The following is a 60,948-nucleotide window of genomic DNA, read 5'->3' on the forward strand; positions in this document are numbered from 1 at the left end:
GAGGACGTTGAGGCGGTGCCAGGCCGCCTGCTCCATGTCCGGGCCCGAGTGGCGGGGACGGTAGTGAACTTTGTCAACGTGTACGGCCCCGCCGTGGACCCGGACACGGCGGATTTTTTCCGCCGGGTGGCCGACTACCTGGGCACCTTGAGCCCTCGCGAGAGCCTCGTCTTGGGCGGGGACTTCAACGTCACCCTCGAGGAACAGGACCGCTCGCGCAGGCAACGGGGCCGGGCCACTGCGGACGTCCTCACGGGGATCCTAGAGGAGCACTCCCTGGTGGACGCCTGGCGAGTCTGTCACCCCGACGGCCCCCCAGCCCCCACGTACATGCGGGTGGGGGGAAGTGGGTGAGCCACTCCCGGTTGGACCGGATTTACATCTCGCCCCGCGTGGATGCCCGAGCCGTGTCCTCCAGAGTGAGGCTGGCCCCCTTCAGCGATCACCATCTGGTGTGCGCCCGGGTTGCGTTTGGCCCCGGGCGGCGGGGGTAGGCCTACTGGCACTTTAACAACAGCCTACTGGAGGACCCGAGCTTCGGAGCAGCCTTCCGGGAGTTTTGGTTGGCCTGGTGCGGGCAGCGGCAGTCTTTCCCCTCGGCTCGGGGATGGTGGGACGGGGGGAAGGCGCGCATCCGGCTCTTCTGCCGCAGCTACGCCCGGGGGCACACCCGGGAGCGGGAGGCGGCCATAGAGCGGCTCGAGCGGGAAGTGTTGGAGCTGGAGAGGCGCCTGGTCGCCGACCCGCAGGACCCGTCCCTCTGCGGAGAGTGCAGGGAGAGGCGGGAGGAGCTGAGAGCCCTGGAGGACCACCGCGCACGCGGCGCGTTCGTCCGCGCGCGAGTCCACCTCCTGCGGGAGATGGACCGCGGCTCCCGTTTCTTCTACGGCCTGGAGAAGCAGAGGGGGGCCAAAAAGCACATCACTTGCCTGTTGGCGGATGATGGCACCCCCCTCTCGGCCCCGGGAGAGCTGCGAGTTCGCGCGAGGGCCTTCTACGGAAGGCTCTTTTCCCGGGAGCCGACCGAGGCGACGGCCCGCAGCGCGCTCTGGGAGGAACTGCCGCAGGTGGGCGCGGGTGACCGTGACCGGCTGGAGGCTCCTCTCACCTTGGCCGAGCTCACGCTCGCCCTCCGTCTCATGCCCGGCAACAACGCGCCGGGGGTGGATGGGCTCACCACGGAGTTCTACCGGGCCTTCTGGGACGTGCTCGGCCCGGACCTTGCCGCGGTCTGGGCCGAGGCCGAGGCTCGCGGGGAGCTCCCCGTCGTGCAGGAGGGCGGTGTTGACTCTCCTGCCGAAGAAGGGGGACCTCCGCGACCTGAGGAACTGGCGTCCCGTGTCCCTCCTCTGCACGGACTATAAGGTGGCGGCGAAGGCCGTCTCGCTGCGCCTGCGGTCCGTGCTGGCGGACGTGATCCATCCCGACCAGACGTACACGGTGCAAGGTCGCTCCATCTTCGACAACCTGTACCTGGTGCGGGACCTCCTGGAGCTGGCGCGCCGGGAGGGCCTGTCGTTCGGCCTGCTCTCCCTCGATCAGGAGAAGGCGTTCGACAGGATGGACCACGGGTATCTGACGGGCACGCTGCGGGCTTTCGGCTTCGGACCGCGCTTTGTGCGGGCTCTCCAGGTGCTGTACGCCTCCGCGGAGTGCCTGGTTAAGCTCAACTGGTCCCTGACGGAACCCATCCCGTTCAGGCGGGGGGTGCGTCAAGGCTGCCCGATGTCGGGCCAGCTGTACGCGCTAGGCCTGGAGCCCTTCCTGTGCCTCCTGCGGAGGCGGGTGGCCGGGTTGGCGCTGCGGGAACCGGCGCTGCGGCTGGTCCTTTCGGCGTACGCCGACGACGTGCTCCTCGCGGTCCAGGGCCCGGAAGATCTGGAGCGGGTGGCGGCCTGCCAGGCGGTTTATTCGGCGGCCTCCTCCGCCCGGGTCAACTGGGCCAAGAGCTCCGGGCTGACGGTGGGTGCCGGGTGGCAGGTGGGCTCGCTCCCACCCGCGCTCCGGGGCATCGAGTGGAGCGCGGGCCCGCTGCTCTACCTGGGGGTCTACCTGAGCCCCAAGGACCCCTCCCCCCCACAGAATTGGGCAGATCTAGAACTGAGGGTGGCGAGGCGGATCGGGGCGTGGACGGGGCTGCTGCGGTGCCTGTCCCTCCGGGGCCGGGCGCTGGTGTTGAACCAGCTGATCCTGTCCATGCTCTGGTACCGCTTCAATACCCTCCCCGTGCCCCCCGAGGTTCTTGCCAGGCTCCAGAGACGGGCGCTGGGGTTCTTCTGGCCAAGACGGCACTGGGTCTCTGCACGGGTGCTGACCCTCCCCTTGCGGGAGGGGGGGCAGGGCCGGGTGTGCCTCCGCAGCCAGGTCCTGACGTTCCGCCTCCAGGCCCTGCAGAGACTGCTCTACAGTGACGGTAGCCACGCGGCGTGGAGCCTGTTGGGGCGCGCCTTCCTCCGCCGCCTCCGGGGGCTCCGATACGACCGGCAGCTCTTCTTCCTGCGCGGCCTGGAGCTCGTGCGGGTGGCGGGGGAGCTGCCAGCCTTTTACCGAGACCTCCTCAAGGCTTGGGGGCTGGTCTCCGCCTCCAGGTCTCCGTCGAGGGTGGCCAAGGACGACGACCTGCTGGCCGAGCCGCTGTTCTTTAACCCGCAGCTGGCGGTCTCGGCAGCAGCCTCGCCAGAGGCCTCCCTGAGGATGGCCCGGGTGGGCGTCACCCGGCTCGGAGACCTCCTGGACTACGACGAGCGAGGATGGGTGGGCCCCGCGGCGCTGGCCCGGCGCACGGGCCTGACCATAGGGCGTGCAACTTGCTCGCGCCTAGTCCGGGAGGTGAAAGCCGCGCTGCCCGCAGACGCCCTTGCCTACGTCGAGCGAGTCCTGCGAGAGGGCGGTCCCCGCCCTCCCGAATCCCCCAGCCCGGCGGAGTTCCTGATAGGGCCCGCCCAGCGGCCGGCCCCGAGGCACTCCGCCCCTCACCACCTCTGCAGGCTGGGGGACACCCCGCCGGTCCGCTTCTCGACGGCCCACCGGCGCCAGCTCTACACGCTCGTCCGCAGGACGGTCCACCACGCCGCCCTCGCGTCCCGCCAAGACACCCAATGGCGGGACTACTTCGGCGAGGGCGTGGCCGACGGTCCCCGGTGGCTCAGCGTCTACTCGGAGCTCGTCCCGAGAGCCGCCGGGGACCTAGGCTGGCGGCTCCTTCACGGGGCCGCCGCGACGGGCGTGTATCTGGCGCGCATCGACACCATCTCCGACCGGTGCCCGTTCTGTGACCAGAGGGAGACCCTGGCGCACCTGGTCCTCGAGTGCGCCAGGCTGCAGCCCCTGCACCTCCTCCTCCAGAACCTCCTCCTCAAGTTCTGGCTGCACTACTCCCCGCACCTGTTTATTTACGCACTCCCCATCCGTCGCCCCACCCGGGCCCGGGACCGACTGGTCAACCTCCTCCTGGCTCTGGCCAAGCTCGTCATCTGGCTATCCAGGAAGGAGGCTCTGGCCGGGAAGGCTCCCGGGCACCTCGGGGCGTTTTTCCTCGGTGTCCTGCGCGCCCGCCTCCGAGCGGAGCACCACTGGGCGGTAGCCGCCGGCAAGCTGAAGCAGTTTGCGGGCCGGTGGGCGCTGTCCGGGGTGCTCTGCTCGCTGTCCCCCGGGGGAGCACTCGTTTTGAACCTTTGACCCTCCACGTGCACACCCTGTTTTTCTTTCAGTTGTCCCCCGTAATGTTTTATTTCCTGAAACCGGGAGCCCAGCCGCCAAGAAACCAGCGGCGGCACCCGGACAATTTTTTTGTCAGCTTCGGCTGAGGACTAACCGCCCGTCCGGCAACCAGCCGGTGCCGCCAGTTACAATCGGCCGCCACAACCGGGGCGGCCCCCAGCTCCTAACACCGTAAGAGACTACTTAACTACTTAACAATAGTCCCGAGAGCCGCCGGGGACCTAGGCTGGCGGCTCCTTCACGGGGCCGCCGCGACGGGCGTGTATCTGGCGCGCATCGACACCATCTCCGACCAGTGCCCGTTCTGTGACCAGAGGGAGACCCTGGCGCACATGGTCCTCGAGTGCGCCAGGCTGCAGCCCCTGCACCTCCTCCTCCAGAACCTGCTCCTCAAGTTCTGGCTGCACTACTCCCCGCACCTTTTCATTTACGCACTCCCCATCCGTCGCCCCACCCGGGCCCGGGACCGACTGGTCAACCTCCTCCTGGCTCTGGCCAAGCTCGTCATCTGGCTATCCAGGAAGGAGGCTCTGGCCGGGAAGGCCCCCGGGCACCTCGGGGCGTTTTTCCTCGGTGTCCTGCGCGCCCGCCTCTGAGCGGAGCACCACTGGGCGGTAGCCGCCGGCAAGCTGAAGCAGTTTGCGGGCCGGTGGGCGCTGTCCGGGGTGCTCTGCTCGCTGTCCCCCGGGGGAGCACTCGTTTTGAACCTTTGACCCCCCACGTGCACACCCTGTTTTTCTTTCAGTTGTCCCCCGTAATGTTTTTTTCTCAACACTCGGGAGCCCAGCCGCCGAAGAAAACAGCGGCGGCACCCGGACAATTTTTCAAGCCGCTCAGCTCCGGTTGAGGACCCGCCACCCGTCCGGCAACCAGCCGGCGCCGGCATTCACATCGGCCGCCAGAACCGGGGTGGCCCCAAGCTCCTAACACCAGCCATAAAGACTACTCAACAATAGTCCCGGGACCAACTGGTCAACCTCCTCCTGGCTCTGGCCAAGCTCGTCATCTGGCTATCCAGGAAGGAGGCTCTGGCCGGGAAGGCTCCCGGGCACCTCGGGGCATTTTTCCCTCGGTGTCCTGCGCACCCTCCTCCGAGCGGAGCACCACTGGGCAGTAGCCGCCGGCAAGCTGAAGCAGCAGTTTGCGGGCCGGTGGGCGCTGTCCGGGGTGCTCTGCTCGCTGTCCCCCGGGGGAGCACTCGTTTTGAACCTTTGACCCCCCACGTGCACACCCTGTTTTTCTTTCAGTTGTCCCCCGTAATGTTTTGCTTAAACACTCGGGAGCCCAGCCGCCAAATGAAACAGCGGCGGCACCCGAGGAATTTTTTGCTCTCCTCAGCTCTGGTTGACGGCTCGCCACCCGTCCGGCAACCAGCCGGCGCCGGCTTTAACATCGGCCGCCCGAACCGGGGTGGCCCCAAGCTCCTCATATGAACTATGGACTATTCAATAGTACCTGTCCGGCAACCAGCCGGCGCCGGCTTTGACATCGGCCGCCCGACCGGGGTGGCCCCAAGCTCCTTACATGAACTGTGGACTTTTCAATAGTACCAGTGCCCGTTTTGCGATCAGAGGGCGACCCTGGCGCACCTGGTCCTCGAGTGCGCCAGGCTGCAGCCCCTGCACTTCCTCCTCCAGAACCTCTTGCTGAAGTTCTGGCTGCACTATTCCCCGCACCTTTTGCTTTACGCACTCCCCATCCGTCGCCCCTCCAAGGCCCGGGACCAACTGGTCAACCTCCTCCTGGCTCTGGCCAAGCTCGTCATCTGGCTATCCAGGAAGGAGGCTCTGGCCGGGAAGGCTCCCGGGCACCTCGGGGCATTCTTCCTCCGTGTCCTGCGTGCCCGTCTCCGAGCGGAGCACCACTGGGCAGTAGCCGCCGGCAAGCTAAAGCAGTTTGTGGGCCGGTGGGCACTGTCCGGGGCGCTCTGCTCACTGTCCCCCGGGGGAGCACTCGTTTTGAACCTTTGACCCCCCACATGCACACCCTGTTTTTCTTTGAGTTGTCCCCCGTAATGTTTAAACTAACTGTCGGGAGCCCAGCCGCCCAACAAAACAGTGGCGGCCCCCTAGGAATTTTTTCAATCTACCAAATCGTCATCTGTCTGGCAACCAGCCAGACGCCGGCTTCAACATTGGCCACCCGACCGGGGTAGCCCTACGATCCCTTGCGGACTGAGACTTTTCAATAGTACCTTGTCAGTCTGGGCATTGTACCAGCAGGCCAAAAACAAAACAAAATGTTTGAGGGCAACCTGCCATCGCACCAGGCTTAAACTCCTTCTCTTGTAAGTTCCCATGCTGCCAGCTGGTGGGTGTGGCACTGCCGGGGCTTGCTGCTGGCTGCGCTCGCCAGTGCCACTGCCAGCTTGCCGCTGGTGCCCCCCCACCCCGGCCTTGGCCTTGGCGGGGCTGTGGCTGTAACTGCTCATGCTGTTGCTGCTGCTGCTTTGTCTGTTTTCGTTTGTTTGGACTGTAGTTGGTGTCCCCGGAGCCCAGCACACCCCAGTGTACCCCAGTGGAGCCCAGCGCACCCCAGCACCGGTAGAGGTGTTTTGAGTACCCCAACGCAGAGCCTGCACACCTGCTGCCCTGCCCTGCCCAATGCACTGGAGACTATTGTTTGGTTTTTGTTTTCAGAGCACCCCACTGTGACCCAGAGTAAGGACTGTGCAGCCATCCCGGAGGTACGCAAGCACCCCGCCTCCAGGGTGTATTTTTTGAAGTTTTGGAAGTTTTTGAAGTTTTGTGGGGCCACCAGTAGGCTGCTTTGCTATTGCTTTACCTACTGTTTGGCTGGTGCTTGGCAGCTGGGCTGCCTTTCGTCCCCCTCCCGGGTGTCTCCCTATTGTGTGTGTCCTGTGGTCCACTCCCCGCTCCCAGTGTTTTGTTTCGGCCGAGCCAGCGGCGTGCATGCCCCTCCCCCGTGTGACCCTGTGTCCCGGCCGCCCTGCCCCTGTGGTCCTCCCCTGCACAATGCAGTATGGAGGAGGTGCCTCCTCCCCTCCTCCCAAACAAGGAGGGGGAGTTGTTGTTGAAATTCCACGTGGAGTTGTGGGCCCCGAGAGAGGGGCTGAGGCAGTGAGTGGGCAGCCTCTGGTGAGCACCAGCCAAGCCGGGGGCGAGGAGGCCTGAACTGCCACTGGCACTGCCCCTGGCCCCGGCCCTAGAGCGGAGGGTGGGGGCAAGGGGAAGGGGAAAGATAAGGGCTCCTCAGGGGCCTCCTCTGCGAAGAGGGGGGGAAGGCAAGGGTCCCGCCCCAAGAGGCAGCCCACCCCGAGTCCTGGCCCTGCAGGAGCACCCCCCCCCAAGAGAAGGGGGGGCCCATAGCTATGCAGAGGCAGCCGCTGGCTGCGCAGCGAGGCCAGGTGCCAGCACCTCCACCACCTCGGCATCTTCCATCCCAGGCAGCGGGCCCCCCTTCCCAGCACTCACCCGGAGAAATGGGGCGAGATGCTGGTGACTTGAGCGGGAAGGGGCAGCGTTTGAGCCCTATGTGCGGGCCCTAGCTCGGGTAGTGGGGGCCCCGAAAATTGTGGCAGCCTCCAGGTTCCGTGGCAAGGGAGTGTTCTTCCTTGCCATGGAGGCCGCCGCCCAGAAGGCGGTGGAGAGGGGGCTCGTGGTGGACAGGGAATATGTCCCCATCGAGCCCCTAGAAGAGCCAGGGACCCAGGTGGTCCTCATCTCGGTGCCCCCGTACCTCCCAAACAGGGCCTTCCTGCCCCATCTATCCTCGCTGGGGAAGTCATCTCCCCAGTGGTCCCTCTGCCCTTGGGGTGCCAGGACCCCAGCCTCCGGCACGTGCGTTCCTTCCGTCGGCAGGTGATGATTCAGCCAGCAGCGAGGGCACAGCTGGGGGTGGAGAAATCCCTGCAGGTTATCTTTGAGGGGGGCCCCGCACCGCATTTCCTTCATGGTGGGGGACCTGCGGTGCTACAAATGCTGTGGGGTAGGGCACCTACACCGAGTGCCCCTACGGGCAAGTACGGGAGGCACTGTGGGCCCCCACAAGTGGAGGGGGTGCCCCTGCCCAGTCCCAGTGTGTGTGTGTAGGCCAAGTAGGCCAGCCACATGCCTCCCCCTCCCCTGTGTGACCCTGTCTCCTGGTTGTCCTGCCCCTGTGCTCCTCCCCTGCATGGTGCAGAATGGAGGAGGTGCCTCCCCCAGGGCAATCCCCCCACCTTTATATGGGGGGGGGGAAGCCCTTTCTGAAGCCCCTGGACTGGGGGCAAGTCCAGCACCACACCCTCAGGTGTGGTAGGCCTTGCAGAGGCCTCCACATCGGAGGCAATTGCCACAGACCCCCAGCAAGTGAGATCCGAGCAAGGGGCCAGCAAGACCTCCACCCCTGGTCCCCGCAGGAAAGGAAAGAGCAAGGGTAAGGGTTCCTCAGTAGCCTCCTCCACTTCAGGAGGGGGGAAAGGAAGAGGTCCTCCCCCAAAGTCCAAGACATCAGCTTGCGAGTGGGCCAGGTGCCCAGCCCACCCCCCTACCAACTGCACACCCACTCAGCAGGTCCCTGGACCTGGTGCTGGCCCTGGCCCCACAGGAGCACCCCCCAGTCCCGGTTGGTGGGGTGCAGTTACACTCAGGTAGTGACAGGCCACCACCCAGCAGGGCCCAAGCTGGAGCCCTCACCCTCCACCTCCTCCGCCAACAGCCCTTGCACCTCAGGTGGTGGGGCCCCCTTTCCAGCACTCACCCACAAGCATGGGGTGAGATGATGGCTACCTGAGTGGGACGAGGTCCTTTTTGAACCCTACGTGAGGGCCCTGGCTCAGGTAGTGCCCCCCCCCCCCCCAAGATTGAGGTGGCCTCCTGTTTTCACAGGAAGAGATTCTTCTTCCTTGCCACAGAGGCTGCCATGCAAAAGGTGGAGTGGGGGCTCTTCATGGATGGCAAGTACATCGTGGTTGAGCCCCCGGAGGAGCTGGGGACCAGGATGGTCCTCAGCTTGGTCCCCCTCATGTCCAGAACTGGGCACTGCTGTCCCAATTGCAATCCCTAGGGAGGGTGATCTCCCCGGTGACCCCTCTTTCCTTGGGGTGCCAGGATCCCAGCCTCCAGCATGTGAGGTCCTTCCACCAACAAGTTATGATCCAGCTGCCAGCAGGGACACAGCTGGTGGCAGAGAGGTCCCTACCTGTTACCTTTGTGGGGGGGGGGGGGAGGTTTAATCACACCTACCACTGTCACTAAGGGATCTCTTAGTGCTTAAAGCAGGCACTTTTTATTTTTCCCATTCTTTTGCCATGCTTACCAACCCCTCCCCTCATAATGCACACTGCAACTGTGTTGTCCAGACCATAAAGACCAAACCCTCTCTGAACCAAATCTGTCCTTTAGCTCTGAAAACAATCATGATCTTTCAAGGCAAGAATGGGCATCCACACACACAGAAGATAAATGTATTTCTAAAGAACTTTGCATGCTCTTCCTGCAGTGTGTGCCTGCCCACAGCCTCTGAAGACCCCTCTTTGGGTGTTTACAACAACCATGCTCTTAAACCACTCTGCACATTGCTGCTTCTGTGTAAACCTGTCAGTACTCCATGCCTAAAGATCCTCTCATTTTGTTGTCCCAAAAATAATTTTCTTTCAAAAACAGATGAATAATCTCTTCCTTTTCTTCCAGGTTGAGCATGTTTGTGGCTTTGTGCTAGTGCTGTTAGAGGCTGTTGATCCTTTTCCCATCCCCCTGGTGTTTCTAGGAACCGACTTTCCCAAAACACTACTTTTTTCTTTGGAGGGACTGCATGAGATCACTTAAGAAATGTAACATTTATATGCCGAATAAGTTAAAGAATTCCCTGGTGATGAGTATGGGACTTTCCAAAAATAGCCTCCCCCTGCACCATGGGCCCAAGTCATAGAAGTAAATAGCAAAGGTACTACTTTCCCATGTGCTTTTGCAAACTGGATTCTCATCAGGCAATCCTGGTCATCTGGGCTTGCTCACTGGCTCCTTGACACTCCCTAGGGTATGTGATTTGTAAGCATTTGTGTAGCAGAGGGGGCATCCTCACTTTCAAGCACAGATGGAAAGCATTTCACTGCAGGGAGAGTGGTGCACTTCCTTTCAAGGGGTCTGATGTTACTATTCCCTCTCAACTGAGTGTTAGTCTTCCTGGAATTTCTTAAGCTCTAGGGACTGTAATATTCCCAGAACGTTAGTCTGCAGGGGAGCTTTACCAGCTATGACTTTACCCTTTCTTTCCCCAGACCATCTATTTGAAGGTGTATCACTTATTGCCTTGAGTCCAGGCATGTTTATAGGTGCTCTCTTGGCAGATACCATATTAAAATAAAAAATGAGGAGCTCACCCCTGGAGACCGCCGGGGCTGGGGGGTCTCTTAGGTTGTCGCTCCCCCCTGCATCCTCTGCCTGGTCTCTAGGCCCAGTGGTGCCTGCTTGAGTGATGGGAGGGGTGATGGTCCCTCCTGCCTCTGCCAATTAGGTGGCAGAGGCTTGGCAGAGCTACATCGGGGCCTCCTGGTTCGCTGAGGTCTCTGCTGTGACCTGAGGGAGATCTGCAGCCCCTTGGGGTGGCTCTGGAGCTGAGGCTGGCCCTGGAGCAGTCAGGGCAGGTTCCTTTTCCACCCCACTGACTGCGTGGGGGACCCTTCCGCTCCCCCCTTGAGGGGGGGAGGTGGAAGAGACCCCTTCCAAGTCAAGGAGGGGAACCTCTGCCCCCCAGCAGGTCCCTTACCAGAGCTCATGGGTGTGTTCCCCAGGGCCCCTTTGTTTCACTGGGGGTGTGGTGGGGGGGTCTCCTCCATAGATGTCTCCTCTCCTGGGCCCCCTGGTGGTGCTACTATTGGTGCCACCTCCACCAGGATGACCTGGATTTTCTTTGGTGGCGGAGGGGGATCATCAGGCAGAGCTCTTATTGCTGCGGGGGCCTGGGTGGAATCAGCCCCTGCTCCCTCCTTGCTGGTATTAAAGGGAGACCCCTCTCCTACACAGGGGTCCAGCTGTGCCTCGGCTTTTCTTTTTTGGGTCCGCCTTGGGGGGACCTGCACCTGCTTGGCTTCAGGGTGCTCCTCAGAAGGGAGGGAAGGGGCAGGGGAAGGGGCTAAGGGGGCTCCCTCTCAAAGTGATGGAGTTGGGGCTGGACTGGGTTCATTAGAGAAAGGTCCTGTCAGACCAACCTGGTGGCCTTCTGTGACCAGGTCACAAAGTCCTTGGACATGGGTGTTGCAGTGGACGTAGTCTTTCTAGACTTTAGGAAGGCCTTCGACATTGTTTCTGACCCCATTTTCATTAAGAAATTAGGTGACTGTGGCATCAATGCCTACATAGTCAAATGGGTTGCAAGTTGGCTGCAGGGCTGCACCCAGAGGTGGTGGTGGATGGGTCATTTTTGAGCTGGAGGGATGCAGGCAGTGAGGTCCCCCAGGGTTCCATCCTCAGGCTACACTGTTCAACCTCTTCATCAGCTAATGAACAAGAGGAGGTTAGACAAGTATCAAGAGGAGGTTAGTGACTTTTTTTTTGGGGGGGGGGGGTCATCTCTTCCCATGTCTTATACTTGGAGTTGTTTTTCTTGGAGGTCAATCCCTGCCTGATCTAGTACCAACCCTCAAGAAGGCACAAAGCACAGGCTTTCCCTGCGTTTCCTCCATGTCCCACAGGCTGCAAAATCCCTTGTTGAATCTCTACTGGAGGGGCAGGAAAAAGGTGAGCATGCAGCTGTCATAATTCTGTTCATTTTAGAAGTGGCCATTGGAGCCCCTGCCCCATAAACACTACACAAACAAACACTCTCCTTGTCTCTGGGATCTAGTTAGAGGTGGATTTTACAGCAAGTGCAAATCCCATTTGATGGGTGCTCCACTGAGCAAGGTAAAGCACCTATCATACAGACCCTCCCCCCGCCCCCCCATCCTCCTACAGGTATTACGGTATTACATTACAATTGTCAATTAGGTTTGTTTTTCTCTGAACTCTTCACGTGTTAGTTTTGATATTTTTCAACACAGTATGACCAACCATATCATAAAGACATTGTCGGGTAAGGGCTGTGATGTGCACAAGTGTTTCAGTGCCTTCCCTGAATGTTGTGGCAGAATACTATCTTTGTCTCCCCAAATTCTGATACCTGATAGTTTGGTTGCCATGGTCACTGCAGAGGGCAGACTCCTCTGCCCCATTTCTTCATAGTTACCACTCAGGTTTATGTGGCAGAAATGCCACCGTCTGTGCCCCTCTGCAGAGATCTGTCTCTGCCAGCGTGAGAGGCTGGTGTTGAATCCCTCAGTGCGGGGATCTCCCTCCCCATCTACATGAGGAAAGCCTGGTGCCTGGGAGGTGGATTCTCTGGTCACCTGGGGAGGGGGGAGGGAAAAGCCCCACTCATCGGCCCAGGTGAGCAGTGAAGCTTTTTAAATGGGTTGGCTAGTGGCCAGCACTGGCAGCTTTGATTGGACCGGGCTGCTGTGGTCAGAAAGGTTATTTAAAGGCCCGATCCAGGAAGAAGGCAGCCATTAGCCATGCGGTCATCCAGGTGAATCTGAAACTGGGAGAGGAGCTTCACCATCTGAAACAGGGTCCCTCTTCATAACCGCATGCTCAAAGAGTGACCTGCCTCCAGAGGAAAACTCCAACCACCTCTGCACGATGCAAGTGAGTAAGATACTCGAGATTTGACTAGATACATAGCTTACAGTAACTCAGATGCGTGATCAAAAGGCTACCTCAGCCACACTGGTTTGCTCTATGGGATCCTTCTGATATTCCTATGATACTGCTCTACTTTTTACCCTGTTTTCACCCTGCCCCCTGTAATGCATAACTTTCTCTGTTGTGACCAGTGTGGGAGATTTATTGAGGGGTGGGTCTAAATTATGCTGAGGAGGTCCCTTAGGTCTGTGGACTAAGTGAGACTTTTCTATTAAGCCCTTGACTTGGGAAAATGCCCCAAGTGCCTGTATTGGGTCTAGTGCCCATTGGACAATCAGGCCTGTGTTCTCCAAGGTGCGCAGAGCCAGAAGAGTCCAGAGCCTTGGATGGTGGCAGCGGGAACCCCAGGCTAGTGGGTGTGCTCCAGGGAAGGGAAGGGGTCGGCCGGACATAAGGCACCCCAGGGAGGCACTCAGAGCCTGGAAGGTGGTCGGGCACAGTGAGGTGGGCGGCTCAATGCAGGAGCGCCCCCTACTGGCCCGCCACACGTGGTGGTAGCGGTGGGATCCGAATACCCTGCTGTGTTTGAGGCATAATTTGGGAAAAGGAATAGAGTCACTAAAATCCCTTGAGCAAACCATTTCTAATTTGGCATCAGGTCGACTGGATAGTGTAGATAGTCAGGATGGTGGACGAGTATGTCCAGATGACCGTGCCTGAACTGAAAGAGCTGGCAAAAAAGAGAGGCCTTCATGTGAAGAAAGGGTTAAAGGAGGAAGAGCTGGTTAAACTCTTGTGCACCAGTGAGTCAGAACAAGCATCATCTTCACGCTCGACAGCTCCCGAGTCCGACCCAGAAACACTCCTACTCATCAAGTCCAGAGGCTGCCAAGAGATCACCCTCTGAGGGGGAGCGGCAGAGACTCCATGAGCTAGAGCTGAAAAGGATGGAGTTAAAAAGGCTGGAGCTGGAGACCCAGTGCAAGAAGGAATGACAGCTGGGAGAAGAGGCTGGAGCTCGAGGCAAAAAAGCTGGAGCTGGAGGAGAAAAAGCTGGAGGCTCAGCTCCATCTGCAGACCAACGGGGGAAACGCGAACCCTCCGCAAGCGTCCGGCGAACACCACAAACTGGACATCTCAGCCTTCACTCACTACCGAGATGGAGACGATCCTGCGGTGTTCCTAAGCAACTTCGAAAGACAAGCCCAGCAGTGTAAAGGTGCCAGAGGAAAAGCTCATGATGCACTTGTCTGCTCTGGTAGAAAGCGACAGCGGTAGGTCCTGAACAGCCTGCCCTCAGATGCATCTGATGACTATAATGCCTTCAAAGCTGCTGTGTCTAAAAGGTTCAGCTTAGGACCGGACTACTTTCAGAAAAAATTCTGGAATACGCGCCCACAACCCGGGAAGTCATTGACTGATTGTGTCCCTGTTGGAGGACACATGCATTAAATGGTTAGCCGAAGCCAAGGTTGACACTTTAGAAAAAGGCATGCCAGCTCATGGTGCTGGAACAATTTTTGCTGCCTGAGGGAGGTTAAAGCACCTGGTCAGGGACAGGGACCCCAAAAATGCTCAAGAGGCCACTGAAATTGCAGACCAACTGTTGCTAAATTGCGAGAAGCCTCCCTACTCTGGGAAGGAACAAAAAGGGGTCCAAAGAGGGGGGGAGGGAAGGGAGGTCCAGGTCAAGAAGGGGAAAAAGAGGGCCACCTCCTGCAGAGCGCAAGGCAGCCCCAGATTCAGACAAACCACTCAATTCGGAAAGGAGGGGGTGCTATAACTGCAGGGAGCAGGGCCACATCAAGCCCAACTGCCCAAAGCTAAGCAATAGACCCAGGCCCATCAGGCAGGCAACAGCCGTGAGCAGTGAGGGGGAGGGCCGGAGCCACTGAGGAGAGTGTCTGTTGCTACAGGATCACAAACTCACTCAGAGGAGGTGATGGCCCCCCCACCGGACCATGATCACAGTAAAGGAGAGGACCCTTGTGGGGGAACTGGACTCGGGGTCCTGTGTGACATTAATCAATTCCAACCTTGTCTCACCTGCAGACAATCCCAGGAAAGACCCTCACTATTCATGGGGTGGGGCCCCCACCTCTGACAGTACTGGTAATCTGTGCACCGGTTGTGTGGAATGAGTGCAATGTACCTGGACATGGGGGTACTAGAAGGGGCTCCAGTCCCCATCCTGGTGGGATGGGATCTTATGGGGCAGGAATCCCAGCTGTGGAGGTGAGAACAGGCCCAAGAGCCAAAGCCCTGCACTGTTCGTGCAATGACTCGTCTGCAGAGCAGGAAGGCTAAAGAGGGGGGTTAGAAAGTCCCCAGGAGACAGCCACACCATTGGCTGCAGGGGAAGGGACCCCTGCAGATGGCGATTGCACACCGGTCCCAGAAGGAACTAGCGACCCCAAGGGTGGGTGAAGTGACAGTCCCAGGGAGGTGTGTATTCCATCAGTGGCAGAGGGAGGTGAGACTATCAGGGAGAAGACCCAGGAAGTCCCTGAGGGCGAGTGCGCGCTCTGCGCAGGAGCGCCTGAGCTCCCTGCTGATTGCCTAGCTGGGCAAGAAGAGTTCAAGCGGGGGGACCCCAGCTTGGAGGGACTCCGGCAGATGGCACAGGAGCAAGAGCCTGAGGTCACTCCAGACAGAAGGGAACAGGTGGTCTGGGATAAGGGGCTTCTCTATCGGTTGTAGGTACCGAAGAACCACACTGAGACCTGGGAGCCCCAGCACCAGCTCATCATACCCTGGAAATACAGACAGCAATTGCTTGCCATGGCTTACGATTTACTGTGTGCTGGTCACATGGGCAGGGAAACAGACACGCCAGCGGTTGCAGGTGAACTTTTTTTGGCCCAGAATGTGACAGATTACTGCAAATCTTGCGAGACATGCCAGCGGACGGGCAAAAGTGGGGACAGGAGAAGGGCTCCCCTGCAGCCCCTCCTTATCATAGACCAACCCTTCCCTAGGGTGGCAGTGGACATTGTGGGACTGCTGAAGCATAGGACTTGTAGAGGAAAGAAATACATACTGACTTTAGTGGATTTCGCAATGCAGTACCCGGAGGCAATTGCCTTGACTGCCCTTAAGGCACCCTTGGTTGCTGACGCCCCCATCAAGGTCTTCTGTCAGCTGGGTTTTCCCTCCAAGATCCTGACGGACCAGGGTGGGAACACCTTCAGACCACAGCCTACCCACCCTCAGACAAATGGGCTGGTGGAAAGGTTCAACGGGACCTTGAAAGGGATGCTAAAGGCCTATGTGGACTCCAACCCCAATGACTGGGATGAGAAACTGCCGCATCTGCTCTTTGCCTACCGGGAGGTGCCCCAGGAGTCCACTGGGTTCTCACGCTTTGAGTTGATGTTCGGGACGCAAGTTTGAGGTCCTCTAGATTTGGTGAGAGCGGAGTGGGAAGGGAAGATCCCTTCCACAAAGACCTCCGTGGTGGAGTATGTGCTTAACTGTCGTCAGAAACTGACTGACATGATGAAAGTTGCACGGGACTCCCTGGGACAGGCCCAAGAGAAGCAAAGGTCCTGGTATGATGAGAAGGCCTGCTTACGTACCTTTGAGTGGGGTGATAATGTGATGGTTTTCCTGCCACTAAAAACGGACAAGCTGCAAGCCGCTTGGGAAGGTCTTCATGCTATCCTGGACAGATTGGATGATGTGACCTACATAGTGGCTATTAGGGATAGAAAGCCTAAGACAGTTTATGTGAACATGCTTAAACCCTACTGTGACAGGAAAGAGATGGTATTCTGGGTTCCCTCCATTGAGGGAACACTGGAGGACCCCAAGGAGCTGGTCATGTATGGGGACTGGGATGGCGAGGCAGGGATCGAGGAACTCCGCCTGCCGGACCATCTGCCCTCCCAGGACAAGGACCAGCTGCTCGCAGCACTCAAGGACTTTGAGACAGTGTTCTGCAATAAACCAGGTAAAACGGACCTAGCGGTACACTCTATAGAGACAGGCAGCCATCGCCCTATATACTCCCGACATTACCCAGTTAATAAGGTGAGGCAAGAAATAAAATGGGAGATCACAGAGATGGAGGAGTTGGGGGTAATCTGGCCTTGAACGAGTCCCTGGGCCAGTCCAGTGGTGCTCGTCCGGAAGCAGGACAGGACCATCCAGTTCTGTGCGAACTACAGGAAGCTTAATGCCATTACCACCCCTGATGCGTACCCTATGCCCAGGATGGACACGTTGCTGGATCGCCTGGGCCCAGCCAAGGTGATCTCTACTCTTGATCTGTCTAAAGGATTTTGGCAGATGGCACTGGACCCGGATGCCGTAGCCAAGTCTGCCTTTACCACACCTATAGGGCTATACGAGTTCAGTTTTACCTTTCGGTATGCGCAACTCGCCCGCCTCTTTCCAGAGACGGATCAATAATCTGCTGCAAGGATGCGAGCAGTTTGCCATGGCTTACATCGATGACATCGCCATCTTCAGTCAGGATTTCAAGTCGCACCTGATCCACCTGACCACGGTGTTAGGTAAGATCAAGCAAGCTGGTCTTACTGTGAAAGACAAAAAGTGCCAGTGGGCACTATTGGAGGTAGTCTACTTGGGTCATCGTGTGGGTGGAGGTCATATTGCTCCCTTGTGGGACAAGATCGAGGCCATCAAAGACTGGCCACCTCCACCGACCAAGCAGCAAATCAGAGCCTTCCTGGGCCTGGCAGGTTACTACCAAAGATTTGTTCCATTCGCCACCCCGCTGCATGAGCAGACCAAGAAGGGCAGCCCGGACCCGGTGGTCTGGAAGCAGGGGTGCCAGGAAGCATTTGACACCCTCAAGGCTGCCCTGGTCAAACAACCGATCCTGAAGGCACCGCTCCGTGATAAACCCTTCTACATGGCAACAGATGCCTCCGATGTAGGACTAGGAGCTGTAATCTTACAGGAGCACCAGGAGACACGGCACCCCATGGTGTACCTCAGCCGGAAGCTAATCCCTCAGGAGCAGAACCTGTCCTCCATTGAGAAGGAGCGCTTGGCCATCGTCTGGGCCCTGAACAAGCTGAAGCCCTACTTGTGGGGACAACGGTTCACCGTCCTGTCGGACCATGCCCCACTGCAGTGGTTGCAGTGGATGCAAAACACTAATACCAAGCTGCAGCAATGGGCCTAGCAGCTTCAAGAGTTCAACTTCACTGTTGAGCACTTCAAGGGAAGCCAAAATGTGATAGCAGATGCCTTGTCACAAAAGGGCTCTGGGTAATGGGTCCTCTGGACTCAGGACTAGTGCAGAGATCACTAGTGTAAGACTGCCCATCAGGTTTTATGGTTTCTGTATGTTATTGTTATAACTCGGTTCAGGTTTTGGGTTTTATTTATTTATTTTTATTTTTTTTGGTCTTCTTCTGGCATCCCATGGGAACTCCCTGACCTGACACACCCAGACACACAGCCCTGAGAGAATCTGAAACTGGGAGAGTTCGGGAAGTAGCAGCGGGAAGGAGAGGAGCCAGGCACACATGTCCCACACGCATGTGTGCCCCTTTACCAACTGACTGACCGGAGGTGGCGGCAGTAGCAGTGGAATCAGCAGCGGGGGCAGTAACAGCTGATCCCCGAAAGGTAAGTGTGGCGGAGGGACCCAGCACAGCTGAGGTGGATCCGGAGGGGCAGCCCCCCAGGTCCCATATAGCTGAGTAGGTAGGGAGCTGCGCTCCTGAGCCACGCATTGTCCCCATCCATCACCCCACCAAGGCCCAGGACCAACTGGTCAACCTCAACCGGCTTGGCCAGAGCCAGGAGATCTGATTATCCAGGAAGGAGGCTCTGGCCGGGAAGGCTCCCGGTCACCTTGGGGCGTTTTTCCTTGGTGTCCTTCGCGCCCGTCTCCGGGCAGAGTACCACTGGGCAGTACCCACCGGCAAGCTGAAGCAGTTTGTTAGCCGGTGGGCACTGTCTGGGGTGCTCTGCTCACTGACCCCCAGGGGATCACTCATTTTGAACCTTTGACCCCACATGCATACCCTGTTTTTCTTTTAGTTGTCCCCTGCAATTTTTTTGGTAACTTTCAGGAGCCCAGCCTCCCAATTGTGAGTGGCAGCCCCTGAAGATGTGTGAACGTCATCTGTCCGGTCACGAGCCGGACGCCGGAGCCGCCATCGGCCACCCGACCAGGGTGGCCCCAAGATCCTGATGGAGAACTTAGACTTTTAATAGTCCTGAGCAACGCAGTGTGAACCGTGTGTGCAAACAGGTGCGCTCTGTAAGAGGGCACCAGTGGGCGGGCAGGAAGGGCCAGGAGAGAGACTCCTGAACAGGTAGGGTGTAGACACTAGACAGATCTACAAACAGCAGCTTATACAATGGTGTCAGTGCAGAGTGCTGCTAGGGCCTCTGCCCAGGGGGAGAAGCCCACCCGGGGCTGGTCCGAGGCCTCCACCCAGACCGAGCCCATGGGGGAGCTGATGTCCCCCTACCTCCTGGCCTGCAGCGGATCCCCAGCAGGGTCAGGGGGCAGAGATTGGAGGCCCCCACACCTGTCCAGCAGGAGCCCATCTTAGGGCTCTGGAGGCACAGGTGAGGGAGCTCCAGGAGGAGGTTAGCAGGCTGAGGGGTAATCGGGGAGGCGGAGGATGAACTTGACAGCTATTTCTTTTCCCTGCAGGACCAGGCACCTAAGGAAGAAGCATCCTGGGGAATGCCCTCCACAACAGAGTGGCAGACAGTCACAGCCAGGACCCGAGCTGCTTGCAGTGAACAGGTACCAGTTCCACCAATCCGACTGGAGAACAGGTACGAGGCCCTGGCGACCCTGCAGGAGATGGAAGAGGAGGAAACCCTTGGACAGGAAGCAACGCCACATTCTCCACGCTCCAAACAGGTCAAGAGATCCAAGCGGACCCAGAGGAGGAGACGACAAGTGCTCATCATAGGCGACTCCATCCTAAGAGGTACGGAAGGGCCCATCTGTCGCCAAGACCCCTCAACACAAGAGGTGTACTGCCTGCCCAGAGCAATGATTCAGGATGTGATGGAAGTAATCCAGGCCAGGATCAAGCCCACCGATTACTACCCCATGGTCCTAGCCCCTGTGGGTACTAATGATGAGGCCAGGAGAACCCCCGATCACCTGATGGAGGACTACAGTGCTCTGGGCAGCATGCTGAGGGAGATCGGTGCACAGGTGGTATTCTCTTCCATCCTACCAGGGAACGGACGTGGAAGACGGCAGGAGAACTGCATCAGAGAGACCAACTGGCAGCTTCGGCAGTGGTGTCTCGAGGCAGGCTTCGGCTTCCTGGACAACGACCATCACAATGAGAGACATGCTCAGTTGGGATGGGCTTCGCCTGTCCCCCAAAGGTAGACGTGTGTTCTCTTCTAGGTTGGCGGATCTCTTCCGGCGGGCTTTAAACTAGGCTCGTCGGGGGGAGGGGAGTACAAGGGTGGGGGAAGCTGTGGACCACCAAACCATGTGGCACCCACAGGGACAGCCCAGCCTGAAGGAGAACAAATCAGGAACCTGCAAGCCATGGGGCAGCCAGCACTACAGCACAGGTAAGCAACGAGAAGGTAAGAAATAAGGGGACCTTTGGGATTCAGAGCAGGGAGGTAGCAAAGGCACCTGTCGCAGGTATCAAGTGCCTATATACTAATGCTAGGAGCATGGGGAACAAGCAGGATGAACTAGCGCTCCTGCTTGCACAAAACACCTATTACTTAGTAGGGCTAATGGAAACTGGTGGGATTCATCCCATGACTGGGCGGTACATATTGAGGGTTATAGGCTGTACAAAAAAAGGACAGGGTGGGGAAAAAGGGGAGGGGTTGCGCTCTGTCAATGAGCAATATACAAATCGACCCTCATCAAGACGGAATCGAAGGATGAGGAAGTAGAAGGATTGTGGGTTAGGCTACATGGGGGTCAAGGAGAAAGGGATTTGGTGGTAGGGGTCTGCTACAGACCCCCACACCAAGGGGAAGAAATAGATGCGGGGCTCCTGAGGCAACTCTCGGAGACCATAAAAGCTAAAGAGTCGGTAGTCATGGGGGACCTAAACTACCCGGACATCTGCTGGGAGACGCAGACAGCAAAGTCCCACCGCTCACGCAGGTTTCTAACCTGTGTACAGGACCTCCACCTGACACAGGAGGTGCATGGTCCCACTAGGGGGAATGCCATACTGGATCTGGTATTGGCAACAGGGGATGACATGATAGGGGACCTACAGATTGGTGGTCACCTGGGGGACAGTGATCACCTAGTAATAGAATTCATCATAAGACGTTGAGTGGGTAAGGTAACTAGTAGGGTGAAAGTGCTAGACTTTAGGAAAGCTGATTTCAATGAACTCGGGCGATTAGTCAAGGACGCACTGCAGAGTAGGAGTTTTGAAGAGATGGGAGCCCAGGAAGGGTGGCTGTGCCTTAAGGAAATGATCCTTCGGGCACAAAGCGAGGATCTCTCAATCCCGATGTGAGGAAAAAGAGGGAAAGGGACCAGGAGGCTTCCATGGCTGGCCAGAGAAATCCAGGGCAGCCTACTGGCCAAAAGGGGAGCACATAAAAAGTGGAAACAGGGTGAGATCACTAAAGATGAATATACCTCCTCTGCTAGTGCTTGTAGGGAGGCAGTTAGGCGGGCCAAAGCTACCATGGAGCTGATGATGGCAACCCAAGTAAACGACAACAAGAAATTGTTTTTTAGCTATATAGGAAGTAAAAGGAAGGCCCAGGGAGGAATAGGACCCCTGCTAAATGGGCAGAAGCAATTGGTGACAGACGGGGGGACAAGGCTGAACTCCTCAACAAGTTCTTTGCCTCAGTGTCCCTAAGCGAGGGGCACGACAAGTCTCTCACTGGGGTTGTGGAGAGGCAGCAGCAAGGCGCCAGACTGCCATACGTAGACCCTGAGATGGTGCAGAGTCACTTGGAAGAACTGGATGCCTTTAAGTTGGCAGGCCCGGATGAGCTCCGTCCGAGGGTGCTGAAGGCACTGGCTGACGTCATTGCACAGCTACTGGTGGGAATATTTGAACACTCGTGGCACACAGGCCAAGTCCCGGAGGACTAGAAAAGGGCCAATGTGGTCCCCATCTTCAAGAAGGGGAGGAAGGAGGACCCGGACAATTATAGTCCAGTCAGTCTCACCTCCATCCTAGGCAAAGTCTTCAAAAAAATTATCATGGCTCACATTTGAGAGCCCAGCAGGACAAATTATGCTGAGGGGAAACCAGCACGGGTTCGTAGCAGGCAGATCCTGCCTGTCTAATCTAGTCTGTTTTTATGACCAGGTTACGAAACGCCTAGACGCAAGAGGGATGGATGTCGAAGGCCTTCCTGAAGTTTAAGTATACGATACGGTATCCCACCCCATACTAGTGAACAAGTTAAGAGGCTGTGACGTGGATGACTACACAGTCCGGTGGGTGGCGAATTGGCTGGAGGGTCACACCCAGAGTGTCGTGGTGGATGGGTTGGTTTCAACCTGGAAGGGTGCAGGCAGTGGGGTCCCGCAGGGCTCGGTCCTTGGACCAATACTCTTTAATGTCTTCATCAGTGACTTGGATGAGGGAGTGATGTGTACTCTGTCCAAGTTTGCAGATGACACAAAGCTGTGGGGAGATGTGGACATGCCAGAGGGCAGGGAACAGCTGCAAGCAGACCTGGACAGGTTGGACAAGTGGGCAGAAAACAACAGGATGCAGTTCAACAAGGAGAAGTGCAAAGTGCTGCACCTAGGGAGGAAAAATGTCCAGCACACCTACTGCCTAGGAAGTGACCTGCTGGGTGACATGGGAGTGGAAAGGGATCTTGGAGTCCTAGTGGACTCGAAGATGAACATGAGTTGGCAGTGTGACGAAGTCATCAGGAAAGCTAATGGCACTTTCGTCATGCATCCACTGATGCATGGTAACAGAACCAAGGAGGTGATACTTCCCCTCTATCGGGTGCTGGTAAGACCACAGTTGGAGTACTGCGTGCAATTTTGGGCGCTGAACTTCAAGAGGGATGTCGACAACCTGGATAGGGTCCAGAGAAGGGCCACTCATATGGTTAAGGGCCTGCAGACCAAGCCCTACGAGGAGAGACTAGAGAAACTGGACCTTTTTAGCCTCCGCAAGAGAAGGTTGAGAGGCAACCTTGTGGCTGCCTATAAGTTCATCACGGGGGCACAGAAGGGAATTGGTGAGGTTTTATTCACCAAGGCGCCCCTGGGGGTTACAAGAAATAATGGCCACAAGCTAGCAGAGAGCAGATTTAGATTGGACATTAGGAAGAACTTCTTCCCAGTTCGAGTGGCCAAGGTCTGGAACGGGCTCCCAAGGGAGGTGGTGCTCTCCCCTACCCTGGGGGTCTTCAAGAGGAGGTTAGATGAGTATCTAGCTGGGGTCATCTAGACCCAGCACTCTTTCCTGCCTATGCAGGGGGTCAGACTCAATGATCTATTGAGGTCCCTTCTGACCCAGCATCTATGAATCTAACTGGATATATAGCTTGCAGTAACGCAGATGCATGATCAAAGGCTACCATGCCACTGTTTGTTCTAAGGCATTTCTCCAGTATTGGTCTACCCTATACCCCATTCCAAGCCTACTACTTGTAACAGTAAAGTTCTCCTTTGTTGATAATGTGGGAGACTTATTGGGAGAGGGTCTATATTATGCATTGGGGTCCCCTTGGTTCAGCTAAAGGAGACCACTGTGTGCTTCAGCCTGAGGGAGAACACCCCAAGTTCTTCTAGTGGGTCAAGTACCTCAAAGACTACTAAACCTGCGTTTCCCAGCTGGCACAGGCCCCAAATCGGTCCATACTCTGGGTGGTGGTGGAGTTACCTCCAGGCTTGTGGGTGTGCTCCAGGAAAAAAGGGTTGGTTGGGTGTGAGGCACCCCCAGGGAAGTACTCAGAGCCTGGAAGGTGGTCAGGCAGTGAGGTGGGTGGCTCAATGCAGGAGCACCCCCTACTGGTCCTCTACAAGCATCACTGCCCAATAGGTTTTGTTCAGAAGGAGGATGAATGTCTCATGCCATTTAAGACTTTGGCTAGACTTCTATTCCCGCAGTGCAGTGGTAACTGAGATGCTTTCAATCCTCCTGCCTGGATGGTTGTGCATGATATCCAGCTGACAAAGCCCTTGTATTTCTCTTTTAGAAAAAGAGATGCCCTTCCAGGGTGAATAGGTCCCATATTCTCCATCTGTTCTCCCTTGTTTGGCAACAATGCCCATTTCCATGCTCTGGCTAGGACATGGACATCTGTTAAGATGAGGTAGATGCACACTGGTCTGTAGCAATTTATGGAGTCACTTAAGAAATGTTCCAAGATGCTCCCTCCTTCACCCCAGATTTTGCAAGTTACGTAAAATTTTCTTCTTGACAGATATCCAGAAGCCTCATCTAAGAGGCATCCTCACCACCTTTCAAGATAGTACCTTTTGCACACAGCCTTTCCAGCATAGGTCAGAGAACAATCTGGGATTATTTCTAAGTTTTGACTGAGGTATGTGCAGTGCAGGAACTGGATCCAAGTCCCACTTGTTGCCAGAGAGGTGATGACAAGATGTGGGTGCTTGTCCATTATTTTGAACACTGCTTCCAAAAGCTCTGTGCTTCAAGTCTCTCCCCCAGCATCTAATGTAGGTGAATTTGTTTTTTTTTCTTTTGCAGACTTCAGAGAGAGAACTCTTCGCTAGAAGACCCTCATCTGATGAAGGGGGAATTGTAATTTCAAAGTCAGTTGGAGAAGGAGTAGGATGGCTGCTCTTGTTAGATTGCATTGAAAGACGCTTTAGCTGCATATACTGAAGTTTGTGTCTGCACCTGTCCAATTTGACAGGACAGTTCCCACCAAGGCTGGTGTTATTTTCTACCAATATTAATCTGCCTCTAGCATTGGACCCACCAGCTTTGTCACACTGGGCCACTCCTGGGAGCTTCAAGGCCTGCTAAATAGATTAGCAGAATTAGTTTCTTTCAAGCAAAGCCATTCAAAAACACAGGGCTACAGTCAAGTGTGATGGGTCCCACATTTTATGAGGGTGAGAATCAGTCAGCTCCAGGGTGCAACAGATCACCTCTCCATGAACTCCATAGTGTCTTTTTTACAAAGGACAAAGGACTCCTCTCCATGAGAACAGGCAACCCTGTGCTGGAATATACAGGACGATGCACCTCCTGTGCTCTCCTCCCCCCAAGCTCATCAGTTCAGATTTAAAAAGAAATTACATAAAACATTTGAGATCCATTCATCTCCACTATACTAATTAAAGCTGCCCTGAAGCATTGAGGAAGTGCAGTTCTTCTGCTTCTGGCTCAGGAGAGTGTGCAGAGTAGCACAGTGCATTGAGAGTAGAGCTGCCTGGCACACTCGGATGCATCCCTTGTGCACACAGGGGCAAAGGCTGCATAGTTTGATGAGCCACGCAGCAGCAGGAAAGCAGTGAAAAGGCAGGAGTGAGTGGATCTTAATACTTCTTTCTTCACTTTTCCCTAATCTGTCTCCATTATGGGTTTGCATGCTTGCTGCCTAGTGCCCAACCCTCACCCTTTCTGTAACTACCCAATTGCTCCTGTGTTTCTGGTATTTGTGCGCCCCACTCAACACTTTGTACCCTGGGAAAGTGTTCACTGCATCTCATGTCTGTCTCTCTGGCTTGTTTGTCTCCATCTCTCCAGGTGCCAAAAATCTTCCCAGAGCCCACATCTCCAGGGATCAGGAGCAGAGCATGTGTGCCACACACACGTGCACCCCCTTAACTCGGCGGCGGAGGCAGCAGGCAGCAAACTGCAGCAGCCAAGGAAACAGCAGAGGGGGCAGCAACAGCTGATTCCCCCTAAGTTAAGTGAGGCAGAGGGTACAGCACAGCTGAGGTGGATCCAAAGGGGAAGCCCTTCGGAGCCCTCTTAGCTCACCCGACAGGGAGCCACGTGCAACCAGTGCGTGCAAACAGGCACACTCTGTAAGGGCACGCCGGAGTGTTTGTGTAAGGTGGGCATGAGGTAGCAGCCCAGAGGGGCACCTCCAGCAAGCGAGAGCACTAGATGCAGCTCTGCAGACATGGTGCAGACACAGAGCACCGCTGCCAGGGGCCTTGCCCTGGCACTGCCGCCTGCCATGGGCTCTTCTGGGGCCTCCACCTAGATGGAGCTCATGGCAGGGTCAGCAGCTCCTTGCCCCTGTCTGTGGGTGGGACTCAGTGGGGTCCTGGGGGGCAGGGGGGACTGGTGGTCCCCTTCCCTGTTCCTCCTGTGCCTGACTTAGGGCCCTGGAGGAGCAGGTGAGGGAGCTTCAGCCTGCTCACCTCAGCCTGAGGGGGATCAGGGATGCAGAGGAAGAAATTGATGCCCATCTCTGTTCTCTGCAGGCCCGGTCCCCCACTGTACAGCCCCCACAGGAGATGCATCCAATGCAGGAGTGGCAGAAGGTGTCCAGATCCAGAGCTGCTCAGCCTAGAGTGGTGGAAGCTCCCCAGGTACACCTGGGGAACAGGTTTGAGGCCCTGGCAGCTGTGACGGAGAAAGACTGAGCAAATGCCTCTGGCGGGGACGATGCCACTCCCCACATGACATGGAATGGGCAGAGAAAGAACACCAGCAGGAAGAAGTGCTGGGTCCTCATCATCGGAGACTATCCTATGGGGACTGGAAGGTCCCCATCTGCCGGCCTGACCCCATGACACGGAAAGTCTGCTTCATGCCTGGGGCTTCGGCTCAGGACATCACAGAGAGGATCCCGACCTACATGCGACCTGCAAACCAGTTTCCCATGATTGTCATCCATGTAGGAATGAATGACATGGCCAGGGGCAACCCTAACTGCATTATGAAGGACTTCAAGGCTCTGGGGGCCAAACTTAAGGAGATGGGGGCACAGGTGGGAGATGGAAAACTCCCTTCTTGAGAGCATGGAGGCAGAAAGGGATCTTGGAGGCATTAACTCCAAGATTAACATGGGCCGACAATGTGAGGTCACGGCCAGCAGGGCTAACTGGACCCTATCATGCATCCTACCATCACTGCTGGCCACTGAGCAACCCTTGCAAAGCCATCAGGCCAAGGTACTTAAGGGAGCCCACCCCTGCACCAGCCCTGATATAATCTGTGGGCAAGGCAAGGGCCTCCAAAGGGACTCTTTCCTGCCTGTACACAAATGCCAGGAGTTTGTGGAATAAACAGGAGGAACTTGTCCTCCTGCTTAAAACACAAATAAATTACCGTTTCATAGGGATAACAGAGACCTGGTGGGACTCCACCCATGATTGGACCACAGGTATAGATGGCTATACCCTGTAAAGGAGGGATCTAGTGGATAGAGGGTGGGGGTGTAGCTCTCCATGTCAGTGAAAGCTATGAACCCCTGCAAGCTGATGTTTGTGCCCAGGGTAGACAGCTGGAGACCCTCTGGGTTGAAATCCATGGGGAACATGGCACAGGGGACCCAAATGGTGGGAGTCTACTACACAAACATCCCACCCAAAAGTTGAGAGCTTAACCAGGAGTTAGCCAGGGAATTGGCAGAGGCTGCATGCTCTTGGACGATGGTCGTCATAGGAGACGTCAAACTACCCTGACATCTCGTGGGAATAAAGGAGATGTCTAAGACTGTCACTGCTCAACCTTAACCGAGTATTTACACATCCTGTTTGTATTCATTTTAGCCAGACATTAGTCAGTTCTTGCTCCCCTAGCTCCTGCATACTTTTTGTTCAAAAGATCACAAGGCCCTTAAGACAGGGTGTATATCTTGCACTTGCCAAGTGCTCACCAACACCATGGATGCCTTCTGCAGATTAATCAGTTTGTAAAACTTGTCACTGCCTGGTTTTTAACATCTGGGATTTAACCAAGGTCTCTTTTCTTAAAAAGGCCTGTTTAGAGGTGTTGGAGATTTAGCAAAAGGTTGTTGGAGGATGCTCTGCAACTGAGGAACAAGCCATCATTTTAAAGGAGTTTAATAATAGGTTTTTGCTTTAAAATATTCTCCGAATTATCTTAAGAGCATCAGGTGCTTCCCCCCCACCCCTTATGCAAGAGCTCAAATATGCAGGGTTACCCACTTTACCTTCTCTCTCTCACTATTTTTGTGAATGGACTTTCCACAGAAGAAAAATCACATGAGATCTACTGATGTTCAAACTGGGCTCCCTACAGGAGCTAAAAAAAAATAAATAAATAAATAAAAAATAATAAAAATAAATGGATCTGTCTAAAAGAGCCAAAAATGTCAGAGTTGTGAAATGTTCTATGGAATAAAAGAAGCTCACTCATCAAGAACTCTTGGTTTTACTTATTACAATAACAAATTAAATGGTTATTGCATGGTTTTGCTTGCTTCAAGACATTTGTATTACATTTAAAAAGTGAAATTTGGCCAAATAAAAAGGAGACCCTTCAAAAAATGTAGAAACCCTGTGAACTGTTAGGTAAAGTAAAAAAAAAAAAAAAAAAAAAAAAAAGTACACCATCTCTTTGTTATTTCTGCTAACCAGCCATTTCCATCTGTCCTGGATAAAAGAGGAAGTGGAGAAATATTTCTGTTCAAGTATCTTAGGCTCTTCCCAGGTCAACTGCATTGGGCCTGTTGCTTCTGAGTCTTCCCTTTGGGAATGCATCTATCGGGGCTACCTGTTCATTGTAGCTTCTCACTAAATAAAAAGTTTCCCTCAGGTTTGAAACAGCCTGAGTTGACCAAAGCCCAGTTGGGTCTTAAACTCCAAGGAGGACAAGCCATCCAGAGACCAAGTGTCCCCGATAGGTCACCTATTACATTTCACTAGTATCAGACCAAGTACTAGGAGCAGACAGATCGTAGCACCCCACAGAATAAGAGGCATGCCTCTCAGTTTGTATATCTAAGGATCTTAGTCATTAAAAGTGTCATAATCTTGTTTTACCCTTTCATAGAAGGTGTCAGAAGTAAGGCTGGAAGGGAGCTCCAGAGATAGTTTAATCCAACCCCCTTTGGACAACGTGAAGCGTGCACTTGTTCCAGCTAGTCTACTCCACCCAGCTGGCTGCATGCTTGTACTGTTCAGGGCAGTCCTGAGGGCGTATCAGAGTCTAGTCAGTTTGGCAAAGAGAATAAAGCAATTAAAAAAATTAAAAGAAGTAGTGATGAAGAACAAGATCCAGACTGGTGTGCCTTTTCAGAGACCTGCAGTCAGCCCCCATCTCCTTGGATCAATACTCCCATTACTGGGCCTTGACGAGATATCACACTGGCTTCTGGCACAGTACTAGCAGTTCATAATCTTAGCAGAAACAGGAATGTAAATGCTTCATTGTGACAAAACACCTCTTTGGATGCAGGAATATTTCATGCATTACAGTTTGCAGTTTTTTAAAAAAAGTATCCTAGCCCAGAAGCTCTGCAATAATCCAAAGTTTTCTCCAACCAGGCATTCTTGTAACAGGGAAGCACAAGTGTGGAAGATGTGATAATGAGCTAAATGAGCCACTGGTCTGACCTTGTGCCAACTACTGCAGGTGTGCTCCATTTGAAGGAAAGCATAACAAGGTATAGCTACATTTCCCTATTCACCTTGTCCAGAAAATGTATTTGTTTTAGTCAGAGATTGCTCTCAGAATTTTAATTTTTGGGGGGAGAAAATGGAAAGAATACCTGTCCACTCAAAATAATTTAATATGGTAAAATATATCCCAAAAGTTTTGTTTTATTAGCATCAGTGATCTTTCCTCCATAAGATGATCAGTTCTAGGACAGAGAGTTTGTACAAGGGTATGATCAGCCAAGTCTCCAACTTGGAAAGTTAGGCTATGGCTTAATTAAAAAGGTGATGAAAGACTTCAACAGCAGGTACAAAAATGTAGTTTCAGCAGAAGTCTGCAATGCATGGTTGATAGGAGAAAAGCAGACCCTAGTTTTACTGTCTTGAGAAGTAGCTACAGCAAACAGTGTGAACTGGTGTGTTGAGATCAAGCAGGTGATAGCAAGTTTAAATAAAACCCAAGGAAGTATATTAGCTTTAAAAATATAAGAAGCAATAGAGTGTACATAGTTTATGCATGTCTATCATTTAGTGCATTGATGAGCTAGTATTTATCATTTGAAGCTTGAGTTAGTTCATTTAAGGCAATTCAGAATAACTGAACAGGGAATAGTCTACACTTGGGCTAGGTCTCTTTACTCAAACTGTAGTAGGCTTTTCTAAGCTTGCAGTAGTACTACTAAATTGCCTCTTCCCAAGCAACAGCCCTGTCTAGTCAGACTACTAGGTTTTGGATTTGTCTTTATGGGGAATTCTTCATTTTAGTCTGCAATAAAATTCCTTCAGGCAAGCTTCTCTCCATTAGCATCTTTTTTGGATTATTTAGTGGCCTTTAGGCTGTGCAGAAAAGTTTTTACCATCTAAAATCAGTACTTTATCAGCTATATATAGCTGTTTTTATTATAGTAAGATCCTTCAACCAGATACTATGCATAGGCTACCTAGCATTTTCTTTAAGTGCAACTATTTTTTCAGTTTACACCCTTGACTTTAGATGCTATGTACAAATGTAGATCTATTCATTGATTATAAAAATCCTTTAAATAGTGTTTTCTGAAAGTGTAAGAAACCTAATAAAACTAAGCATCAAACTATTCTTTCAAGAAAGAGAAAAAAAAAATGAAAGAGTAGTAAGTTACAGTACTTTTCTTAACTAAACCTCTTCATATTGCTTTTTCCAGTACAAAACTTTTCCTTCTTGGTTAAAGAAATTTCTGATCAGCTTGTTAGCTATAAAAACTACCCCTAACATCTCTCATCCAGGTCCTAACATCATTATAGTTTAGCAAAGCAGTAGAAACAACTCCCCTTTATAGCCCTGCCCAACCCAGCTGATCAGCTGGCCCTGCCAGGTGAATCCTATAAAAGAGGCAGCTAACAGCCTTCCTGAGTCTTAAAGGACCAAATTTGAGCAGTATGGGGTATATTTTTTGTGAGTCAGGGCTCTGGAAAGTAGGGTTTTTCCTCTCTTCCTCCCCCCCCCCAGTAGTGTTTTTACTAATTCTATCTATTCTAGCATATTTTAGCCTGCTTTACAAAGCAAATAAAGAAAGGGGCCCATCAAGCAAAAGTTGAAGGATAAAGATGGGCAGGATGAAGCTGTAGGGTTTGTATGGCAAGGAATAGCAAGGGGAGCAGAAAGAGGATGATGTTTCTGAGTTTTTGGTCTTCCCTGTTATCACCCAGTGCTGCTGCCTTGCTCTGAGAGCTGGAGGAAGATCAAGACTGGACTTGGTCAGAGCTGCTGCAAATGGGGGTTTAGGTCTGTTGAAAGATTTGGGAGGATGGGGGGAGGATTAAAAAAAACCCAAGATCTTAAAAATGCTCTGGGTTGGGATCATTCACAGCATGCTAAAAAAATTGTGTGAAGGGGTGGCCTGGTTGTGGGAGTGCAACAGACTAGAGGTGCTGGCTGAGACCCACTTGGGTTGCAGTGCTACAGCTGTGCAGTGATCCCTATGCTTAGCCTTGTTAACCCAAAAAATGCTGCTATCCTGAATTAAACCTTAAAAACATAAGGCTGGCTTGAAAGCCATGCATTTTCTGAGGATTAGTTACTTATTTAAGGAACATGATGCCTGCCCTTCAGGCTCCCTTGTTGTCTGAGTTGCATGTCAAGATGATTTCTTTAATTGGGAGGGCTAGAAGCAGCGTGTTGGTGACAACTGGCAATCCTAGGTTAATGATGGGAGCCTAAGAGCTGGCCACTGTGGATAACCTCAGCTACCCTGTTTGCTGCATGCAGAGAGCTGGCAGTACCAAATGCTGGGACTGCAGTAGTTTGGGGGACAGAGAAAGATGCTTCTGGTGTACTTGGCAAAGCTTTGCAAGAGGCCCAGCTGAATATGTTGGTGATTCATGGCCAAGACTGACTGTTGGTGATTCATGGCCAAGACTGACTGTTGGTGATTCATGGCCAAGACTGACTGTTGGTGATTCATGGCCAAGACTGACTGTTGGTGATTCATGGCCAAGACTGACTGTTGGTGATTCATGGCCAAGACTGACTGTTGGTGATTCATGGCCAAGACTGACTGTTGGTGATTCATGGCCAAGACTGACTGTTGGTGATTCATGGCCAAGACTGACTGTTGGTGATTCATGGCCAAGACTGACTGTTGGTGATTCATGGCCAAGACTGACTGTTGGTGATTCATGGCCAAGACTGACTGTTGGTGATTCATGGCCAAGACTGACTGTTGGTGATTCATGGCCAAGACTGACTGTTGGTGATTCATGGCCAAGACTGACTGTTGGTGATTCATGGCCAAGACTGACTGTTGGTGATTCATGGCCAAGACTGACTGTTGGTGATTCATGGCCAAGACTGACTGTTGGTGATTCATGGCCAAGACTGACTGTTGGTGATTCATGGCCAAGACTGACTGTTGGTGATTCATGGCCAAGACTGACTGTTGGTGATTCATGGCCAAGACTGACTGTTGGTGATTCATGGCCAAGACTGACTGTTGGTGATTCATGGCCAAGACTGACTGTTGGTGATTCATGGCCAAGACTGACTGTTGGTGATTCATGGCCAAGACTGACTGTTGGTGATTCATGGCCAAGACTGACTGTTTTTTGGTGGTGATAACTGGTATACAGCAGACTTGCTGGGCTTGGGATGAGTTCATGCAAGCAGCCACGGGGTGCAGGGAGGCAATGCTGTTTATCCAGCTTTGGACCCAAATCCCAAGGGAAGGGAGCAAGAAGGTTCCCAGATGAATCTGTCACTAAGGAGGCTCTGAAAAGGCACCCTAAACCTCCCCTTGCTCTCCTCTCCGCAGGAGGAGCCTTGGCAGTCCTTGGTGCTGCAGGGTTATTGCTCCTGGGGTATGGTCACTGCTTGGTTATTCCTGCTGTACTTCAGCAGGGTTTGGGGTGAGTGTGACCTGCCTTGCTTTCCACCAGGCTGCTGAGGAAGTCCTGCTGGAAGAAGGCATTTATAGCTCTTTCCTCCAACTCCAGCAGCAGCTTTGCAGAGAGCTATTTGGAGAAAATGGTCTCTTTAGCAGCAGCATTCAGTCCTTCTTGCAACTTATGTTGTAACAGCCCCATGTAGGCTTCCTCTGGGATGAGTGAGGATGGTCAACTTCACATTGGAGGGCTGGGAGAAGGGTGGGGGGCTTTACTTATTGACCCCAGAGCAAACAAGAAGCAATGCAAAGGGTTCTTAATGCAGAGGGCCTTGCTTCTCTGTTTGGGGCCAGACTGATGCCACTGTTGGGGGTCAGGAAGGATTTTCCCTCCATGGTCAGATGGATAAGGACTAGGGGGGTTGCCTTTTTCTAGTAGGGGCACAGCCTTTGCCTGGGACCTCTTGAATGTCTATTAACAACCTTTTGCAGAAGCAAGCTGCTGTAGTCCCTCTGCTTTCCCTGTGGCATGTTTGGGTGTTAGATCATGAGATTAGACAAAGAGATCAGATCATGGATTAATCTGGGATGGTTTGCACAGGGATTGTCCTGTTTCAGGCAGGGGGTTAGACTAGGTGACCTCTGGAAGTCTCTTCCAGACTAATTTCTGTATATTTTCTATGGCTGTGAATTGATTAGTGAGCTCTGATTCAATAAATGTAGCTGAAGAGGGGCAAAGGGGAGGAAGCCAAAGTAGGAAGTGTCCTCTCTGTTCAGAATCAGCCTTGGTCATCTTGCTTCGTGGATACTGTGCCCAGCAATCCTGGTGGCTCTGGGACATAGGATGTAGGTAGCTGCAATCCCTTTCAGGTGCACAAGTCTGGCTCGCAATGCACACAGGAATGCCTACCTCTTTTGCAGAGAAAGCAGTGGTTTTAATTCTGGTCTTTGCTCAATACCTTTTTTTAAAACATCTATGATGCCTCTGGGTTTCTGGTGAGTTAATAAATTGAAAAATAAATTAGAAAAACCAGATGGTGACTTGGATTTAAAATCTCTACATTCAATCATGAATATAACCTGAAAGAGTAAAGCTGAGTCTTAATAAAACTAACTTCCCCTGGGTCCTGGTAGGTTTTAATGAGCTTTCAAGACAGAGTTGACCATGAAGGCAGGACAAAAGCAGACCCTCCTGGTTTTAAGTCCAGTTTGCTGTGATGCCAGCCAGTTGCAGCTTGCAATGCTCATCAGGGACTGATTCAAAGCTCCAGTTTCTAGCCAGGAGGGTTGTTTGCTACCAGACCTGCACAGGCAGCCTCTATCCATGGCACATGGTGGATTGGGCAGGGAGGGGAGCAGGAAGCAGAGCCGCAGATCAGGCAGGGCACTGGAGTGGCAATTAGGGATGATGAGAGCTTTCATTTGTATCCTGTCTGCCAGAAAGGTTGCCCCTTCCCCTGTGATGGGATCTGGTTTGACCTCTTGCATAATTCGGGCTGCAGGATTACACCTAAGGAGACTTGCACCAAGGCCAGTGACTCCTGTTTGCACAAGAGCTTCCATAACCCCTTCCAGAGCATCCCAGTCCCATTCCTCGTGTGACTCGGCCTTTCAGGTGGCCATGTCAAATGACTCTCCATCAATTGCAGGACCCAGGTGCATTGCTCTTCTAAAGAGATATTCATGCCCAAGTCATTTATGTGCTGCTAAAGAGCCCAAAGTTTCTAAAAAGACCTCCTTAAGCTTAGATAAAGACCCAAAGTGATGAGTTTTTACCAATCAGCCTGTACTGTACAAGCAGGACTATGAGATACAGTTAGGGTTATGGTGTGGAAGGCATCTGGTGCCAAGGTCATCCTGGAAATTGTACTGAGACAGAAGCAGGTCCTAGACTCAGTATTTGGTGGCTGCACTCCCAGGTGACCCTGTCAAGGGCACTGCAAGGAAGCAGCAGCTGCAACCAGTTGCACATGGTTCAGTTGCATCAAACAAAGTGCAAATTCAAAAAGTGAAAAATGAGCCTGCTGGACAATGTTATACTCTTGAAAATTTAATTTGCTTCCTCTTGAGTTGAAAGTGGTCTGCTTTGACTTAGCTTGGCTTCTACCCTCCCCAAACCAGCTGCATTTTAAAGGAGAGTGAACTTTTCCCCCCTGGCTCCTGTATTCCTTTCCTGGTTATTATGGTGGTTCTAGTAAAGGAAATGCTGTTTCTTCTACCCCTAGGCTTCCCCCTCTCTTATTCAGTTTAACCAGACTGTGGTTTCCAAACTCTTTATTGTGACAACACTGCTTCTGCCAGAAAGTCGTAAAGTGGTAGGGTTGGCATGGATGTTGGGAGGTCATCCAATTCAACCCCAGCTCAGTGAAGATCATGCCAGTCTAAACAACCCAAGATAATTGTCTTTCTAATCTGCTTTTCAACTGCTGAGGATGGAGAGTCCACAACCGCTCTTGGGTGTCTGTCCCACTGCTTACCCACTCTCATGGTGGAAATCTTCCTTTTATTCAGCCTTAATTTCTCTTGTTGAAATTGCTTCTTGTCTTGTGCCCTATAGTCACAGAGAAGAGTATATCACTATAACAGTTTTAAAGCAGCCTTCAGAGGTTTGAAGACTTATCAAATCCCCTCCACCCCTGAATCCTGTTTTTTTTCCAGACAAAAACTCAGTTTTTGGAGGTTGGAGGCATTATTTCCTAGACCACTAACCATTTTTGTTTGCTTTTTGCTGGACACTAATGGTCCATGTCTTAGTAATGAGCAAAGAGCAGTGCATTTAAAATGATCCAAGGTTTCCCTATGGAGAGCATGATTCTGCTTTGTATTTTCTGTCTTCACCTGCAGCCAGCAAGGTGCGATCCTGAAGTCACATCTGCAGTGAGCAATGTTGGCATTTAACAGCAACCATGTCAACCCTTCCTCATTCACCCTGCTGCGTCTCCTGGGGTTGGAAGCTGCCTACAACTGGATCTCCATCCCTCTGTCCACCATGTACACCGTGACCCTTCTGGGAAACGTCACCATCCTTGCTACCATCAAGGCAGAGCAAAGCCTCCACAAGCCCATGTCCATCTTGGTCTGCATGCTGGCTGTCATTGACCTGGTCATGGCCACTGCCACCATGCCCAAAATGCTGTGCATGCTCTGGTTCAAAGCTGGGGGATTTTCTTCAATGACTGCCTGGTCTAGCTGTTCTTCATCCATGCTGCCTCCATCATGAAGTCAATGGTGTTGTTAGCCGTGGCCTTCGATCACTACGTAGCCATTTGCAATCCTCTGAGGTATGAATCCATCCTAACCAACAAGGTACTGGCCAAGATTGGGGTGGTGGTGATCTTCAGAGGTATGGTGTTTATTGCCCCCATAGCGCTGCTGGCTTCCCAGCTGCCCTATTGCCAGACCAATGTCATCGTTCACACCAACTGCGAGCACATGGCAGCGGTGAAGTTGGCCTGTGCCAGCATCATTGTCAATGTTGTGTATGGGTTGGTGGTGGCTGTTGGTGGTAGGCATTTGACTTTATGTTCAGCACCTTCTCATATTGCATGGTCACCCAGGTCGTCTTGGCTCTGCCATCCAAGGATGCCTGGTACAAAGCTTTCAGCACCTGTCATCCTGGGATGCCTTGAGAATGCAGTACAGCTTCATCGGTAGCATCTCTGGGTGCACGTGTTGGACCCAACTTTGCATCTCTCCAGGACAGTTTCAGGATAGCTCCCATCACTAACTACAATGACACTTGATATGAGGAACTGTCTGTGTCCCCTCTCTTTTTTTTTTTTTCCCCCTACATACACTGTACTCAATTTTGGGGGGGTAGAAAGGATCCGCGTGCTTACCCAAGTGCAATATAAACCCACCTTTGTAACTACAAGAACAGCACACCTCAGCTGCTCCCTACTCATTAAGGCTTATTACCTTGTTTCTCAGGTGCCTTGTGCCTCTGTTAGCATCCTTGAACTTGACAGGGCCTAGTCACCTCAAGGATATTTAAGCAGTCATGGAGTTGACTGCTCCTAGCCAGGTTCTGCCATTGAAAGGAGTATGATTATGTTGGGTGAAGTAGATGTATTGAGGCTAGAAATCTCCTATGAACATGAGCAGTTCCTGCTCTAACTACTTATTTGGTAACAATTCCCTGCTATCTGCATGCTAATGAGCTGGTGTTTTTAAGCCATTCAACAAATGATGCGCCTATCTGATATGCAACCCCCCTTTATCATTATCTCCTGCTTCTGGACCCTTTCTAATTCCCCACACCCTTCTTCAATTGTAGAGGCCAAAGCTGGACACAGTCCTTTTTCGATGAGACCTAATTGGTGCCCAGTGGAGTAGCCCTATCATCTCCTGTTTTCAAATATTCCCACTGATGCAGCCTACAGTCACATTTTTTGCAGCTGCTTCAGACTGGTAACTTGCGTTAAGTCTGTAATCCTCTGAAAACCCATGTCCTTCTCTGCACTGCCAGTGATCCCCTGTTCTGTATTTCTGGTTAGGATTATTCTTCTCAAGCGGTGGCATCTTAGGGCACCTATACACATGATAGACTTCTGCTTGGACGCATGCTAATTAGCATGCACTGGAGCAGACTCAATCAAGTCTGGTGGAGCTAATTAGTGCACTCCAGCAGCCTCTGCATCACATGTATTCAGTGTCTCTGTGTTTCAAAATGGGTGGTGGGGGCACTTTAACTAAAGCTTGTTGAATGAGCTTTAATTAAAGCACCCCTGCCATCACCATTTTGAAGCATGGGGATGCTGAATACATGAGACTCTGAGAGCTCTTTAATTAGAGAGCTGCTCTAATTAAAGCACCCGCCCCTCCACCCCAGAGCACGTGTATTAGATGCCCTCTGAGTTGTTGAACTTCATCCTGTTGCCTCTCACACAGCTTTTTCATTTATAAAAAGCCTTCTGAATTCTGTTTCTGTCTTCCAAAGTGTTCACAGCTTTTCTAAGTCCTGTGTTGTCTGCAAATTGGTTCAGGCATTTTTAAGTTCTGGCATCCAAATAATGAATAACCACATAAAATAGCATCAGGCATAGAGCAGACTGCTGTGGAAACCTGTTTGAAATCTCTCATCTTTCCAATGGATCCAGGGACCTGGGCTCATTTAGTCTGGAGAAGAGAAGACCAAGAGAGGATTTGATAGCAGCCTCCAACTCCTTGCAGGGGGGCTGCAAAGAGGATGGAGCTGGGCTGTTCTCAGTGGGGGCTGATTACAGGACACACGGGGCAATGGGCTCAAACTGCAGCAAGGGATGTTGAGGTTGGATATTAGGAAAAACTTTCTCACTTGGAGGGTGGTGAAGCACTGGAACAGGTTACCCAGAGAGGTGGTGGAGGTTTTAAAGACCCAGGTAGACAAAGCCTTGGCTGGGATGATGTAGTTGGGGTTGGTCCTTCTTGGAGCAGGGGGTTGGCCTGAGGTCCCTTCCAACCCTCATTTTCTAGGGTTCTTTGTTTCTGTGATTTACAGCTACCCTTTCCTTGCTGCTACTGAGCCCATTACCTATCCCCCTTTGTCAATTTTATCTCATCCACATTTCCTCAGTTTGCTTTTGAAATGGTCATGTCTTTGTCAAAAGTCCTATAGTAGTCTAAGTTCCTCTGAATTCCCTTCATCCATCTAGTTACTCTGTCATAGGAAATCCAAATTGTTTGGCACATCCCCACCCACCATTTTAGTGTCATGGTTATGGTTGGTGTCCTTGGTCACCGTGCTCTCCGGTTTAATGCATCCATGAAAGGACTGCAAGTGAAATGATTGCTAGCAGTTCGTTGTGTTCAGCCTTGTCTGGCGTCTTATGTGAAATAGGCCACAGACTCCTACCTTCCACCGAACAGCATTCCTGAATGCAAGCTAATGGTTTGTAATGAAAGAGAGAGTATTCATTTAATTAAATAGCTGCAAGTGCTCTTCCATTTCATTCTTTGTGCTTTAAAAGAAACCCACGCAAGCAATGCACCCACTAGAACAGCATCCTTCTGCTAAGGCATCTTGTAAGATGCCTTCTTTTTCTAAAAGTAACTCATCGATACTACATACCCCCCCTGCTCCTACTCTCCCCCCCTGCTGTTCATTCCCTGTAGGTTTGCTGACTTGTGGCAAAGTATGCAGTAACAGACACTAACTTTGAGGACTCTCAGGTATACTTTGACAGATGGAGACCAGCTGTAAGGAGAAAGCAGTGTTGCCTTAATAGAGAATATCCATCCTGAAGCCCAACACATTGGTAGGTCAATAGTTTTGTCCCAAGAATTAAAAATCCCAAGTTGGGGGGTGTTAAGTGAGGAAGCTGATTTCCACCCAGACTGAAGGCATGGGGTTGCTGGCCTGGCTCCAGAGAGCTGACTCCCTCTGCATGCAGGGAAGAGGGATGGAGTCTGCTGCTCATCCAGAAGCCAGAAGTATGACTTGGTGACAGCCCCTGCCAAATTGTCAGCAGCTTTTGGTTGAGCAGGAAGGGGAAAGGGAGTGACACTAACAACAGCTTCTGCCCCTGCTCTGTGCAGCCAGCATTCAGCCATGACTCTGGGAAAATGCTTTTCCCCCTTCTTGATGCCTTCCCTATACAAGGCGTCTCCCGTGTGGGAGCACGTGATTGTGAGATGTGGTTCCTGAATCCAGGTCTGAGCCCTGGCTGAACCTAATAGCAGGGATCTCTGCAGACTGCACTGTTGATTGGGCTATGTTTAATTAGGAGTGTTGTTTTCCTGCTCTCCTTTTATTGTACCAGTTTGGTGGCAGATTCAGCCAGGTTTACTGCCTATAAGCACAGCCCTAGCACCTTTTGGCCTAACAAGTACATCAGACTTGGAGCTAAGGCATTTGTACCTGTGACAAGGTCACTGGCACAACACCATTCAGGCTCTCCCAGGCCACTACAAAAGTTTCCCTGCTTTCCAGCTCTCCTCCTTCTATACAATGATCCAAACAAATTTAATCTACCGGCATCTTGAATGTCTTGACGTGTCCTGTACTAGGGGCTTGCTTCTTATCCTGACCTGGGTGTTCCCGTTCCAGCCTCATCATCCTGGTACTGGACTATCCTACTTTGTACCATCATCTTCCCCTCCCATTTCTTGGTGCAAGTGCACATCTGGCCTCAGATGTTTATGTGAGGAGTTCATGCCTCGGTCAAGTTTGCTGGTCAGTGTATATATATGGTCAGGTTTTTATGAGCAGTATATATTGATCAATGCTCCAGCAAGGCCTGCATCCTGTAGCCTAGGCATTCATTCCCCAATCTGTACATGTGCATGCAATTATCCCGTCCCAAGTACAGGACTTTACTGTTGTCCTTGTATTTGAGGCATCCTGGTTTAGGAGTATTTGAGGGTGAAGAACCAATTGTGCCAGACAAGAGTGCAATGGCTCCTAGGATGTGTGAGGATGGTGGGTTGGAGAGGAAGGGGTGTCAGTGTCCAGGCCCTTATTTGTTGTTCACACAAGTAGCCGAAAGCCCCCACCTCTCTAAATCAGGAGTTCTCAAACTTTGCAACACTATGACACCCCCCACCCCAGCAGCTGATCAATGAGCGGGGCAGTCCACCACACAACCGTGCAATGCACAGCAGTGAAAGCAGAAGTGCTGATGGTGCACAGGACATGGGTTTGCAACCCCCTTTTTAAGTTGCTCGTGACCCTCAAGGGGATCAAAACCCTCAGTTTAAGACCCCCTGCTCTAAAGTGATGCACTCTCTCATTAATGGGAAAGGCCTTTAGGCTTTGAGAGGGGCAGTGAGTCTGGGGCCAAAAAGCCCTCCTGTCCCCTCCATCCAGCTGTCCATATTATGCCATCCATCCCCTGTTAGTCCCAGGCCAGAATCACTTGCAGACCAAACTCAGGGCACAGGGATGGTTTATGGCGCGGTTGGTGGGTCTCCCTGAAATTGCATCTTATGCGAGTTAAAAGTAGCTGGGCCATGAGGAAACACCAGGGTTAATTTTTCCAGTGTTGAAATAAAGCCCATGGCAGGGGATAGGAGACTTCCCAGAGGGGCCTCTGCCTGTAGGGGTGTTTCCAGGTGCCTTATAAATGCCCCATCATTTTCCTCTTGCTGGGAGGACATCTCACAAGCCAGAGGGTTATTGCTACTGAGACATGCTTGCAGCTGGGTTCCCTCTTGCTCTGCTGTGCCAGATCAGGATGAGTCCACCCCCACCCTTCTTCCATCAGGTTTGAGGGATGAGGTTTTCCTGGCAGGTGGGATTTTTCAGTTGGTTCCTGTGATGTCAGGAAAACAGTGGGTTGCTGGTTGGGGAAGCTTGTCATTCCTCTTAGCAACTTTTCAGTCCTCCTCAGTTTCTAAGCTCTGAAAAGACACAGTAGTCGTGGACTTTGCTGCTGTACAGGAGGGTGTAGAAGTCATTACAGAGGGCAGGGAGATTTGGGGGTCCGTATCCTGACAAGCAGACCAGACAGTGAGCAAGGGCACCTGGAGAAGAGGGACTTAAGGAGACAAACGGAAGGAAAGAGAGCTCAGCGTGGATACAATGAGGAGGAAGGGGAAAAGAAATGAGAGAACGAGGCATCAGGGTTCAATATGCATTCCTATAAGAATCAAGAAACTGTCTCATTAAAACAAACCCAAAGTAGGACTCTGGGTCTGGAGCTTGATTTGGTGCTGGTTCTGTTCTTCCTGGAAGCTGTAACCAGGGACAAAGAAATTGGATGATGATGAAGTCATTTTTAAGAGTCTAAACTTGAGTTTCAAACAGGGCAGGGAATGGGAAGGTATTCTTTTCCCATGGGATGGCTGATGATCAGCCGTTTCTTTCTGAATTTTTCTATGTCACCTAACAATCATGATGCTTTTAGACACTGAAAGCAAGACACAAAAGTGCACTTCTTTTCTAATTCTTCTGTAATGCAGCTAGAAATTTTTTGCCTGGCCTGCTTGATCAGACCACGGCACCTGCTCATTTTCAAATCTGTAGCTCTCCCTTTTCCAGGCTACCAAATATAAATGTGTCCTCAGAGATTCAGACTCAGAGAAATATTGCCAGAACGCATACAAAAAAGGATTATCTAGTCCTAACTTCCAGTACACAATATACAGTGAAAATTTAAGTCAGGATTTTATTTGGCCCAAATTTAAAGTAATAAAAGGTGTAGAATAGTCAGAGAACAGGGATGATTTTGCTGTCAGAGGCCAGGTTTCTCTGACCTTGTGTTTCATCTCCTAATGCTGCTTCTTGATCCTGCCCTCCAAGGTCTAGAAGAGCCCAAACTTCCCTTATAGACCTCAATAGTCTGATCGGTCTGTCTGCCTTCACTCCTAGCCAGCAAAATGTTTTCCTGAAGTCACATCTGCAATAAATGATGGCGGCATTTAACAGCAGTCATGTCAGCCCTTCTTCATTCACTTTGCTGGGTATCCCGGGCTTGGAAGCTGCATATTACTGGATCTCCATCCCTCTGTCCTCAATGTACATCGTGACTGTGCTGGGGAACTGCACCATCCTCATTACTATCAAGACGGAGCAAAGCCTCCACAAGCCCATGTACCTTTTCCTTTGCATGTTGGCTGTCATTGACCTGGTGCTGTCCACCTCCACGGTGCCCAAAATGCTGTGCATATTCTGGTTCAGAGCTGGGAGGATTACCTTCAATGCCTGCCTGGTCCAGATGTTCTTCATCCATGCCTTCTCCATCATGGAGTCAACCGTGCTGTTAGGCATGGCCTTCGATTGCTATGTGGCCATTTGCAACCCCTTGAGGTATGAATCCATCCTAACCAACACTGTAATGGCCAAGATTGGGGTGGCGGTGATTCTCAGAGGCACGGTGTTTATTGCCCCTATAGCTCTGCTGGTTTCCCAGCTTCCCTATTGCCGGACCAACGTCATCATTCACACGTACTGTGAGCACATGGCGGTGGTGAAGTTGGCCTGTGCCGACATCCTCATCAATATTGTGTATGGGTTGGTGGTAGCTCTGCTAGTGGTGGGTGTTGACCTGCTGTTCATCACCTTGTCCTACTGCATGATCGCCCGGGCTGTCTTGGCTCTACCATCCAAGGATGCCCGCTACAAAGCTTTCAGCACCTGTGCTGCCCATGTGGGGGTCATCCTGGTTTCCTACACCCCAGCTCTGTTTTCCATCCTGATGCACAGGTTTGGTCACAACGTGGCTCCGCACGTTCACATTCTCTTGGCCAACTTCTACCTCCTGTTCCCTCCCATGTTGAACCCCATCGTGTATGGAGTCAAAACCAGAGAGATTCGGGTAGGGGTGATCCATATGCTGCAAGGCAAAAAGGGGATCAGCTAATGGGACGATGTCCCAGCCAGTCAGTGATGCTCCTTCTGTTTGTGTCCAAAGGAGCCTCTGGTATTTGTAAGGCAAAGGGTTTTATATGGTTCGGGTGCTGTGTTCAGAGTTGTGGTGGTCTGAACATCCTTTAATAACCGGTTCAGGAGAAGTTGGGTAGGGCTACTGGAACCAGCTCTCCTGACTGTGGGCCTATCCTGCCTCTGGGTGGGCAGAAATATACTGAGACTTCAGTAGGACTTATTTTGCCACCTCTTGGGATGGAAACTTTGGATGTCAATATGCCCCTCATGCTAGGATTGCCCTAGGGTAACTCCACTACTGGATATGGCTTGTCTGCATGCACGGGACTGTTGGGACACCTAGCCTCAGTTTTCTCCATGAAGTGCTTGTTGTCGGCGCCAAATGACTCTGCCCCCATAGCACTCGGTAACCTCTGGATTTCGGGTCTTCAGCTTCTCGTCTCAGCAGGAAGGAAGATTAACTGATGGTTTCTCAGGTCTTAAACATCCAACTGGAGGGCTGTGATTTGCGACAGGTGATATTTTGTACCGCGTCATCCTCGGGATTGTAATTGGAGACAAAGGAATTAAAGTGAGCTGATGAAATACTCGTGAAAAGGCCCAGTCCTGATCCATTTGGGAGAATGAGAAAACTCCCGGTGACTTTAAAAGGGATGAGGAGGTGGATGGGATTGTGACTTCCTGACAATGAGGTTTGTTATGCTCCAAAATAGCTTCCAAAGGAAACGGATGCAAGACGCAACGAAAAGGCCATATTTGAGCCCAACTCCATGGTGCTGGGTTAGATATCGCATTCCTCGCACAGGGATGGATCTGCTAGCACATGTACTGTCCCCCTGGGCATGTCTGTTGTCCTCTCGCTCTCTGCAGAAGTCTGCACTAGTTATTCACGTAGTGAATAAAAAGTCTGGCCTTCTCAACAGCCCACCCATTTCCTATGTGCTTCTCTATGCAATATAACTGTAGCCTTTTGCACTTCTTTTTCCTCCAAAAAGAGCAGTTACCATACCACCCAAATAAACTCAAACCCTTACATTTCAAAAGGAGTAACAAGTCCAAAGCATGTTGCAATGGTGATGGGATAAGACTGTGCTAAGTGGGGGGAATACATGCTGCAGGGTTATCCATGTGCAGCTTTCCTCCTTTTGCGTCCTTAAAAACTTGTTCTCTTGTGTTATCCCCTAGTACCTTGCACCTCCCCAAATGTCACTCTCATCCCCTTCTCCAGTCCAATCAGCTGCTCTGTTTTCTACTCCCTCCCCTGTTCCCTCTCCCCAATCTTCTGCTCTGCCTTCTGCTCCCTGTCCTGCCTTGCCTATACCACTTGTGGCGTGTACACCACTGGTTAGCCACCCCTGGTCTGGCCTGAATAAGGTTAAGAAATTTCCACGCTGACTTAATGCATCTGAATGCATCAGTGGCACAATGGCAGATGGACTTTAGCAAATGCAGAAAGCAGTGACATGTGCATTTAATTCAGATTATTCTTTCCTCCACATTCATTCGATTGCAGTGTTAGAGACACTCAGGAAAGTTACTGGCGAGGCAGCGTCTAAAGAGCTGGATGCAAACCTCTGGTCCGTTTACAGATGTGGTCAAAGGAGTCGTGTGAAAGGCTAGGGCGTAGAGGGAAACATTGAAATCGCCTGATGCTGTTGGAAGAGCAGGAGTATGTCTCTCTTTCTCCTCAGTTCCAGCAGTCCTGTTTCGAAAAGGATGCAAAAGAAATCCCAGGAGGCAGGGGCAAGGGAATGAAAATGCATCAAGCTTTAGGGGCAGCTCCATGGGCAGAGAGACCAAAAAGGCTGCAGCAGTTTGTTCCAAGAAAGCCCAAGTAAGAGAAGACAGTGTTGCTTTCCTTCGCCCCTTTCTTGTACCCTGGTTCAACTACAGAAGCTCCTGGGATAGGGACTCTCATTATGTGTGTCTGCACAGTGCCTATTGCCATGGGGCAGTGCTTTTGCTTTCCCTCTATGTAATGATGGAGCATACATAGCATGGTCTGAGTATAAAACATAGCGAACAGCAGAAAGATGCAAAATCGGGCTCTGCTCCTTCCCCTTTCTTAGCACATTCATTGACACGAACAGACCGTTGCATCAAAGCTGGATAAACAGAAATCGGCCATTGCACAACACACAACCAACCTGCAGAGTCCACGGCCTGTGGCTATTACTGCTGAAACCAAGTGCTCCAGGGACTCAAAAAGGGATCAGAAACTTCTGCGCAGAATAAGGGCCTCTGCTGCTCTGTGATCTAGGATCTCCGAAAGGGAGAAGCAAAATGAACCTTTGCGCATCAGCCTCTCGGCGGCATGCCCTCAGCTCCCCCTGCTCCAGGGCTCACCACCGTACCCCTTGCCACAGCCCAGCTGATCCAAGGCAGGATGCCTCTGCCCTGGAGACAGGAATGGGCCAGGATTGCAAAGATTTGAAAAATTTTCAATTGCAAAACTTGCTATTCCTTCCCCCTGACCTCAATAATCTGGATCATCTCTCCCATGCAGGGAGAATCTGGAGCACCCATTGTTCTGCTCCTGCAACCTGGGGGAGGATGGGGGGTGCCTCTGTGTGTGCATGTGCTTGTGCATGTCTGTGTGTGTGCACCTGCCCCTGACCACACATGTGGTGCCAGGATCCCCAATCCCACTACTCCTGGCCCAGGGGTGGGGGCCCCAGAGCAAAGCCTTACACCCAGCTGCCCAGGGGGAATAGGGGATGTCCTGCAATTCAGCTGCACTTTCACGGTCTCCAGGTTTTATGTGGAAGCCTGTCTCCACAGTATGAGTGCAGGTATTACCGCGACCTGCATCAGCAAGGTTGGAGGCTGGGCTATGCTGCTTATCAGTGTAGTGTCTGTTCTCATGGTAAGCAAAGGTCCTCTTTTATTTATTAATTTTTTCCCTTAGTGCAGGCAAAGCTTGGGGTTGGCATTGCTTTTCTCTGCACCAAAATCTGCAAGCCAATGGGTATTGATTGCACTGAACAATGCAGGTGGATAGCAAGTGCTCCTAGGCCTGAGAACAACACTTTGCATTTATATATATGCTCAGGTACTATGCCGACGGATGCTATATAAAAATGAAGAGTATGATTATTTTTTTGGTTGTAGCCACTAGGAAGGACCCATCGTGAACCAGACCCCGACTGAGCTGGATGCTGATGAACAAGGAGTCCCCTTGCCAAAAGACTTTATATAGACAGACAGGGGGAAATGAGAAGATATCTGAAGCTATCGCAGCTTTTGATAGATGGATGGGCAGGAGCATGTCTTGCAGACATGCTACCAAAGTGTTTGTGTCTGGATTTTCCCTTCGTACTTGCCCTACACAAAGGGGGAGGGAGCGGGGGTCAAGTGAGGTGTAAAATCTTTGCTGACTGGTCCCAGGATCCGAAACACTGAGGCCAAGTGCACAAGACATGTCATATAACATGCGACTCTGGGGAAATCACGTAAATACTTTGTGCCTGCTTTTCCCCATCTGTAAAATGGGGGCAATGACCCCTGCCAGCCTCCTAGGAGAGTGATGCAAAGCTGAGAAATGCAAATAAGGACAGTCAGGAAAAGAAAGACGCTACTAGAATGACTACATACTTCATTTAATATGTACATGTTTATTCAAATGTAATTTTATGCCGATCTCATCTGTAAATACATTGTATGTATCTTGACAAAAATAATCAACTGTATGCTGATATTTTCCAATTAAGAGGCCCAAGGTCAGACTATCAAATACAGGTACTGACACTGCAATAGAAGTGACTTCATATTCAAATGGCCCATGACTTTACTGTGAGTGGAAGGATTTTTACACCTTCATCTCCTCCTACTTCTGCCAGCTTCTCTCTAAAACAGGGGCTGCCAAATAGGGCAGAGGAGATGACTGGCAAGCCTCAAAGACCTTTTTTTTCCCATAGAGATCACACTGATGAAAAGAAATCTTTAAGGCCAAAATGATTTATAGACCTTATCATTGCACTCAGGACACTGATAGTTTGCATGGAAAAAGGTAGTCCAGACGAACCGTGCCGCTTTAGGGAGGTGTTTTTTTTTTAAATCTATATCTGTCTGTGCCTATCAATTGAGAGCTGCATGGTTATTTTTCAGCTCTGAAAGCAAGTCCCACAGAGGATATTAGGGCAGCTGAGCAGCCTGGTAATTACAGAGCTGCCTGGGGACGTGTTATGAATGTTGCTGACTTTTTTACCAAAGAGCAGCGCACAGGCAGACATGTAGACACACATAACCATGCCCAAGTTACTGCTTTTTAGGGGGGCAGTTCACTGCTGGGGTAATATCTCCTAGCTGTTGCATGGATTTTGCAGTGGGTTTGCCCAGTCTTACCCAGTGTGTTTTCTCGAGGATTTGGCACGCACTGCTATGTTTTCTCACTCCCCCAAGAAGGCTTTTTAGACAAAAAAAATGCTTTCTGGGTCAAAGCTTGGTGCAGCAGCTTGCAGATGAGATGCATGCACCACTCACTACTAAGGGATGCAGCAGGCTTATCTGTCTGTTTATTTTGACAAAGTGTCCTATTTTTCCAACATCCCCCTCCCTATGATGTCAGTTATATTTGGGTCACTACTGCTGGGACATAGTGCCACTGCAATGCTGATATAGCTAGCACAAAGAGATGTTAGTTGAAGGTGGAGGTCCCATCGTGGATCACCCAGGCCCTTGCTGCTGCCCTTCCCTCCCTGCCTCTCTATGACTCCCACAAAGCACGCTCTGGTTTCTCTTCTTGTTGCCTCTATGGTGCCGGTAGCAGCCCCATCAGCCTCTAGAAGCCCCTGCCTGTGCTAGCTTCAGCTCAGTCCCCCCCAAAACTGGTATACTCACAAGGCATCACAACCATGCTCATTCACTGCCTTCTGCAGATGACTTTTACTGATACATATTTAAGACTGAACTTTCACGGACACTTTTAAACTATGCAATCATTTAGATGTAATTTTTTTTTAAAACAGTTGCAAATCAAATATGCATCTCATCTCTCTGGAGTCTCTCAGCGGGCTCCCTGCCACCCCCAAACACGAGCACGTTGATCTGTTTTGCACACTAAGGCAACAAGACAGCGGCTGCGATGGGAAATATGCTTGGAAAAGCAACACAAAGTATTTGGGCCACGTCTTTTGGGAGGCACGGAGAATCTAAAAGTGTGTGTCAAGCGCAGAAAGGAGACGCCGGTGGCAAAGAATGAAAACCAAAGACGGGGGTAGCTATCTGCTTGCTGCTCTGTGTTGTGACTATATATTAGCAAAGCCCTTCTCCTCCTCAACCCCTGCTTGGAGGGTGAATGCTGTGCTGAAGTTGGTGGAAGGAGGCTCACAGAGGAAAGCAATGACCACGTTCAGTGGAGGAGAGCTCTCCGCGGGCTTCAGCAAGTCTCTGGCCCTAGTCTAATGTGATAGTCTTGCTCAATGGAGGCCAATCCTTTTGGCAGGTATGCTACAAATTAGCCCCATATCCTCCCCGAGTGGCACTTTGAGCAGGGAGCCCAGGGAAAGGGAGAGAAAGCAGAGCAGCCGATTGGACAGGGGAAGGGGATCAATCTGCTGCTCTGCTTTCTGCTCTATTCCCTGTCTGCCACGACCTCCATCCACCACGTGCCACACACGCTGGCTTGCCCATGCCACAAGTTGGCCATCCTTATTTTACTTCTCGCCTCATCCTAAGAAACAGGCCATGGCCACACAACAGACCTGAAACAAGGGCTGTGTCCCTATTGTTGCAGGTAGGTGCTTGCAGGTAGGTGTTATCCTGGGTCATCTCTGCATGGCATCATTTCTATGACAACATGTTCTTGTCACCTTCCAGAGATCGAGACGTTGGGCTGGCAGGGCCCTCAGGCAGGCACCTAGTCCAACCCTCTGCTCATGGCAGGCTCCTCCTGTCTCATCTATCCCATCCACCATTAAAATCATAGAGAAGGTGAGCTGGAAGGGAGCTCCAGAGGTCACATCTAGCCCAACCTCCTGCCTGAGGCAGGATCAGCCCTGTGCAAACCATCCAAACAAACCATAATCTAAATTCTTTGTAAGACTACCATCTACCCTGGCACAACACAAGACATCGGGCCCAAACCTGCCACAGGAAAAGCGGGGAGGAGGACCACAGCAGCCAACGTCCTGCTGCTATAAAAGATTGTTAATACACATTCAAGAGATGCCAGGCAGACTACAGAGGAAGGCAAAATCCCACCAGTCCACACCAATCTGACCAGGAGGGAAATTTCTTTCTGATCCCATGTGGCATCAGTCTAGCTTTAAGCGGAGGAACCTCTGGCTTTGATTTCAGCAGGAGCATTGGCACATCCCAATCAAAATCCCCAGCCTTGGCTGCAGGCAATGCCCAATGCCTCCGATGGAGGCTTAGGGATGGGGAACATGACTTAGGAGGAGAGGCTGAGTGAAATGGGCTGATTTAGTCTGCAGAAGAGAAGACCGAGGGGGGATTTGATAGTAGCCTTCACCTCCCTGCAGGGGGGCTGCAAAGAGGATGGAGCTGGGCTGCTCTCAGTGGGGGCAGATGACAGGACAAGGAGCAATGGGCTCCAGCTGCAGCAAGGGGAGTTGAGGTTGGATATTAGGAAAAACTTTCTCACAAGGAGGGTGGTGAAGCACTGGAACAGGCTCCCCAGAGAGATGGTGGAGTCTCCATCCTTGGAGGTGTTTATACCCGGCTACACAAAGCGCTGGCTGGGATGATGTAGTTGGGGCTAGTCCTGCTTTGAGCAGGGGGGTGGACTAGATGTGACCTCCTGAGCTCCCTTCCAACCCTCATTTTGTTTGATTCTATGAAAAACACCCTGACACATGGATCTCTGTTGTTCCTCCCCATCCTGCCGATAGTTGTTCAGTTATGACAGACTGAGCAGAGTGGAAATACGCTGTATTTTACTACTGAGGCTGGTGAACGTGCAGCTTTGGAAGCATGCAACCCCATGGGGCACAGCACAGAGTTCAGCCCCCACTTTGTTGCTGAGGGACTGGCCAGTGGAGGGAAACTGCAGCATGCAATGTTCCCTGTTGACCTGGGAGCTCAAGGACTGCATGCTGAAACTGCTCCTCTCCAAATCTCTGCATCTCCTTCATCTCATGCAATGGATCCAGTGGGCAGGGTCTGCTTTAGAGGGTTGTGTTTTGAGAGGACACCCCGCAGCAGGGCTGGATTCAATAAATGCACATTTGCTGAGCCTGGTCCCCTTTCCTCCATGCCCAGAACCAGGTCTTTGTAGTGTGACACGCTGCCCGGTCTCATCTGTGCACATTCACTGGTGCAGACAGAGAAGGACTGAAAACAGGACTTGCATAATGCAATACCGCTGCTTTAAAAGGACAGTGCCAGCATGCGGTTACTCCTACCTGTATTAAACACCTGTCTTGTTTGTCTCCCTGCAAACTACAGCACATCCCTTAACCCTTCACACTTTGGGCCAAACACTCACCTGCACCCAGCCCATTTAGCTCTTGACTTTCAGGAAGCTCTGCCACTTTGCACCAGCTTGAAAATAGACCCCTTCTCTTTAGCAGGCTCACAGCTCATCTCCTTCAGCAGGAAGATGCCCACAAGAAGGGGCTCAGCCCCCACCCCCCAGTGGCCTGGCATGCCCGGTTGTCTCTGCCTCGTTTGGTGTCTCCCCCAAGCTACTCTGAGGCAGGCGTTCCCATTTCCTACGTGAACAGAGCAGCGAGGTCCTCCCATGGGTGTTCCAACATGGACTCGGGAACAGCCCCGGACACCTTCCCTTCCTTCTCCGTGCACGCTCACTAGTGCCACCGTGAGCACGTGTGAACCAAGGTACATAGAGTTGAATCTGCCAATGCCAATGCAGATAGCTTTACCTTACGTTTCCAACCTGTCCGGTGCCTGCCAATGTGGCAGCACGCGTTCCTGCCCTCGGGGCTGGAGTCATCGATTTGGGAAGGCACCGGAGCTCAGTACACGGGCGGGATGCCCCCGGCGTGCGTCCGCTGGTGCTTGCCCAGGTGGTACTTGTGGCTGAAGCTGCGCCCGCACTGGGCACACTGGTATGGCTTCTCCCCGGTGTGCAGGCGCTGGTGGGCCACCAGGTAGGAGCGGTTGGTGTAGACGCGGCCGCAGTCCGGGCAGGAGAACGACTGGCGGTCGCGGTGGCTGCGCTGGTGCATGATGAGGTCCGTGCGGGAGCCAAAGGCTTTGGCGCACTGGGTGCAGGTGAAGCTCTGGCCCTCACCGTGGAGCCGCTGGTGGAGGAGGAGGTCGGTGCGGGAGCCGAAGCCCTTGTGGCATTGGGGGCAGCCGTGGGGCTTCTCCGCGTGCGAGCGCTGGTGCAGCAGGAGGTCAGCCAGGTAGCCGAAGGCCTTACCGCAGTCCGGGCACGCATGCGGCTTCTCGGCGTGGCTGGCCTGGTGCCGGGCTAACTCGGTAGGGCCGGCGAAGAGCTTCCCGCACTCGGCGCACAGGCACCAGGTGGACTCGGGGTGGGTGCGCTCGTGCAGGATGAGGTCGGTTTGCGAGCGGAAACGTCGGCCACAAGCGCCGCAGGGGAACCAGCGCTCCGGCGGGTGGCAGAGCCGGTGCGAGGCCAGCTCCGCGTGGAAGCAGAAGCTCTTCCCGCACTGCACACACTTGTAGGGGCGCTCCTCAGCGTGCACGCGCTGGTGGCTCAGGAGCGCCGCGTGCGACCGGAAGCCATCCCCGCAGTCCAGGCACGGGAAGGGCTTGGTGGGCTTCGGGGCCACGGCAGTGCCCCCCTCCATGACCGCAGGGGCTGCAGCGCAGGCAGGTGGTGCGGCAGCAGCACGCGGCTGGGTGTGGGTGCGCCGGTGCACCGTGAGCGCCGCTTTGTGGGTGAAGCTCTTGCCGCAGCTGGGGCAGAGGAAGAGGCTCTCGGCCGTGTGCCCGCGTTGATGCTCCACCAAGGTGGCGTGCCGCCCAAAGCTCTTCCCGCAGTCTGTACAGATGAAGGTGCGCTCGGCCACGTGGCCCCACTCATGTTCGCTCAGGGCCTCTGTGTCACCAAACTGCTGCCCGCAGTCCAGGCAGGACAACACCGGCTCCCCCACACAGCTCTGGGGTGCCCGGGCACAACGCTTCCCAAAGGCCTGGGGGCTCTCATTCCCCGGCTGGCTCTGGCAGCTTCTTTTGGGAGCCAGGAGAAGGCTCTTGAAGGGTGCTGGGTTTGTCTCCCGGTCCTCAGGACTTTCCTCTCCAGACCCTTCTTCCTTAATGGCTTTCCCAGCCCAGATACCTGGACAGAGAAGCCAGAAACTCTGTTAGAGGCTGCAAATCAGTGAGCTACTAGACTGAAAAGCCCCACACAGCTCTGTTCACCTTTCGAGCAGAGTAAATCGTCGTTGCTTTTGGCAGGCGCCATATTCTCCTTCCAACCTAGAGAGCTGCATGGGTCTGATTCCCCTTTTGCACACACCACAGCCAGGTCTACGTGCCAATGCAAAGCAATGGAAAACCAAGCCCACTTCTCACCTACCACCCACAAGGAAGGTCACGGAGCTACTGTCAGGACCGGTCACTCTGTGCAAGGCTGTGACCGATCCTAATGTGGCTCTGGTATTATCAACACTGGGGCTTGGGCACCAGCTTCAACTGCCCCTGACTTTCCCCAGGAAAGAAGCAACTAATTGCCATTTGTGCCCTTGACAATCCCCACCACTGCTTTGGTCCCATCTGTCAGAACGAAATAACAGCACCATCCTACTCGCAGGGGCTCTGACAGGGCATCGCTGTTTAAAAGCTGAGCATCCCTGATCCCAAGGGGATTGGGGCCAGGTGACGTGTTTAGACAGACCGAAATTTAGTATGGGGCCCAAGCCAGGAAACGTCTCATTTGGCTTCCAAATCCCAAGGAGATCGTGGAGGGGGAAAAAAATGAACCGAGCAGATTTGAGCTGAAAACAAACTTCCCGCGCACGGTCACTTGTACAGACAAAAAGCAAACCTCAATGTTCTTTTTTTTTCCCCCAAAATGTCAAAAAGCAGAAGAATCCCCTCCCACCCCTAAAAGATCAGAAGGAAAAAGAGCAGCACGTTGGACCCCCACACAATATTTTGTAGTGGCCTTTTTCGTTTTTTCATGCCACTTGGCAGGGTTGACTAAAGCAGAGTTGACTAATGTTTGAGCACAAAGATGGTTTCCAAGCCAAAAGGTCTCTTTGCTCCCCACATCACAGCCAAGCCTGCTGGACTATGCTAGCATCCTATTTTATAAGGCCCAAAACCTCCCCGTGTTTTGCCAAAATGCCCAAGATGGTTGTTGTTAGGTTGTTGATGCAGTCTACCCCAGAAGCAGCTGCAATGCGTGCACACCGATTTGCAACGCTCTGTGGGGCCGTCCCAGGAAAGGTCAGGCAATTCCCTCACCTGCAGAGTTACTGCAAGGGGCTTCTCTCTCTGCAGCCTCCAATAGCAGGCCCGCAGTCTCCTTCCGCTCTTCTCCTTCCGGCTTTATCGGCAGGTCAGGCTTGGCAGTAGGATGCCCTACAAACCACAGACCAAACCACCATTGCGAAAGCTCTCCGTGGCTCCTCTCAGGCATCGGGATCCCCCCAGCCAGGCCTCAGCCATTGCTGGACACCAGGAATGACACGGGCTGGTCTACAGCTTGATGTCCCTTTTGCAAGACAGACCAGCTGCTTTTCCCTGGACTTTTGGTGTTAATAGCCCATAGGGGAAGGGAGCATGGAGGTCCAACCTGCCCCATAGAAGCTGTCAAGTCCTAGAAGGTCATCTGAAATGCCCAAGCCCCCGTCAGCCCTGTCCCCATGTGCGATGAGCATTGGGAGGTGGCACACATCTCAGCTGCAAAAGGACATGGGGTTACTGGGACATCCATCGCATCTCCCTTTGCCTGAGGGAGGCCCCCAATACCTGGCTGAGCGCCTGGGACCTCGTCTATCGATCTGTGCCGGCGTCATCTGCTAGCGCCAGCACAGTGCAGCTACAGCTGTATCCTACTTGTCCCATCCAGCAGTGAGGGAGAGGAGACACGACTGGGCCTAAAAGTTTAGGGGAAGGAAGGAACGTGCGCGTCTCCTGGGGTGGAAAAAGAGACGGGCCTTCCTTCTCTCCATCCATCAATACCTACGAGCACAAAGACCAACGCTGGAGACTGCAGAGGAAAAGGAAGGGACTTCTTTTATTAAGATCCCTCTGCTTCATGGGGCTTTCCCCTCAGAGGACCCCCGGCCCCTAGCACCTCTTTAGGCAACCCTGTCAAAATCTGGGCTGGAGCTTCATGAAAAAGTCCTGCAGAGAAGCTGATTTCCTCCCCGTCTCCAGAAGCATTTTCAAGTTGGAAACCTGCTTAAAAACACTTGGAGGAAAAAAGCTTGTCCCTGCTTCGTTCCAGGCTGCTTAAAGAGCTAGTTGAATTTTTTATGTGAAAAATGTGTCTAAAGCATTCTTTAAAAATGATGCTGATTTCTAAAATGTCTTCTGTTTTGTATTTTTTGTTAAAGGGAAAAAAAAAAAAAACACAACCCTAAAAGCTTGGGTTTTTTAACTGATTTTATAGAGAGGCTGATATTCCTCAAACATTGCAATGTTGAAAAAAGACAGATTCCATGTCAGTGATGAGCAGGGATCCTGTTTTTCTGCGGTTTAAAAAATTTTTTAAAAAAATCCCCAATTTTTGGATATAAAAAAATAACCCCAAATCCACATTTTTTTATGATTAAGTTGGAACACCACTAATCTATATATGCATATTTAGTGGTGTTTCATTTTAATCTAATCTATATATGCATATTTAGTGGTGTTTCATTTTAATCTAAACTATATATGCATATATAGTGCGGTTTCTTTTTAATTTAATCTATATATGTATATATAGCGGTGTTTCATTTTAATCATTTTTTGCGTTATTTTTTTATATCTGAAAATTGGGTTTGGGGGTTTTTTTTAATCAAAGAGAACCAGGATGAAGAACGCACCTGTATTTTTCCAGCAGCTCCAAGTATTTGCATGTGATCGTTAATGAGTGTAGTCAATAAAGCTGATCAAGGGGCCCTGCTGGGGTTGCTTGTTCTCTCACTCACCTGTCAGGTTGCCCTGGGAAACTGCTCTTTCGGGAAAGTCCAGGTGATCCGTGAGCGGGGGCTCGTCTTCCTTTTCAGTCTTTACTGCAAGGTCCAGGTGGGGCCCAGGACACCCTGAGCAGGGGAAAAAATGAAAGGATCCTACCCATCGCACCCAGCTTCTCCAAAATCTTGCACATCATGAACGCCACAGAAACTTATGAAGTTTTCCTCGAACACCCTGCAGAGCTCAGAACCATTAAAGAAGCACACTTGCCTCTGCTGGATGCTGGGTTTACTGGTCTGGCCCAATAAGCCATCTCTGATGCTATCTTTTATTTTATTTTTTTTTAAGAGATGGGGAAACTGAGGCAAAAAATGGGAATGGCTCAAGCTCACAGGAGGTGAACCCAGGAGTCCTGGCTCCTGCCCTCATCAATACAGCCCTCCCTCCTGGGATAGCACATCTTCTTTTTTGCAGCGAGTGCTGTTGGGGGCATGAACCTGCACCCTTTGTCCCTACCCCAATAAATCTGTTTCTACATTTCGGGGGGCCAAAGGGGGGTCTTACTGGGAGCCTTGATTGGAGGAAGCTGCTTAGTATTTCTCTATTCATACCAGCCCCCTCTTATGTTTGTGCCTGCTGGTATAATTGGCTTTTTCCTGGCCTTCTCCATGACTGCTGCTTCTCCGACTCCTTTGTGCCTAAAGCTGAGCGTGCTGAACCTCACACGCTCTGCAACTTCCCCCTGTGCTACTTGGTTGATTAGGGGATTCGTCTCAGCCCAGACTTATGCGGAGAAGTGCCGAAGCAAATCCCTGGCAAGGCAGAAGGGACTTTTGCTTGCACGGAGGATATGGAGATGGTGGAAAAGGTGGTGACACCGTCTCAAACCCTGGAGCAGGATAGCAAACTGACTGCACAGCCCCAAATCAGTGAGGCAGCAACAGAGCCGCACACCGCTTCCCTCCCAGCTGGCTGGGAGCTCCCGTTACTCACCGGAGGTATCGTGGGCAGGAAAACCGCCTCCTTCAGCATCCCAAGGGTCCATGATGTCCCTCTTGCAGCCCTGGAGAAAGAGGAAGGGATTAGAAGCTGCACAAACCTGGTCATGAAGGATGTGAAGCAGGCAAGTATTGCAAGGGGGTGTTTCACCCTGCATTTTTGACCCTGACCCCATTTATGCACAGGATGGACCAATGGAGACCGTAGCAAGCGACCAGCCCTGACTTGCTGGAGCAGAGAGAAAGAAGCTAACGGGAATCATTTTGGATGAGTCTTTCTGTTCTGTTTTTTTTTTATGCTGAAAGGACCCAAATGCAAAGGAAAATGTTGTGTTTTGGCTGCATGATCTGGGCCATTTCCTTGTCGCAGCTCCCTTTGTGGGCTCCTAACCATTCCCACCGCACCAGCACGTCCCGGCAGAGCCAGTCAGATGAGACACCAGCACGCACGGATTTCACTGGTGACATGAAGCACTAGACGAGCTCGGTGCCGTGCACTCTGCATCCGATCCAGGCACGTGCTCACAATCCAGTGAACTATGCTGTGGGACACCTCTAGCTGCAGCTGTAGGGGCTGGCAAGGAAGCACGCTACGGGGTCTGTTACGGTGCCGCGGGCTGGCTTTATCCCATGCACCAAACTGGGTTTCCTTCAACAGGGGACACATCTACACATGCGCTTTAATGTGCATTAGCCTATTTTAATGTGCATTAAATCGTCACTAAAAAAACATGCCCTTTAGTTGATGCGCATGACAATGCTAATGTGCATTTTCCTAGCACCTATGGGCATTTGTACACATGCTTGCACCACAGGGCGCTTTTAAAAGCCTGCAGCACCTGCAGTTGTATAAGCAGCAAAATGCATGTCAGCACTGAGAAAATGACAGCGGTGCAATTTTGAACTAAAATACATTGGAGGTGTTTTAGTGCAAAAGCGCACCGCTACCACTGTCTGCACGCTGATGAGCATTTACACAACTGCACACGGCACAGCACAGACTCGATTAATCAAGTCTGCTCCGACCCGCTGGATCTCCGCCGCGTTGCGGGACACAAAGGTATGTGTATAAATGCCCTCACAATTGAGGTGCTAGAGTTAGTGGCAGTAACTAAAGTGCGTCAATGCATGTGTAGACGCACCCAGGGATGCAGAATCAGACCGGGGTAGATGCCTGGAAGCCAACATCAGGGGCCTGGCAGCCGATGGGGAGTATGAAAAAGGAGATAAGAAAGCAGTGGCTAAGCTGATAGAGGAGAGAGCTAAGCCTGCTTGGGGAAAAGTCCCACTCCCTTAGCAAGCCTCCGGCATGCAGAAGGGAGACCTCAAAATAGTGCATTTAAAAACTTCTAGTTTGGCTGTCCACGGGCCCTGCCGTCTGCATCAACACACATGACCACAGCACCTGGCTGCACATGTGCAACCATAAATGCACACATCCTCGTCCAGAGCTGTGCATTTGCACGCTGGGGCCGTGCCCCCTTGCACCTGTCACGGAAGAGCACGGGGTTGTGGGCTCTCCCAGGAAAAGGGGACGCTGGTTTAAATGACACGTAACACAGCTCACGGATTTCACCAGTGACATGACAGTTTGCAGGTGATTTCTTGTCCTGCCCTTTCCCCTTCAAGCTGGTTGGAGTGGTATAAGCAGGATCAGGTTGAGGTGCTGACATGGGTCCAAGGGAAGGGGAAGAGGTTGGAAAATGGGTACATCTGGGATGGTTTGGGCAGGGACAGTGTGTGCAGGAGAGAAGACCGAGGAGGGATTTGATAGCAGCCTTCAACTCCCTGCAGGAGGGCTACAAAGAGGATGGAGCTGGGCTGGTCTCAGTGGGGGCAGATGACAGGACAAGGAGCAATGGGCTCAAGCTGCAGCAAGGAAAGTTGAGGCTGGGTATTAGAACAAACTTTCTCACTACTGGGGTGATGAAGCACTGGAACGAGTTACCTAGAGAGGTGGTGGCATCTCCATCCTTGGAGGTTTTTAAGACCCAGGTCGACAAAGCCTTGGATCTTGTTGGGGCTGGTCCTGCTTGGAGCAGGGGGTTGGACTAGATGTGACCCCCTGAGGTCCCTTCCACCCTCATTGTCTAGGATTTTGCCTGGTTAGACCTGGAGTGACCTCCAGCCTCACTTCTCTAGACGTCTATGAAGAGTGTCCATGCTGGGTGCATCCCACCCCAGCAAGGCCAATGCCTTGCCCCTTCCGCACCGCAGAGATGATGCTTTCAGCATCGCTGTACAGAGATTGCGTGTGATCGGTACTCACGGGCATGGATGTCTAGACCTCCAGTGAGCATTAGGATCCCCCCTGTCTGGGGCCTGCAGCATGACACCAGCTGGAGCCGTTCAGCTAGTAATCCTTGCCTGGAGCCCGTCACCTCTCTGGGGTGAAAGCAGAGCATTCGTAAGACACCTAGTCGTGGAGCCGTAGGGCAGGAAGCTGCAGAGGTCACCCCTGACACGGCACCAGGCATCACTCCCCACCCTGCTTGGGGAAAGCAAAGCAGCGGGGCCGCGACCACCAACACCCTGCTTGTATGAAATACTCTCAATAGATGTGCCAAAGAGCCCGTGCCTCTGCTACACAGGAAGGCAAACCCCCCCCCCAGTTTGTACCAGTCTGACCAGGGTGGGGAAATCCTTTGCTGGCCCCAATGCAGCGGGCGGCTGGTACCTGCGGCCCGGGCTGTCCTCTCCTCTCCTGTCCTGTCCCGTGCCGTGCCGTGCCGCGCCGTCCGGGCCGCGGCTCCCAAGGATGCTTTGCTGCAGCGCAGGAAGCGGGCGGGAGCGGCCGGGCGGAGCCGGAGCGGCGCGGGGCGGGCGCCCGGCTCCTGTTCCCACGGGCCGCGCGCCCGCTCCTCTTCCTTTTCTGGGGAGAAAAGGGCAGGATTCCTGGGTTCTCCCCCGGGGGGGGGGAAAGGGGTAAGAGTCCTGGATCTTGGTTTTGTTTTTGTTGGGTTTTTGTTTGTTTTTGTTTGTTTGGGGGGGGGGGAACAGCAAGACAACTCGGTGCTTTTTGTGGGGGGGAGAAAGGAGCCAGGACTCCCTGGTTTGGTTTGGTTTGGTTTGGTTTCTCCCGGATTTGGGAAGAAAAGGGCAGGACTCCTGGGCTCTCTTCCTGGTTTGGAGGAGAAAGGAGCCAGGACGCCGGGTTTGTTTTCCAGCTTTGGGGAAGAAAAGGGGCAGGACTGCTCGGTTCTTTCCCCCGGGGGTGGTGGGGGAGAAAGGGGTAGGATTCCTGGTTTTTTGTTGTTTTTTGGGGGGGAAAGGGGTAGGACTTTGGGGTGTTTTTCCCAAATTTGGGGAGAATATGGCAGGACTCCTGGTTTCTTTTTGGGGGAGGGGAGAGGGAGGGATGGAGAAAGGAGCTGGACTCCCTGGGGGTCCCCTCCCTCCCCCCCCCCCCCCCCCCCAGATTTGGGAAGAAAAGGGCCTAACTTGTGGGTTCTCTTCCTGGTTTCGGGAAGAAAAGGGCAGGACTCCTGGGGAGGGTGGGGGGATGTCCTGTCCCGTCCCATCCCCCCTGCCCCCCGCCCTGGATTTGGGAAGAAAAGGGGCAGGCCTCCTGGGCTCTCTTCCTGGTTTGGAGGAGAAAGGAGCCAGGACACTGGGTTTGTTTTCCAGCTTTGGAGAAGAAAAGGGGCAGGCCTCCTGGGTTGTGCTCCAGGTCTTGGGAAAGGAGGGGCCGGGACGCCTGGGTGCTCTGCCCAGCTCCGAGGGGGGATCGGGGCGCCCGGGGAAGGGCGACGCGCAGGACTCCTGGGTTCCTTCTCCAGCTCCAGGAGGAGCCGGGCTTCGAGCAGGTCCCTGGTAGCCAGGACGTCTGGGTTCCCGCGGGGTTATCTTTGTGGCCAGGTGACATCCACCGACCATTTCAACAGCGATTCTGGCTACTGGGTGCCGAGGGAGTATCAGCCCCTAGAGTTTTTTGCAGATGTTGACTTTTGAGATTTTCAGTGCCTCAGTTTTCCCACTCTGTAAGATGGGGCTAATGCCAGGGAGGGTGAGGCATCCCTCATTCATGTTTGCACAACAGAGAGGAGCCCCCCAAGTGCTGCTGTCCTTCAAGAGCGCTGGCCTGCCCCGCTCACTAGCCTGGGTGCCATGTGTGACAAACCCCGCATAGGTGCAATGCCGTGCCCAGGTATATCACACCTTCCTGGCGTGGACGTGGAGCCACACAGGCTGGTGGCTGCTGTCTTTGAGGCCCTGCGTGTCTGTGTAGCCCCTCCAATACAGTGGAGGTGGCTTCCAGCACGGCTGTACCGAACTTGCTTGCTGTGGCTATAAGCAGGATGCTGGTATCTATGTGCATGGACTTTAAGATTTCTTGGGAGCATTATGGTCATCTTCTCTGGCCTGTGTCATGCCGGAGGTCCCAGAAAAGTCCATCTAATAATCCCCTCGTTAAGCCCGTAACTTTGGAGGGAAGCTAGAGCATTAACAAGCTCTCCGGTGCTAATCGAAAGACTAACGGAGGATCCACTCCCTCCCTAGGGAAGTTGTTCTCATGGTTATTCGCTATTAAAAGCCCGTGCTCATTTCTTTTCTGAATGCACGTAGCTGCATCCGCCAGCCACTGGATGCATCTCGTCCTGATTAAAGAGCTGCTAGATTATCGAGCTGTTTCTCTTTCCCAGGTTACATCCTGATCAAAATGCATCTTTAACCTTCTGCGGATCAGCTACAAAGAAATTTGGACTGAGAGTCTCCTCTCCAAACAAAAAAAAAGGCATATTTTCCAGATGTGGAGCGATTCTTCCCTTTTCCAATAAAAAAGCACCTGCTCCCTATGTTGGGTGATTCTTGCAGCTCTTTTCCGAGGCCTCTCCAATGAGCTTGCTTTTTATTTTTTCAGATGTGTTGACACCCCCAGGGCACAGATCTGCTGTCGTGGGTGTGACTCCAGCCAAAAAGAGTAAAGCCCCTTTCCCTGTCTCAGCAGTGCTGGTGAATCCATCGGTGTCCTTGTCACCTCCCATCCCTGCTAATGGCCGGCCATCTCAGAGGCACGTGCCAGCTTCTTCGTCTCTCCTGTACTTCATTTCCCCCTTTACACATCATTAATGTGGCAGAGCCACGTAACTGCTTTATCACTGATGCTTGCCAGGTCCTCATCCCGGGTGCGCTGCACACAGGAGGAGGTGGCCAGCAGTCTGGGATGCATCACCACACGCATGTATAGTGCCCGAACGCTGCTGTCTGCGCTTGCTCTTCCCTTGTTATCATGTAAGGTTGGCATTTGCCCTCTGAGCCAATCTCACACTGGGAGCTGGTGGTGGGCTAGGTTTTTATCGCTATGTCCTTTCTAGAGTCACCGCAGTCCAGGACACGTAAGACATCTCTTCCTAGGAGGGTGACGTGTATGACAGCATCTGATAAAATGAACCTGAGTTCACAAAAGCTTGTGTGTGCAGGCTCTCTCTTTTCTTTC

At 52.5% G+C, this 60,948-nt stretch overlaps 2 protein-coding genes and 1 long non-coding RNA gene across 11 annotated transcripts; 2 read left to right on the forward strand and 1 right to left on the reverse strand.

Annotated features, from left to right (window-relative positions):
* Positions 1-30,230: 30,230 nt before the first annotated feature.
* LOC102571700 (olfactory receptor 52P1) lies at positions 30,231-46,005 on the forward strand. 4 transcript variants are annotated; one of them, XM_059723503.1, is made up of 3 exons: positions 30,231-30,262; positions 35,031-35,467; positions 41,476-45,549. In XM_059723503.1, exon 3 carries the CDS (start codon positions 41,513-41,515, stop codon positions 42,464-42,466), a length of 954 nt encoding a protein of 317 aa, XP_059579486.1. In that variant the 5' UTR covers positions 30,231-30,262; positions 35,031-35,467; positions 41,476-41,512; the 3' UTR covers positions 42,467-45,549. The 4 variants fall into 4 exon arrangements, 3 of the variants coding, with proteins under 3 accessions (XP_059579486.1, XP_059579483.1, XP_059579485.1); XR_009460573.1 differs by lacking the exon at positions 41,476-45,549 and adding an exon at positions 45,601-46,005 and having other exon boundaries at positions 30,237-30,592; XM_059723500.1 differs by having other exon boundaries at positions 30,237-30,592.
* A 78-nt stretch (positions 46,006-46,083) lies between these two features.
* LOC102571921 (zinc finger protein 250) lies at positions 46,084-58,268 on the reverse strand. 6 transcript variants are annotated; one of them, XM_019482379.2, is made up of 6 exons: positions 58,189-58,259; positions 57,781-57,896; positions 55,507-55,576; positions 54,528-54,641; positions 52,852-52,968; positions 46,084-51,721 (listed from the first exon to the last, which is right to left on the reverse strand). In XM_019482379.2, the coding sequence occupies exons 2-6, from the start codon at positions 57,784-57,786 to the stop codon at positions 50,427-50,429; spliced, it is 1,602 nt and encodes a 533-aa protein (XP_019337924.1). In that variant the 5' UTR covers positions 57,787-57,896; positions 58,189-58,259; the 3' UTR covers positions 46,084-50,426. The 6 variants fall into 6 exon arrangements, with proteins under 6 accessions (XP_019337924.1, XP_059579480.1, XP_059579475.1 ...); XM_059723497.1 differs by lacking the exon at positions 57,781-57,896 and having other exon boundaries at positions 58,189-58,268; XM_059723492.1 differs by lacking the exon at positions 57,781-57,896 and having other exon boundaries at positions 54,528-54,611; positions 58,131-58,201.
* A 79-nt stretch (positions 58,269-58,347) lies between these two features.
* LOC109281932 (uncharacterized) lies at positions 58,348-60,307 on the forward strand. The gene is made up of 2 exons (XR_002088755.2): positions 58,348-58,436; positions 60,155-60,307. It is a non-coding gene; the product is annotated as an uncharacterized LOC109281932 (long non-coding RNA).
* The last annotated feature ends 641 nt before the right edge of the window (positions 60,308-60,948 follow it).

The sequence above is a fragment of the Alligator mississippiensis genome, chromosome 1 (assembly GCF_030867095.1).
Source record: "Alligator mississippiensis isolate rAllMis1 chromosome 1, rAllMis1, whole genome shotgun sequence".
NCBI classification, from domain to species: Eukaryota; Metazoa; Chordata; order Crocodylia; family Alligatoridae; genus Alligator; species Alligator mississippiensis.

Bases quoted from the DNA above. Each gene is read 5' to 3' on its own strand.
- LOC102571700 (XM_059723503.1), top strand. From the start codon at position 41,513: ATGATGGCGGCATTTAACAGCAGTCATGTCAGCCCTTCTTCATTCACT.
- LOC102571921 (XM_019482379.2), bottom strand. The intron at 54,642-55,506 runs GTGAGTAACGGG...TCCCCTGCTCAG, and splicing joins TCCTGCCCACGATACCTCCG to GGTGTCCTGGGCCCCACCTG. The intron at 52,969-54,527 runs GTGAGTGAGAGA...TGTGGTTTGTAG, and splicing joins TTCCCAGGGCAACCTGACAG to GGCATCCTACTGCCAAGCCT.